At 34.7% G+C, this 57,930-nt stretch overlaps 2 protein-coding genes and 2 pseudogenes across 3 annotated transcripts; 2 read left to right on the top strand and 2 right to left on the bottom strand.

Moving 5' to 3' along the window:
• Positions 1–12,911: 12,911 nt before the first annotated feature.
• Positions 12,912–15,892, top strand: LOC143596910 (large ribosomal subunit protein eL19y). The gene is made up of 4 exons (XM_077075566.1): positions 12,912–13,043; positions 14,443–14,565; positions 14,763–15,076; positions 15,842–15,892. Exons 1-4 carry the CDS (start codon positions 12,932–12,934, stop codon positions 15,890–15,892), a joined length of 600 nt encoding a protein of 199 aa, XP_076931681.1. The 5' UTR covers positions 12,912–12,931.
• Positions 15,893–20,836: 4,944 nt separating this feature from the next.
• Positions 20,837–23,152, bottom strand: LOC143596909 (uncharacterized). Its single transcript, XM_077075565.1, has 4 exons — positions 22,973–23,152; positions 21,716–22,507; positions 21,333–21,380; positions 20,837–21,237 (listed from the first exon to the last, which is right to left on the bottom strand). Exons 1-4 carry the CDS (start codon positions 23,150–23,152, stop codon positions 21,007–21,009), a joined length of 1,251 nt encoding a protein of 416 aa, XP_076931680.1. The 3' UTR covers positions 20,837–21,006.
• An 18,341-nt stretch (positions 23,153–41,493) lies between these two features.
• LOC143596908 (uncharacterized) lies at positions 41,494–48,568 on the top strand (annotated as a pseudogene). Its single transcript, XR_013146807.1, has 13 exons — positions 41,494–41,615; positions 44,674–45,541; positions 45,622–45,840; positions 45,907–46,124; positions 46,274–46,348; positions 46,439–46,510; positions 46,595–46,693; positions 46,787–46,855; positions 46,953–47,067; positions 47,171–47,239; positions 47,309–47,570; positions 47,649–47,757; positions 47,823–48,568. The product of XR_013146807.1 is annotated as an uncharacterized LOC143596908 (transcript).
• Positions 48,569–50,012: 1,444 nt separating this feature from the next.
• On the bottom strand, positions 50,013–51,328 carry LOC143596907 (amino acid transporter AVT3B pseudogene; annotated as a pseudogene).
• Positions 51,329–57,930: the final 6,602 nt, after the last annotated feature.

Here is a 57,930-nt window from a genome sequence, read left to right as displayed (position 1 = left end):
TTCCCCCCCCCCACCCCACCCCCCCCCCCCCCCCCCCCCCCCAAGAACACACGTGCTCTTAAAACTATCTCAAAACTAGGGGAACATCACTACACCATTTAGGTACTGTTTGTTTTTTCAAAGATAAAATGTTTGTAGTCTGCGGACCACATTTTTAGACATCTGTAGAAGAAGAGGTGGACCAAACTTCTTCAATCTATAAGAAGAAAACTGTTTATTTTTTAACATCTGTAGACTGCTAAAATAAACTGGTGTTGGTGTACGAATGGTGGTAGTGGGTGGTGGTGGTGGCAAACGGTGGGTGGTGGTGGTGATGGACGGTGGTGGCAGACGGTGGGCGGTGCCGGACGACAGGTGGTGGTTTGTGGCGGTCGTGGACGGTGGTGGCAGACGTTAGTGGTGGGTGGTGGTGGACGGTAGTGGTGGCGGATGTGTGAGTGGTGGACAGTGGGTGTTGGCATGTGGTGTTTAACCCTGTGCAGACCTTTAAAAGATTTTAGAAGTGGATGAGCCAAGTCAGCACCAAGAAGAGTTCGAGCATACTTTTTTTAACGAAATGTCTTTGTAAAAACAAACAACCTACATATGACAATGTCTGCGCAGCACAAACAAAAGAGCCCGCACAAATATTTTTCAGAAAAACAAACACCTCCTTAGTTGTGAGGTTAGTTATGGATTTGTTAGTTGTATATACAATAGTGGTGGGTGAGGGTTTTACCAATCACAATATTTTGTCTTTTACTATATGTTTTTATTTATAATAAAAATTAAAAAGTAATAGTTGTGTAATGATTAAAAGATGCATTTTACCACTAAGTCACTTTTTAAAAAATTAATCATTGTTGACTAGCAAGTCATGTGTCAGAAAATGTCCGGTTGTGCTTGGTTACGTAGTGGTCACGTTTTGGGAGGATATTTAGCTCTAAAACTAGACGAACACCGCTATGCTCCTTAGTTTTGGGATGGGTTCGTTGTGTACACAACGAAGGTTTTGGGAGGGGGGGGGGGGGGTTGAGGTTGTCCAATCAATTGTTTTTTTTTAATTTTTAATTTATATTAAAAAAAAGTAAAATAGCAATAATTGTGTAATGATCGAAAGGGGTTATGGGTCGTTTTACCACTACGCCACTTTTTGCAAAACTAGCAATTGCTGACGGGGATGCCACGTGTCAGAAAACACCTGGATGTGCTTAGTTACCACTACGCTTGGTCTAAATAGTTTAGTTTGTTTTCTTGAATGACTTAAGAGCAGTGGCTCGTCTGCTTATTCCTGGTTTGGCAATGTTTTCTTACCCAAGTTTAAATCCCCTAACAGTGGTTCTCACTATCTGACTTTTGCATTTCTGATTATCGATGGCCCCTTTGAAGAAAATCGTTATAGGTAACCCTTTTAATCATTCCACCAAAATGATGATGACAAACATTTGACTATGCTTACCAAAAGATGGATCAAGACTAATATTATTTTCAAATCAAAACGTCACACCATATTAAGGTTTTAATGAATGATTAACTAGATAGTTAGTTGATTGATAGCCGGCTATTCTTAAACCTAATTTGAAATTTTGTCAACTAGTTACCCTTGACCTTATTTTTCTGTCCTTTTATGTTGCAACTCCTACCACATGGTTTTCAATTTATCTTGTAATTATAAAACATAACAACGTGCAAAAAAATGTTTAATTAAACTTGTTCAAAGGTTCATTTGTCCGATATGATCTTGGAGCTTGTATCATGTTCAGATTTACATATCCAACCCTTCAACATGCGGAAATGACTTACTTAACACTCTTATGCTAGTGTGTAATGTGAAATATGATGGTAGTCCGAAATGCAAAATATGATGATGGGTTGAGATGACTCTAAATGGTTAGGTTATGTATTAAAAACCACAAAAAAAAAAAAGAAAAAGAAAAGAAAAGAAAAGAAAATCAACTATGTCCGCACGCTGGCAAGCCCGTCCACACCCGACTTTCTAGTGTGTAATGTGAAATATGATGGTAGTCCGAAATGCGAAATATGATGATGGGTTGAGATGACTCTAAATGGTTAGGTTATGTATTAAAAACCACAAAAAAAAAAGAAAAGAAAAGAAAAAAAAATCAACTATGTCCGCACGCTCGCAAGCCCGTCCACACCCGACTTTCTAGTGTGCATGGTGTTTTAGTGTTCGCTCCCATCTATGTGGCATCATGGCACGCTTAGTGCCCATCTCACATAAGCCATAGCACAAAGTCTAAGAAAACACAAAAAGAAAGGACCATTAAACGTTTTAAAATGTGTTACTCGATTTAAGTTTTGAATAAAATACTTGTGATATGATTAAAGTTAAGCTGTTTAACATGAATATACAAAGCATTTCAAATTAAATTACTCTTTTAAAGCAAACAAATGTCATTAAATAATAAATACAGAAACCATAGTGGGTGGGTTATAACTTATAACGTTATCATTCACTTTTTCTTTTTGGCAAGGATTCTTGACCTTTTAATTTCTAAAACTTAATAATACCTCATTTGTTTTTTTCAGTCTAACCCATTAAACCACAAATCAGGAGTATTGTATATTTGGTTACAAGCTAATAAATCCAGCATAAGTACATAAATAAATAAATAGAAAACCATTGATGTGTATTGATTTGATTTTCAAAACATTTATAAGCACCAAAAACCATCATCTAGTGGCTAAATTATGAAAGAAACAAACTTTTGATACACTAAGGGGGTGTTTGTTTTTTCTTCAAACATCTTCAAGGGAGCTAATGTCTGCACGCGCGCAGACATTACCCTTGAAGACTGTTTGTTTTTTTTCTTAAAACAGATCTTAAGTTATCTTCTTTCATCTTAAAAGAAAAGCAAAGAAATCTTGCTTAAAACATCTTCGCAAAAAAATCATACTCTTATCCCTTTGAAGCCACCCTCTCATCCACTCCTCCCACCACCGTCCGCCACCACCACCCACCGTACGCCACCACCACCATCCCCCACTGCCACCGTCCACCACCATCCACCGCCACTACCCACCGTCCGCCGCCACTACCAGCATCCACCACCACTACCCATCGTCCGCCACCACCACCACCACCACCATCCATCACAGCCACCACCAATCACCACCGTCCACCACCCACCACAACCGTTCATCACCACCACCACCCACTGTCGGACGCCATCACCGTCAACTACTACCGTCCACCACCCACCAAAACCGTCCATTACCACCACCCACTGTCCACCACCACCATCCATCGCCACTACCCACCGTCCGCCGCCACAATTTTATTATTATATTTTCTATGTAACTTGAATAAATGACTTCTATCTTGTGAGATAAGTTTGACAGTTATGCAGACAGTATCAGCTTATAAAAACAAACAGTCTTATATTTTCAGCTTGCAGATCTTCAGACCACATCTTCAGTTGCAGACATGAAAACAGATGAAATCAGCTTGCAGACAGTTTATGTCTGCAAAAACAAACAGCACCTAAATTAAAAGAGAATTTAGGGAGAATATGAATGTGAGTTGAAACCAAATAGAAGATAAGTGTTCATACTTTAATTTTGATGTAAATAACATCACTTTTTTTTATTGCTTTTGCATTCTTTTAATTGTTGCTTGTTGTATTCAAATGATTTTGTCTAGCCTCTAGGCCAATAATTCCGGTTTCACTTCAATAATTTTTCAAGCAATAAACCTTTAATTCATGTCAAATGATCGGTCACATCTATCTATTCACATACTCCCTCACATCTAACAAAAAGAACGGACCTAAGACCTTCTCCAATCCATTAAACTCACAGTTACTCACGTATGGTGTAAAACACCGCCACTTCACATTCTCTCGCTCAATCCTCCTTTTCTTTCTTTATCGTCTCTCCTCCGTCACTCACATATCTTGTTTTTCTCATCGTGTGGATGAAAAGGGAGACAGAAGTCATTCATCCGTGATAATAGAATTACCGAAAGGAAGGGAAGAATATTCTTCTATCACCCTTCTCTTTCATTCACATAGGCTCAACTTCATAGCCAATTGTCATTAACTTATGGGTTGAAAGTTCTATAATACCATATAAACAGGAAAAACACAATACAACCAAGTGTTATCTTATAGGTGTAGTTTATATAACTTTATTCGCATGTTATTATAAACGCTTCACATTGTTTTTTTACGTTTTTTTTCTACCAGATTCGTTTTAGGCTCATAGTGCGTATACTGATGATTTGTATCTGCTGCTACACACGCTTTTTTTCTTAAGAAAACTACTAATCATTCATCAATATTTGTTAATTTGAGTCTAGACTACTATCAATTATCATCCATATTTAGTTTATACCATGATACCATCTAAAGAGGTTACAAGTCTAAACTATTGTTTAAGTGATTATTATGATTGTTGGTTGCAATGATTAACAATCTTTTAAATTCCATGAACCACCAATTAAATTCCATGAATCATTGCCGTTGAATGAAAAAAAAAAGATCCATGAATCATTGAATCTATGTAAGTAGAACCCACCATCCATGAAACCTTGTTATCATTTGTTTCAGTATTTCTATTAGCACTTGGCTTCCCTTCTTTTGTCTCTTTTAACACCATTATTAGTGTTGTTCGATTTCTATTATTGTTTTTATATTAAGGGTTTCAGACATTTTGTAGTCAGCCAAACACAATCTTATTATATATAACAATAAAAATTTGCAAACTAAGAACAATAACTTAAATCACAATTTGCAAACAAAGAATAATAAATTAATCACAATCTCTCATGTTTTTTCTCTTAAGTTTTAGTTAGCCTTTATACTACAAATAATATACGTTACGTACATGACTTACACTCAAGGTATATACAAATTAAGCTCAATGTTAAAATTCAATTACGCTTAAATTCATATATGTTTTTTCATAATTACACTCAAATCCATGATTAAGCTCAAGAAAGTCTTTCATTAAAAACAAGTCAAAAATTGATCGATTGATGATCCAGGTCTGTTTGTTTGAATTAATTGATGATTAATTGGATATAAATTGACGATTTCAAGATCATGTGATGTGATTTCATGGATATAGGTTGTCTTGTACGTAATGTATAAGAAGACATTATTGTATTGGATATTTTACTTACTCTTTTAATAATATTTAGTTTATGAATTTAATTAGACTTTTATCTAATAAATTTTCTTCATTAATTTTCTTTAAAATTCTAAAAGCACAACCATTTTTAAATTTTTACTCTCGACTAGGGGTGTTAATCGGGTTAACCCGATCGGGTTTCGGTTAATCGGGTCGGGTTAATCGGGTTTTTTCTAAAAGAAAACTAACCCGCAACCCGACCCTATTAAGGTTCGGGGTTATCAGGTTCGGGTTAATCGGGTTTCGGGTTAGTCGGGTCGGATTGATCGGGTTAGTATGGTTACTCTATATTTTAAGGTTAATTTAAATAGACATACATAATTACCTAACTAAGATATGGCATCTAGCGTGAAACTATCTTGTAATCAAGTTAAGAGCCCCACATGCATAAAATTTATTACTAAAGTGGCTCGCTTTCTTTCAAAGGTTTTACTGGCTTCTTGCCATCATGGAATCTAGAGTTATGCTTATATATGAACTCATAGGAAGTATTTGGATGAGTTTAAAATATAACTGTTTGTCAAACAATCACGAAGGTGTAACAAAGATAGTAATTCTAATCATTAGCATTTTAACAAAAGCAGAATTAGTTGGTTATATTGTTGATTGTTATGCAAATAACTAATAGTTGAGAGTTGAAAAGTTGTAGGTTTTAACTTTATAGATTTAACTAGTACATGTATAGGTAATCGGGTTATTCGGGTCAACCCGAAACCCGACTATTTTTCTAAAACGGACCCGAAATCCGACCCTAATAACTATCCGGGTTAATCGGGTTAACCCGAATAACCCGATTAATAATTTTTGACCCTATTTAACCTGACCCTAATTAGCTTAGTCGGGTTCGGGTCGGATCAGGTTAATCGAGTTCGGGCTTTTTGAACACCCCTACTCTCGACATTCCAATATTACTTATACTGAAAACAGAGTCATAAAAGAGAATCTTATTCAAAATAAAATAATTTTTGATATCGTAGATACACGTGCTTTTATAGGTTAGATTGTAGACTTACATGTATAAAATCTTCCATCGCATCTCACATACTAACTTTAATGATGTTTAATTTTTTTTGGCTCAACATTCTGAATATAAATTGTGTAAAGTGTCATTTTCGTTCTTGTGGTTTGGCAAATAATGCGAATTTAGTTTAAAAAGTTTATTTTTTGTATATGGCCCTTCCACGTTTCTTAATTCTTGCCACTTACATCCAAATCACTAACCTTGTTAAATTTAATCGTTAAGTTAGGGGTAGACATGCCTTTTCACTATTTCTTTATTATATGAGTAAAGTGCCAAAATCGTCCATGAGGTTTGGTCATATTTGCGAATTTCGTCCAAAAATATTTTTTTTCGCAAGTAGACCCTCGATTTTTCCCAACCGTTGCCAATTTCGTCCAAATTATTAATTCGGTCTAAATTCAACGTTAACTTATGGGTGTTACTGTCCTTTTACATGTTTGTTTACATTATTATTATTATTATATGTTTGTTCGATGACATATATAACACTTCATGATTTTTATGTTTGAATCCAATATAGTATGCGTTTGTTTATTCTTCTTTATTTTTAGTCATATGAGGGGTTTAGCTCAACGTAATAATAATAACAATGCAAACAAATATGTAAAAGGACAGTGACACCACTGAGTTAACGTTGAATTTAGATCGAGTTAACAAATTGGACGAAATTGACAACAGTTGGGAAACATCGAGGGTCTATTTGCGAAAAAATAAATTTTGGACGAAATTCGCAAATGTGACCAAACTTCAGGGACGGTTTTGGCACTGTACTCATGTAATAAAGAAAGAGTGAAAAGACATGTCTACCCCTAGGTTAACGATTCAATTTAACGGAGTTAGTGATTTGGATGTAATTGGCAAGAATTGGGAAATGTGGAGGGTCTATACGCAAAAAATAAACTTTTTAGACTAAATTCGTATTATTTGTCAAACCACAAGGATGAAAATGACACTTTACTCATATAAATTTGACTGAAATTAGGGTTGCATTCAAAATAAAATATTTTTAATATTTAAAAATTTTCCATACGTACTTTGATAGGTCAAATTATAGATATGCATGTTTATATTTTCCATGTGCTTTGTTAATAAATTATTATTAATTTTTTTGTTGTTCATAAAATAATCTAGGTTCTTTTGTTTATAGCGTCAACTTGCTTCATTTATTGATTTCGTCGGTCGAACAACAATATTACTGACTGGTTTTTGTAATGTTAGGGGGTGTCATCACTAATTATCGAACTTGAAATAAAGTATTCTTCAAATAAAGTTGGAAATCAACCCGAATGCAATGTGAGCTAGCTATTTGTTTAATGTTTATTTTAAGGTAACCATAAATCCTACATATAGCTTTTCTATGACCACTTGGAATAGTCATGTATGATGCATCTATACTCTACAATATCTAGTAGGGTAAATGTGTCATATAATCAAGGAAGATAAATCAAGTCATTTTATCATTTACAACAACTTCTCTAAATTATGTGAGGAATTCTTTCTTTAGAGTGTGATTGTAAATGATTGTATATGAAAGAGAAAATAAAAAAGTTACTGTTTATAAGTAATTTAAAGAAATATTGTTCATACTCTATAATATGTTACTGTTTATAAGTAATTTAAAGAAATATTGTTCATACTCTATAATATTTTAATAGTACTTTTTTATACATTTATCATTAGATTTTCTCTCTTCACCACTCACAATCACTTTCAATAATATTATTAGAAATGTTTCTCCAAATTTACTTATGAACAATAACTTGTTCTCTTTACTATACTCACAACCACTTACAACTTACCCACATAAATATGAAGGACATGTTGTGAATTTCTGTTCAAAGGATGTAATCGAGCCTAGCCGGGGCCAACTCGGGCTCAAGCGTAAGCAAGCTGGCTCGATCTTGGGTCGTTAACTTTATCGAGCTGAAAAATCAAGCTTGAGTCGAGCTCGTCCATATTTTTTAAACTTTTTATTTATTTATTTATTTTACGGATATTATATATATTACAATACTGAAGTTTTGTTGCTTTAAGCTTTTGCACATGATATTATTTGAGTTGTAAATCGGGTTAATAACTTCCTTTTGTACATGGTGCTATTTGAATTGTAACTTGGCCTTTCTCTAATTTTTAGGTTTTCCACTATCATTTCCTTTGTAGGCCACTCAGTTACCATTTTGCATATGTAATGGGTCTTCTGCTTTCAATAGAACGAAGTGTTGGCTAAGACTTAGAATCCTAAGGTCTCAAGTTCAAAACCTGACATAAGCGGGTTTTCCATAATGGTGGGTTCCTTCTTGATAGTGTTTTTGGATGACTCAGGCCTAAAGCGTCAAAGTCAGCATGGACGATTGATATTGCGTCTCAAGAAGTCACACTTGGGTATCGGGCGTGGTTCCAAATATTATTAAAAAAAGCAACTTAAGCATGTATCATGATTTGTAGTTTTGTACATTGGGCTTTAGTGGGTTGAATCTTCTTTCAGGGTTTTTTTTTTAACTTTAATACTTTTACAATTTAACCACAAAACTTTTCACTTTCAAATTTGGTATCATAAGCTTTTCAACTTTTACAAATTTTTCATTTTACGTGTTGGTCTAAACTTTGCAGGTTAACACGTCGCAATGTAGTAGTTCAACGTTCTTAAACGTATTTTTTCCCCATTTACTCATCACAATGTGCGGGGTCCTTCATCAACTTAGTAATTTTTTTCTATGTCTTATGTTTTGCATGCACGATTCAACATTTTTACATCTATTTTTCATTCGGTCTTACTTTTTGGTTTATTGATACGAGTTTTTTGGTGTTGGTGGTCGCTGGAGGTGGTTTGACATGCGTGCTATTTGTCACGGTTTTATGCCTCCGCCTCAACGCGGGGGATTAATATTAATTGATATATGAACGACAAAAATATATTTTTTAACATTAATTTGTATAAAGTTTATAAACTATAGAATATATAGCATTATATTTTATTTTTGTTTGTTTTTTAATAATGTTTTAAATCTTGAATAGCATAATATATGTATTATTTTTACCTTTTTCTATTATTGTTATTATTATTATTATTATTATATATTAAAATTTAGGGTTTAATAATAATGAGCTGAGCCCGCTCGTTTAGATTCGAGTTTTTTCAAGCTATTTTCAAACAAGCTTCGAACGAGCCGAAAAGTCACCAACTTTTTGAACAACCTTAGTTCACACCCATTTTATGTACATGTAATATATAATTAGAATTTGTGACTTGCCAAAATAACAGTTGCAAATAAACTATAGGGCAAAGGCTATTTTCTTTACACTTTGTAAAGATTAAACTCTTGACAACCAATTGCATACCTAACCACCCATCAAAATGAGAATAACTAGGCAAAGACTATTCTAGCTTTTGTTACTGGTTTATATATATTAAAATCATCCACTAAGTATTAATCTTATTTTTGTAATGTCAAATGTATAAATCAACACATGCATACTCACCTATACATAGAGTTTCATTGTTTAGGTTATATAAAAAGATAGTGTTTCCATTCATATATTTGAACTATAACTAGACCGACACCAAAGTAATCGCTATTCATGAAATAATAAGCCCAATGACTTGTCATACTTTAAGTATATTGTTAGGGTAAAATCAGTTATCCGATATAAAACACAATTCAAATCCTGATACGAAAATAAGATTTTTCAGGGTAACCTGTTCAATAAACACATGGCATATCTAACTAGTTTAATAAATAGGGCATGCTAAGATTATGCTCGCCTACCTTCTTAAAACTAGGTTAAATTAACAAATATTTAACTTGTAAAGGAGACTAAGTTATAGTTAATATGTGAATATATCGATTCCATACTCACTTCATAGGTGTGAGTTGTTTTTAAAATCTTTAAATTTGTATGATATATGTGTTTTTTTGTTAAATTATAAGGATAAAAATAAGAACTTCAATTTTAGTGCTGTAAGTGCAACCTGTCAACTTGTTTAACCATTTTATATTCATCAGTTACATGTGTCATGTTTAGGTCACATAATTTTAAGTGTGTCTAAGAGTGCCCTTGACATGTTCATACTATTTAAATATAACCTTAGCTCCATACGATTGGCGGGATTATTATTTATTAATCAAAATCTTTAAGCCTTCTAGTTTGTGCTTAATATACACATAATTAAGATTAATGCTGCTTATATTGGAATCACACACGTCCTATAACATAATCATTGTGTATTGATATTTAAATCAGAAAATAATCAATCAATTAGTCATTGCATGGGCCAAACACTTAGGTATCATACGTTTTATTAGTTTAAATACACAACTTCATATTATTTGACTATGTGTGATTATATTATTTTTTACCCGTCATCGGTGCAAATTCAAATTTATAACTTTTCTCATGTGATTAGGCATGCAGTGGCGGATGTAGAGGAAAAGTTCAGGAATATCCCAAATTTTTTTTGGAACCATTGATAATCTAATTTTGCAAATAATTTACGGTTAATTGATCAATTTGGTTTTTGAATGTAGAAAGCGGATGCAAATAATAGTTGAGGACTAATTTTGCAAATAGTTAATAGTTAATGCATCACTTTGAAAGTTGTAATTTGGGGGAAAAAATGTGGACAGCATGTTTAGAACATGTGCGAGTAAGGTCCAAACAATTTATAGTGATATTTGATAGCTACACCGACAGTTCCAGGTGATGTTATCAAACTGCTAAACATAATATATACCAGTTTCCTAAGAATACTAAAAACCTTAACTATTTGTACTTTACCGACAAAGTTAAACGGTAGTCCGTACTACTCCTAAACCCTACCTAAATATGCCCCTGTAGGTGTGATTACACACATGTAAAGTTAAAACTTAGGGTATGTGACTAAGTTTATTATTCATACTCGTAGTGTAACAACCCTCAATATTTGGCCATGTAAACAAGATGAGTTCAAGCCAAAATATACTTGCAAATTGGCATGCCCGTTTGACTCGTTTAAATTAAGTCCTCATTTTAATGTTTATAAGTTATATCTCAAATAGTAGACCAGTCTTAATCATTCTAAGCCCAAGTCTTACATCAATTTTAACTCGTTGGCTCACTTCGTGCTCCAATTTAATCTATTTAACAAATTTACATGTATGTTATTTTTTTAAATTTAAAATCGAAAAATAAATGAGCAGGTTTTAACTTTTTACAAGCGGAACTCGAACTCAGTTTTCATCCCAGGGCCGAGTGGGGTTGACTCATTTATCTTCATGCACGAGCTAACCTAAAATTTGCTCGCTCGCCTAGGGGTGTTTATTGTTTGGTTTCAAACCGATTAAACTGAATATCAAATTAAACCGAAATCTAAAACCGAACCGAATTAGATTTTTAACTTTAGACTTTTAGGAAATCTGAATTTGGCATGAACCTAAGACCATCTCCAATAGAAGATTCTTAAATGTTTTTAGACAAGAGAGAATGTGATAATGATAATTCAATGTTTTGTAACTTAGCCCAATCGTATTACATAATTACCCCACCCCAATCCAATAATGGTATAGATACAACAAATCCTAACAAATTAATAATAATAATAATAATAATAATTCCGGTTTATTCGGCTCAAAACCAAATTTGTTTCGGATCATTTTTCAGCCTCGACTAAAAAATTTTCAAATCGTAAAAACCGAATTGACTAACCTCCTCAAGCTCGTTAAGCAATTGTATCCTCATTTCACAACTCCTTACCAGTCGCTAACCTATGGTTATTTTCAGTTTTGTAACTGATTTCTACTATACCTGTTTATAACCGATTTTGGTTTCCTGAACCGGATCCTTTTGTGCATCACTACCTTGAGGTGGGAAAAAAACCGATTCCGGACCGACATGGTGGTTCCTACCCGGAACTGGACCCGACCTGACCTACGAGTATGGATTGGATTTTGGGTTTCTCCCCATAACTAGAACCGACCCTATAATTCCCGATAAAAGCCCTAAAACCTGGTCAAATACCCAAAACCGGCTTTTGACTTTTACTAACCACACCCGAAACCGGTTATGTTTCCTAAAAATACCCTGGTTTGTGCACCTCTACTAGAGGTGCACAAATCGGGTTTTTCAAATACCCGCTTCCGGTTATGGAACCGAGTTCGGGTATTGGAAAATTGGGTATTGGCAATACCCGGGTCGGGTTCGGATCCGTGTATCGTGTCTAAAAACTATACCTTATGCATTGGGTTCGGGTCGAGTATAGAACCGGGTACTCTAAAACCTGGTGTTGAAAAAACCTATTTTTGGGGTTTTTTCGGGTATTTATCGGGTATAGATTGGATTTTTAAGGGGTCATTCTTTTTAAGGGTATTTTTCGGGTATTTTTCGTGTATAGATAAGGTATTTGAAAAACCCGCTTTCGAGTATTGGAAAAACCCGTTCCATGTATGGAATCGGTTCTGGTTTTCGGGTATTACCGGGTACAAATCAAGTCTGGTTCGGGTACTGGTTTTGGTACTGTATCGCATACCTATCCGTACTCTACGGGGAGGGTCGGGTATGGTTTCAAGTATAAAAAGCTCGGTTCCAGGTTTCTTTTTGGGTCCGGTTCCGGATTCGTTTTTTTTTCACCTCTAGCCTCTGCCACCACATTTACACGAACGAGATTCCAGTGGGCCGTTATGAAATAGAAGCAAACCGAGCCCATCTAACTAACGGAAAACGGTTATTGATTGATTGATGAGAATGATATAAACCACATTATCATCCACCACTCAAAACCCTAGCCGCCGTAACAACTAACTCATGGTATCACTGAAGCTACAGAAGCGGCTCGCCGCTAGCGTCCTCAAGTGCGGTAGAGGCAAGGTCTGGCTCGATCCGAACGAAGGCAATGAGATCTCCATGGCTAACTCTCGTATGTATTCACTTCACACTCCTTCAATTTCAGTTTCGTTGATTATGTATCTAACGATCGTTTTGTTATCAGTTAATTAGGTTAAACTTTGTTGTAGTGATGACGTAATCGGTTATTGTTTAGAAAATAATCTTGTTATTTGCTTATTGTTTTGAAATTGAGCTTGTTACGTTTCGATATTTTCATGTGTTAGCTTTATAATGCTGATGTAATCGATTATCATTTGTGATCTGTTTTCGTTTCTGTATTGTTGTGATGATAGAGGCTGTTATTGTATAGGAATTGAGCTTGTTACGTTACGATTTGTTTATGTATTAGGTCAAACTTGTTGTGAGCTGTAATTGTTATGTGTCTACTTGTAATGATAACGTAGTCGGTTGTTGTTTAGTAACTAAACTTATTGTATGCTTATTGTTTAGGAATTAAGTTATTCGATGTGCTTTGTTCATGTATTATTTGCGATATGTTTAGCTGTGACGTTAGAATCAGTTTGGTTAAAACTTAAGTTTTATTACATCAGATTTGCTCGTGTATTTGGTCAAAACTTTTCGTGAGCTCAAATTGTTATCTGTACCGTTGTTATGATGATGCACTCAGTTATCGTTTAGAAATTGAACTCGTTATTTGCGATATGTTTATTATATATCTGGCCAATTATTTTGTGTTTTGTTTTTAATTTCATCATCATCATCATCGTACTCAGTATATCCCACCAATAGCAAAGCTATAGTAGAGTCTGAGGAGAGTAAGATGTAGACAGCCTTACCTCTACCCCATAGGGATAGAGAGGCTGCTTCCGGTGAGACCCTCGGCTCGATAGTAGTTTTGCATCAAGCCTTGGACATAAGACACATAACACTCAACCATCGGGACACCGACCGATTGGTGCATGTACCCTTGTCTTTCGGCTATCAACGCCACCACATGATGCCTGATTAACCTTCCACCACTTTTAACGTTATTTTCACGATATTGGTAAAATAACGTCAAAATTAGTGCAATTTCGCTTTTGTCCACCCGAGTGTTCACACATATATACATTATATGCGTGCACCGCAAGCAGGGCGTTTTGTTTTTAATTTGTGCATATTAAATGCGATTTGTTAGTGTATGCGGTCAAAGGTTTAGTGAGCTGTAATTGTTATCTGCACTGTTGCTATGATGATGTACATTGTTTATTGCTCAGAAATTGAGCTTCTTATTTGTGATATATTTGTGTATCTGGATAATTTATTATGATTTGTTTTTGTGATGATAGAATTGATTTGTGTTTACAATTAAGCTTATTACATGCGATTTGTTCATCTATTTGGATGACTGTTAATTGATGACTGTCGTGTGCTCTATAATTTTTGAAAGGCTCACTTCTAGTTTTTATTTTGTTGCTCTATAAATACAGGTCAAAATATCAGGAAGTTGGTCAAGGATGGTTTCATCATCAGGAAGCCAACCAAGATTCACTCTCGATCTCGTGCTCGCCGGATGAAGGAGGCCAAGAGAAAGGGCCGTCATTCTGGATACGGTATTTTCTAACTTCCGTGTATCCATAGCTATTGTATGTGTCAAGTAATTTAAGATTCCATTCCAAGATATTTATGTGTTTTGTTTCTAAAAATTTTATCACTAGGTGAGTGTTAAGTGTCATAGTTAATCATCCTTTTTAAGTTGGTTACTTTTAAGATGCATGTGTCTTGATGCTATTACGAATTTGCCCTTTAGGTAAGCGTAAGGGTACCAGGGAGGCCAGGTTGCCGACTAAGATTCTATGGATGAGAAGGATGCGCGTGTTGAGGCGTTTACTTCGAAAGTATCGTGAGGCAAAGAAAATTGACAAGCATATGTACCATGATATGTACATGAAAGTTAAAGGTAACGTGTTTAAGAACAAGCGTGTGCTAATGGAAAGTATCCACAAATCAAAGGCTGAAAAGGCCCGTGAAAAGACATTATCTGACCAGTTTGAAGCCAAACGTGCAAAGAACAAGGCCAGCAGAGAAAGGAAGTTGGCACGAAGAGAAGAACGATTGGCCCAGGTATATATTTAGTTTTCAGTCTATAGATTTAGGTTATGTTTTTATTTCACGTGAATAAAAAATTTAAAGTTAAAATAAGTGGATAATGTATGTAGAGGTCATTGATATATTTAAACAATGGTTTAGACCGTCTAAGTTTGCATCTCTTTTTTGTTTATACCAAATTTGTATAAAACTGAAAATGATCTTATTTTATTTAGTTTTATAATGTTCTGACTCAGTCCCATTGCCGCTTTTTTCAAGTATCATCTTTAGGCACACTATTAGTTGTGTAAATGAGCCGAGCTGACTAGACTTGAGCTTGTTTTACTTTTGTGTCATCAAGCTCGACTTGGTTTGAGTTCTATTTCTAAAGCTTGAGCTTGGCTCGCGAGTAGTTTTTCAAGTTTGTGCTTGCATTGTTTTTTTTATTAATTAAAAATTTTTCAATTTTGATATTTTTTATATATACTTCAAAATTGTAACTTTCTATATATCATATGTATTATTTAGTTTATTTTTTATCAAAATTTTGTATGTATATTAATAATTATTATACAAATGAATATTTAATACGATAACTAAAATACTATATGAATAATTGGCTCGATTAGGCTTGCCAGCCTGCTTGAGCTTGAGAAGTGAAGCTCGGGCTCAAGCTTGTTTATTAAGAAGCTTGTTTTTACGCTTGAGTATGAGTGTACGGCCTTGACTCTTTTATATGCCACTTTTAATCGCCACCCTTCTAACCATAAGCGTTTGTTGCCTTTTTTGTATTTTTTTCAGGGACCACAAGATAGAACCCCAGCTGCCCCTGCCGCTGCCGCACCTACATAGTGAGTATCGATGCGATTCTGTTATGTATTTATTTATATTAGTTATTCGTGATGTTTGTTTTGATGAAAATGAATTTTTTTTTTCAGGGCAACCAAGAAATCCAAGAAGTGAGGTTCTCTACAGCTTTATGGTTAACCAATATTTGTTGGATGCTTTTAGTTGCTTTGTGGTCAATTTTAGTCATCTGTTTGTTTTAATTTTGTTTTGTTTGAGAATGTTTCTTTCCAGGAGATTAAGACTCTTGATACAATGAATTTTTGCCTGATTGTTCTATGTTTGTTATGTTGTATTTTTTAATTATCTGTTAATCATGGGATTATACGAGTGTACGTGATAATCTTTAATATTACAATTACAAGTTATAATTGAAATAGCCGTAAGTGACCGTAACAAAAATATGGAACACGCCATGGCAAGTTTCAATGGATGAGCTTGGTATCAAACCGGTATCGAAAGTATGATCCATTTTCCATCCGAATCCACGGTTTGTTTTCCAAATCTTTAAACGTTTAAAAACAATAAGCCGCTCACGTTTTCAATTTTCAAACATAATTAAATCCATTGTGATTTTGCACATTAAGCAGTGTTATGAATTATGATAATTGTCCACAATAATATATAAAACACTCATTTAGAAAAAATACACACTCCCAAAAACTCCATATCATTATATTATAGGGCTTTTCATTTATAGCCTGACCTAATTCATGGCGTCTGTCGAATCTGCATCGCATCTCCATCCATCGTTTCGATGGTTATGCTTCTCTCAGCCCAAATTCATCCTAAACTTTACTACTTTTCTCCTATCCAATCTGTTTGGTAAGTCCTCAATTCTCTATTTCTACACATATATGTCGATTAATTATGATTTTTGTTGTGTTAATTGAGATGGGATTATTGTCTTCTTTCATTGAATTGCGGATTTAGACTCTAGGTTTTTGTCGAAATTATTCATTTGCTAGGATCTTATAGCAAAATAAATATATATTATCTTTCTACTTTTTATTTATGGCCTAAACCACCTATCATATGTGTACAGCCAAGTTGGACCCTTGAATCTTCCAAGCTCAAGGCAAAGACTGAAGTTCTTGAGATTTTGTTACTCCTTCTAATCTCTATGATAAATCATATCTTACTCACATATTTAGACACTATGTTGGGGAAGATTCACTTAATATTGAATCACAAATTTATTATTCAGCCAATTTCTAGCCAAAGCTAAACGTAATCTCAAAATATGTGCGAAAAGAGTCTCGATTTCAGCTAGAGATTGGTTAAACTAAACTCGGTGTTTGTAAATCACTGGCTAACTACTTAATGCTTATAAATTAGGGGGGGTTTTGGCATTGAGTAACAAAAGAGGGTGGGAGATTGCATTGGTTTTATTACATACCCAAATGATATATGTTGTGCATACTTCATAAGAATTTGGAAGAGTTTCGTGAGTCCAATCTAAGAAGATACATCATGGGTTCACCCAAAGTTATTTTAAGCGTATTGTTGCAAGAAGAACCCATTTGTGTACCTGGATGTGTGATGTGTCTATAGATGGATATCCCATTGGAAGAATACTTTTTAGGAGTTATTATTATTTTTTTTCTTTTGATGTCACAATATGTTCTTTTATAACGCTGTGAATACTAATATGCTATTGTTAAGAATATTTTAATGGTGAAAAAAATCTTATTTATGCTCTGTTTATTATTATAGAATTACACATAAATCACTTGGAATTATAAATTATTGGTTTTTACTTCATTCATCCATATAAAGTGTAAATTTTGAAGGTTTGGTTTATAAGGCTTCTGTTGTTGTTTCGTGGGCTTAATTTGGGATTGTTTAAATTATGAACTTATAGTACTGGATGTGTTAAATGTCAGGAGAAAAACACTAGAAGACACTTTTTTATCGCATAATTAAAGGATCTTTGACTCGGGTTACTTTTTATATATTATATTGTTTATTATATCAACAATAAAGTAAAACTGATGTTTCATATCCTACATCCTACAGATAAGTTTGTTCATGCCTCTTCCCTAGGCTTTTAAAATTGAGTGTTCGGAAAGAACTTGCTGAGGTGGCCTTTGAAGCAAGTTAAAAGGCTGATTTGGTTTATGGCTTGAATGGTGTGCAAGGCTGGGTGGTGAGCCTCTCGACTATATCTAATTATGGGTTGAAAAGATGAGGTTATTCTCATTTTAATGGAGATTTTTGGGTGTTGATTGCTTGAATAGTCTTCATCAGGTCCGTTTGGTTTGTGTCCTTTATGTGGCTGCTGCCGAACTTTGGCAATTTTGGACCTTTTTAATAGTCTTTATGTTTTCTTATAGTTAATATCTATGTTTTTTTAATCTCTAAAGTACTATTTAAATGTTTTTCAAGTTAAGTAGTGATTCGTTGGAGCATTACTGGGAGTCTGGGGCAACATAGAGTTCATTTAGTGTTGTTGTAAATGCGCACAAAACAAATTGGTGTTGGACACCGAAGTTCATTGAGTGTTGTTGCAGATGTGTTAAAAGTAAATTTGTGATCAGTTTGTGATAAGTTTGTGCTTTCAAAACATAAAACTATATCATTTTCCCAAAGTAATGCCACCCGCTGCAACGTAAATCTTTAATTCACCGACGTAAATAATTCTCTTTTTCATCAGTAACTTATTTGAATCAATTGCTTCATCCATCAACAAAACACATTAATTCACTTTAAATAAAAAATTATTAGAGAATTAAGTTCAATATTTGAGAATACCTGCATGAACATCGTAGCAGAACTCGTTGCTGGATCTAGCCGAAGGTCAAACACCATCGGATGGATACACACGCACTCCTTTTGAGACGCATGGAGACGACCAGCTCTAGTAGGCTAGAAACGGTGCCCAACCCAACCCAACCCAACCATATTTACACTTCAGAATGAAAGGTTGTTTCAATATATAATGCTTTTAAAACGATAAGATATCACCATTCAAATATGTTTCGTATCTCATCTCTTTTAACTTTCAAATTGCTAAAAGTTCTCGCTTTACTATTTATATATATCAGCGTGATCGATCTCTTTGTTTATTTAAACTTAAATACCAATAATAATAAACTCCTTACAAAAATGTCCGGTTTGATTAAATGCACTAATACCCTTACCTAATCCAAACTTAACAAGTTTCCATGTTTTGATTTAATATATTCTATTTTGGGTTGACGTGTTTAAAGGTATTGTGTATGTATTTCATCTACGGGTCTCCAGGGTTTGATGTGTTTTCAGGTCATTCATTATATTTTCTTAACCGCAATTTAGTCTACTTCTAATACTACACCATCGTTCACTAAGACTCAACCAATTGGAGAGGGGCAACATATTACATACCTGGATAGCGCTAGGTGAAAGGCACTTAGATGGTCATTCTTTATATAATCCTTTTATATTAATACATCAAACTTTTAAAATTTACCGTTTTATATAAAAAAAATTGCCATCAAAGTGCCTTCGACCGAGCACTATCCAGGTACATAACATTTTGCCCCTCTCCAATAGGTTGAGTCTCAATGAACGATGGTGTAGTATTAGAAAGTATTTTACGTAGTTAACCCTTAACTAAAGAAATACTAAATTATTTATGATTGTTACGTGTTACGGCAATTGTCGGCTCATATTTACCATATAAAAGTTCAAAATCATTGTGTACGACACAAATATTGTTTCGGAAGTTCAAATGTTTAGACATTACTGGAAAACGACTATTTCTAACCTTCAAAAAGAATATGAAAGCTGTTGCAAATGTCCTTTTACGACCGTCTAAAAGAATGTTAAGGGTATGGGGGGCACAATCTGATTTGCCTAAACTACCTAAATGCAACCAGCCAATCAAATTAATCAATGGCAAACACCTCATCTTTTTAACCAAAATACCCAAACCCTTTTTTCATTGTTTTCTTTAACAAAGTATACAGGTAGTACAAGTAGATTTTGGAAACCGAAATTGGAAACCGATAGGTTGGCGGTGATGAACATTACCCGAGCTACACCCCAGATACCCTCACAAAGACAGGAATTTGCTTTGTTTTATTATAAAGAAACCGTTCATGCAGTACAATATGAACAAGTAGCAGCTTTTAGATTATATAGTTTGGTTCAAGATAAGTTTAATTTTCAGGCCAACAGTGTAAAAGTCGGAACCGATCCTGTAATCTGAACCGACTTTTTAACATTGTTTATATATATTTCATTGTTGTAATATAGTTATTTCTATGTATTAATGAACCACTTTTGGTATTTCAAAATTTTTATTACAAAACATACTATTATGAGAAAACACATTAATAAACCCATAAAGCTGGTAACCCAAAAGCGACCCTCAAGTCGCTACCCTTACCGGCCCACCCAACCCAGGCGGCTTGGTTTGTCATTTCTCAAACTGCAGTCAGCGAGAAATTTAATCAAAACCAACATAACCAGATCATGGAGCCCACATTGATCAAAGTTGACATCATATTCGATACTCGTGTGCAACACATATATCACTTCATAAGTTGTTTATTGTGCATGATATATTTGCATCAGGCACTAATACATTATCATAGCAGTCAAGTGGGCAATGGCAAAGACAGTAAGAAACCCTGATGTAATGAAGAAGGTACAAACCGAAGTTAGAGAAGCCTTCATCGGGAAAACATGGATTACAGAAAGACATTCAAGTAATCTGCATTTGGTAATAAAAGAAACGTTACCGCTTCACTCTGGTCTCATTAGTGTAAAGCGAAATGTAAGATTGATGTTATGATTTACATGCAAACCAAAAGGCTATCGATGGCCATTCTTCCTGGTCAATGAGTAGTGGGCCAATATAGTCAAAACAAGTAAGAAAATCCCGATAAGGGGTCAACAGAAAACCCCAATCGCTATCAAATATATGTAATATGTAAACTATATACGTCTATATTACATCGCAGTTAATTCAAAACACAATCAGATATTATTCAATTTCACAAAAAAAATGTAAACAAATCACAGGTGGGAGGAAAAGAGATAACAAGCTGCAACAAAAAACAACTTCTAATCACTTCTTTTGCACCCGCCTTAAACATCAACCCAAATTCAACCATGTCAGCCATCAAACTAGATTACTTTTGGAGCCAAGGGTGTTGCAAGCACTGCTGTGCGGTAGGTCGTTTCTCTGGATCAAAATCAAGAATTGGATTCAAGAACTCTGCAAACTCACGAGCATCAGTTTCAGGAAACTTGAACTTGTCAATGAGTAAACGACTCAGTGATGAGTGTTTGAGTCTGCGGATCCTTTTTAGGTCACCATGTCTATCAAAGTAGTCTTTGGATTGACCCCCACCAATGGCTATCTGTTTAAGTTTAGTAAAAAAGGAAAAGAATAATAAAATAAAAGTATCAATATTTATAGCTTAGATGGGAATTGAAGGAGTTGAATATTTGTCACCTTCTTAGGCATCTTTCCTAGAAGTTCCATCATTAGAGCAAGGTGGTCCTGCATTGATCATGCCACATAAGCAAATAATTCCAGCCGAAGATATTAAGAGTGGTCCATAAACAACAAACCAGAAGTGTCAGCGTCGACCCATTTACTTATAAATGAGTCGATTCAAATTATAATTTTACATAACCGTTCAAACAGGTAAAACAGGCCAGGTTATCATGTCTTTTATCACTAACGGGTCAAACAGGTAAAATCAAAACAAGTTCGCTAAAAAGGAAAGGTCAACTCCAATTGTGGAAACTCATCCAACGTGTACTTTTAATGCATAAACACTAACTATACATGAAAAGGTTTACAATTATGAACAAAAAGTAAAAGTGCAATACCTCATCTTCACTGAAACCAGGTCCCGGCTTCGGAGCGAACATCATTTCACCAGTAGCAAGTTCAAACGCAGTGCAAGCAAACGACCACATGTCAACCGGGAACGAGTAACCCGATTGCAGAATAACTTCAGGAGCCCGATACTGTCTTGTCTGAATCTCTTCAGCAATTGGTTTATCAGCCCAACATGCGTTTCCCAAATCCACAATCTTACACCTAAAATCAATACCATCAAGGCATCTTTCAGGCTTCACCTCTTGTGCACACCCGCCCATCACACCCCGTCTTTCAGCTGCAATTTTAGCCACCGCTCTTCTCACCCGCTGCTTCAGTTTCTTTTCAATCACATTAACCGCCCCTCCACTGCCCAAACTTCCCTCAGGTCGTTCAAGAATTGGGGGCGTTTTCGACCTAATCGGATCTTTCGCTGGATTTATCGTAGACATAAGAAGTATATTCTCAGGTTTTAGATCCGTGTGTATTATATGAAGCTCTCGGTGTATATAATCAAGTCCGATTAATATGCATCTACACACCTCCTTCACTTTACTCAACTCAAGACCTTTGTAACGGTTATATCTTATGAGGTGCAGTATGCTATCACCAAGATACTCAAGAACCATGCACAAATGCTGCCCGTTGGGGCCCCTGTGTTTGAAATGATCCACTAATTGCACAACACATTTCTCATTTTTCGGATCATTCTCCGTTAGAGTCGATAGAATCTCGATCTCGTGGACTGCAGCTTGCACAAACTCAGGTGCACTCTTCTGGATCTTGAGCGCAACATATTTCTACAAATTAACAACCAAAACTTGTATCATTATGAACCCTAACACCAATATAGGCTAATCATATATAATTTACAGCATGGGGTTCTAAAACTAGAAAGTCATAGGAAGGGTATCAAATGGACTCCGATCGAACTCAAACTAGCGGCATTAGAACTGTCTCGTCGAACTCTACGATATTAGATTTGTTCAGATCATTATGCCTTTTTATGTTATATTTTGCGGTCCTTTTTTCCTAAATTTAGGAGACCGTGTATGATAACTTAGCCCGATTTACATTAACAAAAATGATAAAACAACAAATTAGAAATAATATTAAGTTTTCATAACAGGTAATGATCTACATTTGGTACTGTTAATAATATTAATAACATGATTTGATATTATAATATAATAATGTACTAATTAGGTTAGAAATGGCATCGGAATGACAGATCTCGCATAATTAGGTTAAAAGAAATAACTTACGGATGTTTGTGTGTCGTAGGCAAGCCAAACGGTGGAGAACTGGCCCCAGCCGAGCTTCCGTTGGGCGATGAAGCGACCGGCGGCGAAGGAATCGCCGACTCTGACGGCGTGGTAGCCTCCTTTCCGGTAGGAATCGAAGTCCTCGTCGTCCTCAGAGGCGGATGAAGAAGAACAGGACATGATTGATTGAATGATCAATGAGTTAATTTGATCTGATCCTTCAGACACAATAATAATAATAATAATAATAATAATAATAATAATAATTTGAAAGATGAATAATATTATTATTGCTGAATGAATAAAGAGAAATTTGGGGAAAGTAAAGAGTGGTCTGCCTGGCCTTCAATCCAACTCTTTCTCCACTTTTTCCTCGCTCTTCAAACTCAAAGGTCCTGCCTTTTTCAAGTTTCCTTCTATTTACTTGCTTTCTATATCTTACTAGCCGGTGTGACACACGGGGTTGTAAACATTAATCCGAAAACATGTGTTAATAAATATGATAAAAAGTAAACTTAAACAATATAATTAAATAAAAGTTTTCTTTCCCGTCTGTTGTAACGTAGGGTTGTGTTAGTGTTGCACTACTATTTTGGATATATAAAAGAATAGTTAATCATCATGTTCTATATATGAGTACAGCAATCATACATACTACTAGAAAAACCTCTTTGTATGTCAAATTATTAATACCGGAAATCTTAATGTGAGGTCAAGCCATAATCACAAAGGTAAAATGGTAAAAAAGTTCATCATATTAATTTTTTTATAACAAAATGCTTCCGTAATCCATAGTTCCTACACTGCCTTATTGTATGGATCCAAAAAAGAGTTTGTATGCTGGTAATGTGAGGCCTTAACGTTTTTTTAGGTTCGTTGTAAAGTTCAGCCGTGTTTGAAGTGAATATTGGTGACAAATATAAGCCATTGAGCCCCCCTTCTGCAAATATAGAAGACAAAATATTAATAACAATAATAGAAAGTTTCTAAAACTTAAAATGTCAACTTAGGGGGTGTTTGGTAGAGGGAATTGAGGGGTGAGAAATGGAATTGGAAAAAATTCTCTTGTTTGTTTATGAAAGAAAGAGGTGAGAAATGGAAATAAACCATTTCCATTTCTCTTATTTCTTTTCTCTACAAAAAGCGGAGAATTGGATTTCTAGGGTTCCATTTCTCAGTCTCATTCCAGGGTTTCCTCCATCGATCTGCTAGGTATGATTCTTCCATCCTCTCCTTCTTCTTTAACAACATATCTTTGATTTTTGAAACCCTACTTTACGATTTTGCTTGCTTCTGCTCCTTCACTCTTCCGTCACATTAACATGTTCTTTATAACTACGATTTCTTCATCTTCGTATCAGTTTCTCTGTATATCTATTTGAACCAAGGATGAAAGCCATTTTATATATGGGGTTTCAGTATATTACCCATGACCCAGGTACTTTTCATTCTTACTTGATACATAAAGTTGTAACATGAGTAAATGGTCGATTACAAGGGCTGTGTGCATCCGGCGATTTAAGTTCCTATCAAGTAACACGATTTAACTTAACTTCAATCTTCATCCAATTTGGTTAGAAAAAAGTCACACGTACATAAATTTATAGTTTTGTGTAATTTGTAGCTTTAAAGGTGAGGATGAAAATGAAAACATGAGCTTTCAGGTTGTGAAATTGAAGACACAGGATAAGAATAAACTTCAGGAAGAATTAGGGCTTTCAGGTTAGTTTTAGAAATGCCATTTTTGTATCTAATGTTTAGGCCTTTAAATGAATCGAATGAACACAAACGGAGCATGTTCATGTTCGTTCATTCGTTTAGCTTTAACCGAACAAGCGTTTGAACACAAACAAATAAATGAACAGGGTTTTCTTGTGTGTGTTTGTTTGTTAAGAAAATGAACGTATTCGTCTATGTTTGTTTGTTAACAGCATAAAGTATAAACGAACGGTTCAGGAACTTAAACAAACAAACATAACTGAACATAGATGAACAACATAACTGAACTAAAACCTATTAAAAGTAAATGTGAACAATGTTTGTGGTCTAAAAAGTTATTTAGACTAGAGTAAACTTTAATGGGCCTAAAAATTTAAATGAATATGTTAACGACCTAAAAAATTCGTAAACCAACGAACATAAAATAATTTAAATGAAAAAACGTAAACGAACGTTCATGAACATAAATGAGCGAACGGGACAAGTAATCATGTTCGTTCGTTTAACTAAATGAACAAAACTTTGTGTTCATGTTCGTACGTAAATAAACGAACATAAACGAATGGTTCACGAACTGTTCATTGAGCGTTTGGTTTGTTTACAAGTCTACTAATGTTTAGTAAAAATATCTGATGGTTTTCTGTTGCTAGATAATAATCAAGAAACTAAAGGAACATGGCAAGAAAGCCTGCAAATATGGAAAGATATTCTGAGAAGGGAGCAATTAGCCGAACAGTTAGATTCATCACGTGCTAAATATGCAATTGAATTTGACATGAAAGAGGTTGAAAAAAGTTTTCGTGAAGAAGATGCAAAGGCGAAAGCCAAAGGCACACAAGGCGTTAGAGCACTTTGGATATCAAAAAGATGGTGGCGTTACCGCCCTAAACTGCCTTACACTTATTTTCTTGAAAAACTTGAACATTCTGAGGTCAGACATGTGACTTTTTCTTAGATTTCTCTTTCTGAACACCTCATTTTTCTCAATATAGAGCTTTGACAAGTGGCTGCTGTTGTGTTCACTGAGGACCTGAAAACATTATATGTAACAATGAATGAAGGGTTCCCTCTAGAATATGTTGTAAGTTTCATACTTTTAATATCTTAAAAACTCTGCAACTTTTTCCTTTGACTTTGACTGATTCGGGTTGTTTTCTATAGGTTGATATGCCTCTTGATCCATACCTTTTTGAAATGATCACAAATTCAGGAGTTGAAGTTGACTTACTTCAAAGGAAGCAAAGCTATTACTTATTAAAGTTTATAATTGCATTACTTCCCGGAATCTTGGTTTTGTGGTTTTTAAGGGAATCGCTAATGCTTTTACACATTACTTCAAAAAGATTCCTCTACAAGAAGTATAATCAGCTTTTTGACATGGCTTATGCCGAAAACTTTATCATGGTAACGTTATAATCTTCATATAAAACTTACTTTCTTGTTAGATATATACATATTTCATGGCCAATTTTTTTTTATTTTTATGTTAAATTCATTTTACAACTGCAGCCAGTTAGAGAAGTTGATGAAACAAAATCAATGTATAAGGATGTAGTGTTAGGTGTAGATGTTTGGAATCTTTTGGATGAATTAATGATTTACATGCGGAATCCTATGCAATATTATGAGAAAGAAGTCAAGTTTGTTCGGGTAATTTTAAATATTTTTGTATGATCAAATATTTGAAATAGGCCTGCAAATGAACTGAACGTTCAGTCATTTGTTCGGCAGGAAGTTCGTTTCATTACTAAATATTTGGTTGAAATTTATGCATCTTTTTATATGTTTTTTATTTTTTAATAAATATTTGTTATGAAAAAAATACTTGTGCTAATGATAAAGTTGATATAATTCTCTGTTTATTTCCTATGTACCAAACAAGAGAAATGATTCTCAGCTATATTTCTCTACTGAAATCTCTGTACTACCAAACAGAACAGTCAATTCTCATTCTCCAGACCAATTCCCTTTCTCTGCAATTCCATTTCTCTATTCCATTTCTCTACAATTCCATTCTCTGTACCAAACACCCCCTTAGTGTGTTTCGTATGGCTACAGAATATAAGCATATACTGTATTCTTATAAGAATTACTTGAAGAAAGTCAAGCCTTTTGAACTGCAATATATAAAGCAGGTCATACATACACATTCCAAAGAGTTACCACAATTTTAGTCGGTGAGTATTCGGCCTTAGAGAGTACTCGGGGATGGCTCTCTGAGAACTCGGCCTATGCGGGGATTACTCGTTGAGTACTCGGTGCCTAGGCGCGATTTTTACAACCACTGTGTAGCTTCTGTAATTATAATTTCGACCCTTGAATTTGATATCAATCAGAGTTTGGATCTGAACTAAATTAGGTTTGACTAAATGCAGATCACCAAGATAATTGTCTACAGCCAAAGCAGGCTGCAAAACAAACCATTAGGCCACCCTCCTTTGCAACCTAAATCATAAATAAATATTATTTCTAATTCCAACTCAAGAAAATGTAACTTATTTAAATTGCAAAACAATATTACTACTGCCAATTCTCTAAAACTACTTAATTGTAAGTGAAATTGTGGCACACTGAAAATGATAAATTTCCCATTTATGTAACTTACGAATGTTGAAAACAAAAACAAAAAGGTCAAATGCCTGAAGGTGATCGCTTTGTTTTAATTTTTTCATGACGAAATGTGCCACCCAATCATGATATATAATAGGGATGAGCATTTGGTATTTGGTACCGGTACCGAAATCGATACCGATTTGGTACCGAATCAGTACCAAAGTTTTGAGTTTCGGGATCAGTACGGTACCGGTATTTCCCGAATTTTTCTCTTCAATACCGGTACCGTACCGGTACGGTACCGAGCTCATCCCTAATATATAATATGCCCACCTTGAATCATAAAACTGGGTATGATAGCCATTTGACCGGCCAAAAGCATGATATAGCAAATAGCTAGTAACATATTTTGACCCGCCTGTTTAAATTAGCATAGCAATGATCCTTCGGGTTTTCCAATGAAAGATAAACATAATAAATAAGAAAATTTTATTGATTCCTATCAATTTTCTTTGAACTTGAAATTTGACATAAATTTACATACTTTTTGGCCCGTGCAAACATATTAGGAATTGTAAGTTGCCCATGTAGTTCATCTTGAATAACTCCCTATGCCCAGATGACACTAAATATAGCATATATGTGTGCGCAACTGTGCATACACAGACATGCTTATTATGATCAGTGGTAAACTTTGGTGACGAGCTACTTTTGAATTTGACAGGCATAAGGCTAACTAATGAGTCATGAAAGACATAAGGCAATTTGGTAATTTAATGCACGGTGATCTAACTTATGAAAACCTTTTCATGTAGGTATGTTTTTTAAATATAAAAAAAGTAATAAATAAATAACCTTATTTATAACGTGTTTGTATGTATGGATGGAAATGCAAGCTATGATTATTCTATGAACCTAGTAAACAATTACATAAACAAACTTTCCCACCATTAACAATGTTAGATTTGAAAAAGACCAAACACATTAGGATGACATGGTATACAGCTTCTTTTAATTGGCAACACAAACATAAAACAGTACCACACTACCACCAAACAAATAAAAAGGAATTAGAAGTAATATCATGTTGGGACATTAAACTGTCCATATGGAGGACCTTTCTAACATATCCAAGATCAAAAAGCTTTGCGTTCGGGTACCCATCCAAAAGAACATTCATGAATTTAAGTCCCTATAGATTGTATACAACATTAGAATTAAAATACCGTTAATTAATCAAACAGCAATTCATAATGCAATGACTTACCAATGTGTCATCCTTGAGGTCAATTGGAAGATAATTTTAAATCACTCTCGTAGCAATATCATCAATAATGTTTAGGTTGACCAACAATAAGTCAAAGGCATAAGCTGCCATGGATCCTACCTGCAAAATTAGCATAACTCATAGTGAAATTTAGATAAGTAATTGTGTTAAAAATATTGTGATTTTTCCATTGTTCATTTGATCTATATACAAATATTGAGTTTTATTATAGTGGTATAGGCCCAACAGTTTTATCATTTATGTACATGTTTACTTTCAATTGCTGTTCGTTTAAATTATGTTTGTCGTCAATGTTTATTTGTGCAGCTCGTTTGAGTTCATGAACACTTCGTTTATGCTCTTAATGAATGAAAACAAACAAAAAATCCCCTCTCTTTATATTGTATTGTTCGTTTCAAACGTTTGTTCAGTTAGTTCAGTTAAAGTTAAACGAACGAACATGAACATACTTTGTTTGTGTTCGTTCGGTTTGGCTCGGTTTGTTTAGAAGCCAAGCCTAGCGATTAGTCACCAGTTGTAGATTTTACTTGATGTAAATAACTACCTCCATTGCAATTAAGTATACACATTATGGCGTGTTCAACTTTATAAATGATAAGAACATATAAACCCTAACTGCACTAACCTGAGGTTGGCAGCCCATATCTTCTCAGTCTTGAATCTACCAGTTCATCCAAATCATCATTTTCGCCACATCAGATTTTTTTTAATTTGGAAGAAACCTCTTGTGTGCAATGAACACCTAAATATGTTACCTTCATAAGCTCTATGTAATACCCCTAATACCATAAAACAAAACAACAATGAAATTCCAAAAAGCAAACATAACTGGTAAATAATAATAATAATAATAATAATCGAACCATGATAAAACCCATTTTCAAATTTGAGACAGTAATATCCATGTTTGACAATCATTGTATTTCTTTCTTTGGTAGCTCTAATTAGAATATTAGCCTTTTGCTTCAACTAAAAAGAACCCTAATTAAGATATCTAAAAAAAACAACAATGGTAACAAACTGTAAATGGGTCACATAAACGAATCTTCCTACACATAAAATTACCTAAATTAGCGAGTCAATCAGCAAGGCTCTTCTTCTTGTTGTTGGTTCATACAATGCGGTGAAACCAAGCTACAAACAATTACGCAAAAAAGAAGCGAAAAACAGAATTAGAGAAATCAATCAGCTGCAAGAACCAGTTAGTATGAAACGCAATAGAAAACCCTAAATTCGAAATCGAAATCCCAAAACAAATCACTATTTTTTTTTTTATTATTATTGTTGTTGTTTGTAATTAATTTTATCATCAATAGTATCAGAGGGAAAGTGAAGATTTGAACCGGGAGCTGGCTAGAGCTTTTGAAGTTTAAATCTGATCTTAATTGGGTTTTTGCAATGAGTTTTTAGGTAGCGGGTTTCTCTGAGTTTAGACTATCAATAGTATCTGCAATCACATACGTTTGGGGTCGCCTTTCAAACTTTATTCGTTGGTTGTTGAAAGAAAGTAATTAGTTTTATTAATAACATATATGATTTACAAGTTACAACATAGATTTATTTTGTTTTGAGTTGCAATAGTCAATTGTTGAGAATTAGGTAACAACTTGCTAAACTGATCAGCAAAACTACTTTTATTTTTATAAGCAGACTTTATATTTATATATCCAAGCAGGGAGAAAATTTGTGATTCATTAAAAAAAATTAGATTGGCTCGATTAAAGTAGAATTAAGGTCACGCTTGAACTTGAACTTGAACTATGTCTTCCTCTAGTATTAGAATATTAGATTTTAGATGGATTGACTTAAATCATGTGAGATTTTTAGGACTCGTGATATTTTGTATTTGTTGTTTGTGTACATGTATTTTATAACATATATCTATTACAACTTGGTTGAGTTGAGTTAATATTAACTTAAAAATTTTGATAAGATAATACTTCTTGAGATTGATCATAAATGCTCTTAAAAGTTTATAATTGAGTTTTCTTAAGCTTGATACCGTGTTAACTAAACTCATCTTGATCACGTCCTCAAATCTAACATATGAAACTACATATCTCATGTATTGCTTATTGTGGGAAATGAGCACACATTATTGGTTTAATAGTTGTACCTTTTTCTATACAAATAGTTAGGAGTGATCAAACGAGTCTCAACCGCCAGACCTAACTTCGACCAAGACCCAATTAATAGTAAAGACCGGACCTGATGACCAACCCTAATGTTAATAATTGGTTCGAGTCCTAGACTGGTTTCTCGGGACCTAAAGATTGTGTAGCTAGAGATGATAAAGTGAAACCACAAATCTTTTTAAATATTATTTTATTATATATTATAAAAATATGTTTATTGTTTTATTAATATATGATGATAATAATACACTGATGTCACGTCAACAACAAACATGCTATCATAGGTTATATTTACAATTATTTATAACAATACCAAATCAAGGTACCTTAATATTAAAACAAGAAAAAAAAAAAGAAAAAAAAGAAGGAATTTTGTGAGAAAAAAACCATAAATATGTTGGTTTTTTCATGTTATTTGCCTTGCCCAACGAGTACAAACTTTCGGTTTCACATTTTCGCTATCTTATAAAAGATAGTCCGGGACATTAGTTTTTTTAATCTCTTAGTTTGAAAGTCTAAAAAAAAGTTAACTCTTTACTTTAACTTTAGTTGAAAATTGTAATCCACTTTTGATTTTGTTAGGCCAATTCTAATTTTCGTTAAATAACAACCAAACCAACCCTAAATGCATAACTGATAACTAAATGGATATTTAATCTATAGGTTTTCGAAAACTCGAACCAAAAATTTCAGTTAGAGCACAAAATCAAACCGACCCATACACTTATGCACTATTGTCATTGCCTCAAAATCAACTATATAAATACTTTTAAAATGGGCTTATATTGTATACAATTTGCCATTGGTTTGTATGATACAAGATTTATAGTTATGGAAATGTCAGTCTCAAATTCACCTATTTAACTAAAATTGGCACCTATAATATTTCATTTAAATTCTATTAATTTGAAGGCGGTTGGGTGAGGGATCGGATGACCCATCATATCTTAAATTTATTTCAAAAAACAACTTTTAGCATCTACATTAAAGTCCATGTATAAATAAAGTTTGGATTTATTGGAGTTCTGTTCAAACACTTTACCTAGTACCTACACAATACGCATTATTTTAAGTAGTTATATAGCCCACTTTCTTAGAGCACAATTATCATATATAACTTTGCTTCATTCCGTTTATCAAGTACAGCACTCACTATGTTGTGTCATTTCTCACTTTATCAAGTCTATAATTATTTGTTAACCATAAAATATGCTCACTATATAGAAGTATCATAAAACTTTACCTTGATTTCTTATATCCGTGTAATTACTTCTTTAATTTATAAAAGTCCTTTTTCTTTCATATAATATAGGTAAGACTCAATCCAACATGCACTCCATTGCGACTCGGTACTCTCCTGGTTTTACCTTTCCTCATCTTGACATACTCTCACTTTTGAGTCAAGTCATTTTTTTATAAAATATGGAAATGGTCATCTTTCTCATCATTTAGTTTTATAGATCGTAATGCTTAGAGCATTCATAGTACGCCACTTATACTTTGTGAGTGTGTTTTACAAACTACAGAATGTTGTTGTGAGTGGAGTAGATATCAAATATTACTGTTCATTGGCAAACAATAGGAATACACGCAACATGTCCATTCCTCTGCAAGTTCATTTTGGCCATACTCATGTGCACCCATGCCGCTAGTGTGTGTGTGTGTGTGGGGGGGGGGGGACTCCTAAGAGGCATGTGTTGCCAACTCAACCAATCTTGTCAAAAAGTAGTGCCAGGCTTATGATTTTTTTCCTACCATTATCAGTTTTCTTGATGGTCAGATGTCTCTTAACTCGGCATTCGAACTTTTGGGTTAGGTCATTTCGGATCATATAAATATGATAATTTTCGTTGCAACTCGTAAAATAAGATGTAAAATGAAGTTTTGAGTTAGTCATGACCTCGAAAAGGTAATATTTATTTGAGTAAATTGTATTTTGCATCCATGTGGTCAGCACACTTTTGTTAGTTGCAACTCTTTTTTCTGATTTTTGGCATCTAACACTCTAGTGGTGAAAATGAGCTGAGTTGCTCGCGAGATACTCGAGATCGGCTCATTAAAAAGCTCAATCGAGCCGAGCTTAATCGAGCCCGAGCTTTATTTATCGAGCTTGAGCTAGCTCGCAAGCCTAAACGACCCTTTCATTTATATATTTTTTTAAAAATATATATTAAATAATATATATATATATATATATATAATGTTATGAAAAAATAAATAAAAATAACTGAATACTCCCTCCGTCTCATTAAAAGTGTCGTGGTTTAAAAAACACAAAGTTCAAGGAAGATTAAATGATTACCTTTTTTGCTTACAAAATCACAATAATGCCATTGAAAATTGAGCCCATTAACATTAATTATTAATGCTAGTTATGTGTGTTTAAGGGTAAACTTGAAAATTGACTAATAAATTTTGAAAGTGGACATTTGTAATGTGTAAACTAAAAATGGAAATATGGACACTTCTAATGGGACGGAGGGAGAGATATATATTATTTTATACATAAAATTATAACAGAAAAAATAAATAAAAATAATTATAATTATATAAAAAAATAATTGATAAATTGTAAACGGGCCGAGCCTGAGCCGAGCTCGAGCTTGAAAATCTACTCACGAGCCAAGCTCGAGCTTTGAAAATAAAACTCGAAACTAGCCGAGCTCGAGCTCGAACTTTGTGTTAGTTAAACGAGCCGAGCTCGAGCTTTGTGTTAGTTAACGAGCCGATCTCGAGCCTAGTTGAGCTCCGGCTCGGCTCGACTCGTTTGCACCTCTACGACACCCTGACGTTTGCAGGGTGTGACAAATTGAACCCTCCATCTAGTCAACCATCCGTTGACTGCTAAAAAAAGGTGCACTTACTATAACACCCATAAGTGTTTATTAACAACAAACGGTTCGTTCTTTTCTTCCATTACCCCAATTGAGCCCGAATTTCTTCCCCAATTTCAACACCCTTCATTCGATCGAAAAGGCCCGACTACCATGTCTCAATCTTCGTCTTGTTCGTCAAAATAAAACAACATATTCGATGTGGCAGATGCGAGATGCTCGTGTGGTGGGCAACTTTCTATCGAACTTTGAAGACCGGAGCAAACCCTGGTCAGCGTTTCTTATATTGTGTAAGTCTTCGAAAGCCTGTAATTTTCTTGGTTAACTAGGTTTATTTGGTTAACTGTTGTCACAGACCCATACCCTGCCTCAGGAAGGGAACCGTGAACACAAGTGGTGGTATCAGTGTTTATTAAAATATTTAGTAGCGGAAAAATTCATTAGGACCGTAGTTATGAAAAATCATCAGAGTGTAAAAAAAGCACTATGATCCTTATTTCATAAACCTGGTGAGTACATTTATTTGTAAATGACACATTTTTACAATTATATTATTAAGATGTTTTTACATTTTCCTACTTACAAATTACCTAAAGGTATTTGTCTCTCGACCATATCTATGACTATGGTCATATTATTTATTGGCTAACACTTGTCCAATAAGTAATGTGTAATAACCAATAAGGTAAGCCTCGTATACAAAGCCCCGCATACCAGTAGTAACCATCCCGTAAGTCTACAAAAACGAGGTGCTGTTTGTTTTTGAAGACAAAAACTGTCTGTAGTCTGATTTCATGTCTGCAATTGAAGATGTGGTCTGAATGTCTGCAATCTAAAAATACAATACTGTTTGTTTTATAAACTGGGTATCGTCTGCATAACCTGAAAATTAGTTACCTATCATACATATCACAGTAGACAAAAGTCATTTAACGTCTGTAGACAGCTAAAATAATTGGCAGTGGTGTACGAACTATGGAAGTAGGTGGTAGTGGACGATTGGTGGCAAACAATTGTGGTAGGCGGTGAACGGTGGTGGTAGACGGTGGGTGGTGGTGATGGATGGTTGTGGTGGGGTGATGGACGATGGTGGTAGTGGACGGTGGTGGTGGCGGACGGTGGGTGGTGGTGGTGTTGGACATTGGGTGTTGGTAGGATGTTAAGAAGTGTGAAGACGTTGAACAATAGCTTATTTTTTTAAGACTATAAAAGCATTTTTCAGATATTTTATTTTAAAAAAAAACAGTCTTCAGAAGCTTATGTCTGTGCGCCCGCAGACGTAAGCCCCTTGTAGACTTTTTAAGCAAAAACAAACAGCACCTTAATCACTGTAATGCAATGAAAACCTTTGGACTATCTTTGTCATCAGTTTTAAAGGTTTAAAATCTCAATGACAAGTTTGGAAAACTGGTTATCTCACACAAATGTGAGTTGTATGAAAACTCGAATGTATCACCTTGTAGATTTATTGTCTATGAGCTTCCTGGTAACTAAGCACCAAGATTAACACCATGTAGTATATATTAGGGGGTGTTTGGGATTCCTTATTTTCCCCTCCTTATGACTTCTAACTTTTCTAACTTATTAAAAAATTAAAAAGGCATTTGGGTTTGAGAGAAAAAGTTTCATAAGTCACAAGGTTGCAACTTATGACTTTTCCATAAGTCATAAGGAGGTAAAAATAAGGAATCCTAAACACCTTCTTAGTATAAACTGATAATCGTAACGATAGTCACGAGATTAAAAACTTTACATGATGGCACAAAATTTTTCACCTTGTTCAGGCCGAGATTTGGATTCGTATACTAAAGTTTCTTTTGATTATCGTTGCGGAGATTCGGTTTTATACCAATATATTATAAGATAAAGTGAGGGGGGGGGGGAGATGAGCTTTGAACGACGATAAGCCTGGATCACCTTCCTTTTCTAGCTGATTTTGAAATTGGTCGCATATCGCGATGGCCTAAAAGTGAGAGAGAGTAGTGAGCTTTTATACATTGGATGATCCTATTTTTGTAAGGATGTTAATATGATCCTATTTTCATATGAAGTCGTTGTTGACTTGACCGAGTTTGATTTGGAGAGATCAAAGAAGGTTGTATGGGCTATTCATGACCAGGCCTCCAAACTCATCCATGCTAAAACTAAATTTGAAATTGAGACCGGGAAGAAAACTATGAATTTAACCATCAAGACGGACCCGATTAAGTTTAAACGCACCGCCATGGATCTCAAGGACAAGATTACGTGTCTAAAGCAAAAATCTGACTTGGTAGTTGATAGATTTTAGTTAATGAGGCCCTTGGTAGAGGGTGTGGTTGAGACATTTGGTGTCTACAAAGTCATTTGTGGGCTAGAAAATGGTGAAGTAGAAAGGCGTCTAGAAGAAACGAGTAAGGATTTATCTGAACCAAATGGCTTAGAGGAAGAAGCTTTTGAAAGATTTAAGGAAATATTTGCAAGCCATGTGGCAGAGATTGATGATCACATGTCTGTATGTGCAAAAGAATTGAAAGACCTTAGGGAAAGTATTAAGGTGAAAAAGTCAAACATCAAGAAACATGGATAAGCATGTTCAAAAAGCTATAAAAAGAACTTTTGAACATCATGATCCTTGGTATGGCACCAAGGAAATTATAGCAATATCATTTATGATTTTTGATATAGCAATATCATTTATGATTTTTGATCTTGAGGAAGAGCTTAGAAACCTTATAAAGAAAAATGAGATTATTGAGGAAAAAAATGAGAGATTTAATAACCATATTTTATATAGTTATCAACATGGTTAAGGTGCACATCATTTCCATGGTAAAGCTGCTTAAAGATATGAAGATGGGTTTAAGAAAGTTGAAAGAGATCGTCCATGTTGGTGAGCTAGCCGGGCAAGGCCCATTAAGTGTGATAAAAACTGAAGCTGTGATAAAGCTATAAGATGGTGAAACTGTGATTAAATTGTCGGAAAAGGATGCGACTGTGATTAAATCGTCGAAAAAGATGCAGCATAACTGGCAGTTGATAACATCGGCAGCTTTAGTGTGTTAGCTGAGTAGGGTAATGACTTCAATGATATCCTACAAGACTCCTCAAGTGACAATGATGGTCGGGTGTTATGCACATATATTAGCAAGTAAAATGTTTAGTTTTAATTGTTTATTGCACGAACTTTAGTACTTTATATGTGTTTATTTTGTTACAGGTCACAGGTGACTAATGCAGCTAATTTGGACCTGTGCAAACACAGAATAAAGATCATGGATGACCAGCATGCGAAACGAGACAAGAAACAAAGTTTGGCTGGTGAGAAAGCCCGTCGCGTGACAGTGATGGTCGGGTATTATGCACATATATTGGCATCTAAACTGTTTAGTTTTAATTGTTTATTGCATGAACTTTGGTACTTTATATGTGTTTATTTTGTTACAGGTCATAGGTGATTAATGCAGCTATTTTGGACCTGTGCAAACACATAATAAAGATCCGGGATGACCAGCATGCGAAACGAGACAAGAAACAAAGTTTGGCTGGTGAAAAAGCCGTCGCGTGTGATACGTGACGGGGTTGAAGACAGTCCATCACGATTCTCGATGGACTATTTTAATGAAACATTGACTTTTTGGTCCATCGTGATACGCGATGGACCCTGGAGAAAGTGAGCGTGATACGCGATGGGTTTCAAAAATGGGAAAATTAAGGCTTTGCATGTAATATCATTTTGACGACCTTAAAAGATATATCTCATTCCAGAATAGTTTCTAGGAGTCAAGAGATGATTTTCTACCATTCCAATCATTAAGAGGTCATTCCTAATGGCTTTTCTCATCAAAATTGTAGATCGATTGACGAAGATGAGCGGCGAGTTCTCTCGAGTGTTACGCCAGATGTAGAGTATGGTATTTTTACTGTTTTACTCATGTTTTAAGAACAAACTAATTTTAATTGTTAATTATCAATCTATGAACATTGATGTTTGGTGTTATTGTGCATTCAGTCGGTTTAGGTTTATTTCAATCAGAAAGATTAGTTTGTCAGTTGATGTGATACGTGTTTCATAGGGTTGTATTGATTAGTTTGAATATGATGAAGCATACAATTTCCCTTAGTTGAGTCACGCTGGTAAGGAACCTTTGATAACCAGTGCCACATGTTAGCAATTGTTGATGCGTAAGGTTTGACTAGTGGATTTACTAGATTCGATTATTAATAATTAACCTATTAAATGACATGAGATTGTTGTTTGTTACATGTTTGAACCCCTGGTGTGATTTGCTCTTGTTAATTGTCTGAAACTTGATTAATTGTTTTCTTAATATTAAGCTTAAATCGTTGCTAGTGTAATCAGCACTCCAAATTTCATACTTCATAATGTTAGAATTTAATTACACATTACACCAGTAGCGGATCCAGACATAGCGGGGGCAAAAATAACCAATAAAACTAAACTACGTGAAAATGTAAAAAATAGGTAATATATTGATTAGCAAGTTAGGGTTAGTCTATTTAAATAGCATTATGGTTAGATATTACAAGAACGTGTGAGATGCAACCAAGTTAGGGTTCATTTAGAGATACACACGAGATGTAACTGAGTTAGGGTTCATCAAGAAGCAACTAAGATAGGGTTCATCAAGAGTCAAACCGAGTTAGGGTTTGACGAGGGGGCTGAGGAGGGGTCGATGAAGATGCAGATGCTAGTGGAGACGCGCCTCTTGATCTGGACGCACATGAGGTTCGTTGTATTATATTATCGTTTTACGGTTACTTTTAATTTGTCTATTTATTAAACGTTTTTTTATTGTTTTGTTATTAGCCGCCGTCGTAGCACGTTCCCCTTACATATCACGTAGTGCGTTTGGATCCCGCCATTGACGCCCGATTACAGGCCATTGAGGGAGGCATGCTACAGATGCAACATGGGATGATACAGATGGCGCGCCAGATTAGCTGGGTGGTTAGTTATTTGGGAGCCACTCAGCACGGTGAGATATACAAAGTGCCCCCACCCAGTTTTGACCACAAGGCGAGCACGTCGGGTGTCAGATGCGGACGGGGCGACGACGTGGACAACGCCGGTCAGGGATCGGGGGCCAGATGTAGGGGCGAGAACGACGTCGACGTTCATGATACGACGTTTACGGCCCCTGATGACGACGACTTAGGGGCGAGAACGACGTTGATGTTCATGATGCGGCGTTTACGGCCCTTGACGACGACGACTTAGGGACGCTTATGTAGATTTTATATTTTGTTTTAGTTGTATTTTGTTTTATTGTACGAGCTCGCTGTTTTGTATATAATATATGTTTTGGTGTATCTATGTGTTTATTCTTTTGAACGAACTTCTAGAAATCAAGCTGACTGTTAATAACAACTATTTATTAATGTTAAATAAAAAACAAAAAAAAATAAATAGAAAAGAAAACAAAGAGAAAAAAAACATAATAAGATAAAAATTGATGGATTTTTTTAAAAAAACCCTCTAATACGCCGAGCATAGCTCTATATGCGGTGTATTAGGGGTTTTTCGTGGTTTCTCTAGAAAATCCGCCGTATATATGATTGATTTTGTTTTTGAATTATTATTATATTATAGAAAATCCGCCGTATATATGATTGATTTTGTTTTTGAATTAGTATTATAGGGAAAAGTTAAAATGCAAAGGGAGACAAAAATGAAAAGGGTGAGAAGGATTTGCGGCCACACAAAAAAACCTCTCAAAAAAATTCCAAAAAATTAATAAAAAAAATCATAACTCAAAATATAAATAAAAAATGAATAAATTAAAAAAAAACAAAAATGTTTCGCTCGTAATTCTTGTTTCAAAAAAAAAAACCGAAAAGACACAATACATAGATAAAAGACACAATGAAGAAAATGAATAAAAGACACAATTAAAAATAAAAAAAGACACAATAAATCGCAAAATATAATACAATCTCGAACAAAATATAACACAATGTTGACTAATATAACACAATATCAAGAAAAAAATACACAATAAAATTGCAAAATATAACACAATGTTGACTAATATAACACAATATTAAGAAAAAAAGACAAAATATTAAGGAAAAAAGACACAATCAATGACGAAAATGAACACAAAACACAATGATAAACAAAAAAGATACAATGATCTTTTTCCTTCAACATTGTTTGTTTGTTTGTTTTTTTTAGAACGAGAAGGACGGTGGAAACGTTTTTGTGCTTTTATTAAATTTTGAGTTATGATTATTTATTTATTTATTTTTAATTTTTTTGAAGGGTTTTTTTGTATGGTTATAAATCTTTCTAATCCTTCTCATTTTTGTCTCCCTTTGTATAATAACTTAACCCTAGTATTATATCAAGAAATTTCAAGAATGAATTGTATTTATGAAAATTATTCAAATACACAAATAAAATAAAAAATGAGCATCTGTAAAAAAATTAACTTTATTTTACTAAGTAGATTATTTAACCATAATCTACCTATTCTAATAAAGTAAAATAAACGTGGACACTTGTCATATTTTGGTTAATTCTCACAATTTTTTCTCTCCAAAACTAATTTAACCTAATGTATTTAATAAATCAATAATTTTTCACTTTCCTTTTACACTATATTTATATAATATCTATATATTTTTATAAATATAAATATTAACATATTATTTTACTAAATATTTCAAAATACTTGGGTGAATTTCAAAAATCAACAACAAATCATGTTTCTCAAATGATTGTTTCGGGTTTTTTATGGAACTTAAATTTGATATTATGGGTCAAAAGTTGGTAAATAGATTATTTGGTACAAATTAACTACATTTAGGTCAAAATTTGTTACGGGTCAAAAATGAAAATTTTGAGTATTTTTAAAAGTTTGAGAATGCAAAATAGATTTATCGTCAAATTTGTTATGGGCTCAAAGTGTTGACTTTGAAATGTTAAAAGTATGAAAGTTAGAATTTTAAACATGATTCGGGTTTAAAATTTATTTTTAAGGGCATTTTTTAAAATAATCAAAAGGTTTGGGATGGCAAACTGACTATTTTTCCGTCAACTATTAAAATGTAAAAAAAGACTGCGAACACTTTCGACATACCATGCCCATGCCTATTAATGCTTCTAACTTTTATCAGTTTTGAAATATTTATGCTAACATTAATTTTTCCTTCAATGGTGATCAAAACGTTGTATGATAAGCATGTCATGGAAAACTATGCTCAAATGAAACAAAATATTCACAAAATTGTATGGGTTACCATGTTATTTTTTATGTTGTCATTATGACAAAATCGAGAAGCCCTCTGAAACTTATCAAAATCTTTTTCATGGTGTAGCTCAGAAAAACATAGCTCTTGAAGAACATCAATTGTTACAATTTAATGTCCTACTTTTCTTTAATTAGTGGTAAATTGATAAATATATCAATAAAGGTAACTCTCTTTTTGTATTTAGACTGAACGATTAGAACTAATATCGTATGAGAAGCTTTATTTCTGAAATTGGTTCATAACCAAAAGTCTTTCAATTATACATATATGGCACCGAGAATGAATTTTTCAATAGAAAGAAATATTCTCGGATACGTTTTTTGCGCGAGCATTTTTTTATTAAGTTCATTTAAAAAAATAATTTTGTGATATAAATAAAATCAATTTATGTACACATTGTATAGATACAAGAATAGATATAATACAGTTTTTGCCACATTCGCTATTTAATTATTTGTTTTACTTATAATTTTATAATTTGAATTTTATCGCGGGACCTCTAAAACCGGTGATAATAATAAAAAAGAATCGTGTTGTTGCAGGCAGCGGCAGTCTCCGTAAAAAACACAGAGCGATTAAATTAATTGTCTATCGATTTCGATTCCACGAGCCCTGACCTAACCCCTTGGCGCCAGATCATATCTTCCGTCCGTACACGATCCAGTGACGTACTATACGTTTGTTGTATCCGATTCCGCACGTCTCTTAGATCTTGTAATTCAATTCGTTCGAGTATGATGGATAAATACGAATTGTACTTCAAACGAGCAGATTTGGATCAAGACGGTCGGATTAGTGGCCCCGAAGCTGTTGCCTTCTTCAAAGCCTCTGGTTTACCTACGCCTGTTCTCGCTCAGGTTTCATCCAATTTTCCAATACCTTACGTCAATTTCAAACTTACTTTCTTTTCTTCAACACAAACAGTCAGCTCAAGTTATTAGGGTTTAGTATGTATGTGTGTTACCTCATCTTATTATATAAGCTTGAAATTCAAAGAAATTTTTCTTATGAAAATGAGGTTGCACAAGCTTAACAAGTATTATTATTATTGTTTCATTTCATGTGTTATGTTTACATAACAATTGCAAATAAGTATTATATTTGTGATGCTGTGTATAGACAGACATTCAGGAATTTGTTGCTTCATAGTGCTCATACATATATATAGTCATGATGTGATAAGGTTATCAATCAATTAGCATTATCGAAGGATGTTTATGTTGGAATTCTTAGTCAGTCAACACTTGGATTCAGGTTTTTAGCTTATGTATGATTTATGTGGAGGTAACTAAGCCATTATGGCCCCTTTACATTACGAACAAATAGCTTTAACAAAAAGAAATAACTACTGTAGAGTTTTAACAATTTAGTTGCTCATTAAGTGCCGCAGGTGTTTTTCTTGTGCCATTTGTTTGGCGTTAAACAAGTCATTGCATGGTTCAGCCATTTCTTGATTTAGAGTTTAGACATCTTTTCAAGAATTGAATTGGAAAAACGAATTGTTGGCAAACACCCAAACGATTATTGTATTAAGAAACTCACTCAAAACTTAATTCCAATAATGAAAACCTTACACGGTTTATATAGACCAAACCTAGACACGTTTGAGTCTAACTAGGATTCCTAAACAATAGGTAAATTAATTAAAATAAACCTAACAATCCTAAACCAACATGTATTAGGAAGTATTAGGATCCATATGTAACTTGTGCCTTGCTCGCCAAGTTACTTGCCTTGCACTCCAAGGCTATGATTAGAAATTGCCAACATCTTTCACGTTAAACAACTACATCTTAATCGTTACGTGCAACTCGAATTAACTTATGACAAAAGCTCCATTTTTCTTCTTGACCATCTGTTACTATGTTACGTATAATGTTCTTGTTTAGTTGTTTTTGGCCTTCAGTTTCAGTTCACTTAGTTATAATTTTTTTACGTCGTTCCTTTGTGCGTGCGATATAAATATTTCGTTTATATCATTTTGTATTACTAGATCCAATACCGTGCTTAAGTTTCTGGCATGGGGTATGCATCATATTCAAATAACCTATTTCTTGTTCTATGACTTATGGCTAGTAAAATTTGTAACAATTTTCTATGCTTATGTAGCCATTTCAAATAAACACTATTCATGTAATTGCTAAATACGCCAACGTTTCGGCAATATGTGAGTGGGTCCATATTTTGTTACCGCTTATTTATAACATTAAGATATGAGGTGTTAAGTGTTAGAGAGGAAGGGCCACCTCATGGGTATTACCCATGTACTAGCGAATCATACATCGTTATTTCATTTTTACCCTTAAGTACCCACAAACCCAAAAATAAATGGAAACACCTACCCACAAGTACTCTAAAACCTTTTTTTTGTTTTTTGTAAAAATTTAAAAATAAATAAAACAATTAAATTTAAATAAAATTAAAATTAAAATTATTACATAATTGAAAACCGGAAAATAAAATATGACGATCAAAACCCAAAAAAAAAAATTAAAACACGAACATCTAAACAAGATGATTCTTCGGTCAATTATATTTTTCCTCAATTTTTCGTTTGTAATTTATAGCGATTTTCTTCACGACTAATCATGTGTCCGAGCATATGCCTTAAAGTCTATGTCATACATCCCTTTGGCTACACTCTCGCGTTGTTCCACAATCAATGCTCTAGAATCCTCCACTTATTGCTTTTTAGCATCCACCAAATCTTGAAGCGTTCTTCCTTTCTTAGCGTGCACGCATCTAGTTTGTCACCCGAGATCATCGTCTGAGAAATTTGCCATTGGGGTTTGAGTGAATAGAAATGATGAAGGTTGAGTGAATAAAAATGATGAAATGTTTGAGTGAATAAAAATGGTGAAGAGATAGTGATATTTATATGTAATAAATTGAGTATTAATGGGTGTTTTAATTTCTTCAAAAATCTCCAATCATATAAATACATGGTAAACCTTCGTCGCAAATTGTAATTTGGCAAACTACCCACGTAGTAAAGGAGGGGAGGGTTGGGTTTGCCATATGATAAACAACCCATGCACCTTCCCCTCTTAACGCTATTCAATAGTCAATGGTATCATACTATCATTAATTGTCTCATTCAGTATTCTTAACTCTTAAGTGTCAAGGCGGACTTTAAGGAGCTATTTTCGTATTTCTTTTTATTTCTTTTGATTTGTGTTGATTTATCACTAGCCTATATATAAGATTTACCTAAAATAAGTGGGATTTACTTAATTTACTCCAATCTCTCTATATAATCATCGACTTTTAGGGTTTCTGAAATTCACATAGCCATTGAAGATCAAGGTTGGTACTATTCAGAAATATATATTTTTTTCCATCATCTTCTATTTTAAATGTTTAATCTGTTGAAAACGGTTTGGTTTTTTAGTCAGAAACGTGTTTTTTTTTCAAAGTTGAAACGGGTTAGTGTTTTGACAAGAGAAGTGTCAAAACGGTTTTCCTAAAGGTTGAAGCGGGCTGATTTTAAACAAGAAACATGTGAAAACGGTTTTTTAAGGTTGAACAAGCTGTTGTTATAACCAGAAAGATGTTTTAAACAGCTTGATCAAGCTTCTACCTTAACCAGACACATGTTTTAAGGTTGAACAAGCTGCTGTTTTTTAAGGTTGATCAATATGGTTATAAACAGTTTAAATTATGTTCAATGATCATTTGAGCCTTTTCTATTTGTTACTTTTTGAACTTCTGGTTTTCAAGTTTTCAACATTTTGGTTTTGGATAATTTTTGGGGTTTGGAACTTTTGGTATTTGAACTACGTTATTCAAGTTTTAAGAGGCATATTCGTCTTGAGTGCTCCTAGCGCATTTGATTATTCTCGAATACCTTTTTAATAGTTTTAGTGTGTTAAAATGATAAAAAGATGATTTAACAAGTTGTAATTTTTTATTCAGATATGGACATATTCTGATCAAAATCGAACAGGTTACCTTGGCCGGGCTGAGTTTTACAATTCTCTGAAACTTGTTACGGTTGCACAAAGTAAGAGAGATCTTACTCCAGAAATAGTGAAAGCAGCATTATACGGACCTAAGTCTGCTCAAATTCCTGCTCCTCAAATCAACCTCACAGCCTTAATGGTTCCTCAGTCAAACTTAAACACTGGCCCGCCTGCCCTGCGGACACGTGGTAGCGCTCCTGCAGCTTCTCATAGTGTTGGTATGAGTGGACCACATGGTTATCCATCTCAGCAGACTCAAGGCATGAGGCCACCCGTACCTCCACTTCCTAACACCACAATCCAACCTCAGCATGGTGTGAGTCATGGGCCGCCAGGTGGACACACAGCTGCAGGCCCTCGCCCTTCAACTTCGAGCCTTTTTAACGAGTGGCTTCATGAGAAGACTGGCGCGCCTTACAACTCTTCTCAAGTTCCTAGTAATGGGCTTTCATCCAAACCAAATGGTCATACTTTTGCTACTACTGAGATTGGAGCTAAAGGACCTAGTACCCCTGTTTTGTCATCTAATGGTTGGCAATCATCCCAAATGAATGTTGGTCAACAACCAACTGCTGGTCAAAACCAGAAAATGCAGTCAACTTTGAATTACAATCAGGAAACTCATATACAGAATATCTCCGGTGCTCCTGCTAGAGCTGAAAATGCTTCTTTTAATCAGTCTTCTGAAACTTGGCCAAAGATGACACAGGCAAATGTCCAAAAGTACACCAAGGTATTTGTGGAAGTAGATACCGACAAAGATGGGAAAATTACGGGTGAACAGGCTCGTACTCTGTTTTTAAGTTGGAAGTTGCCACGAGGTAGGCAATGCTGAATGCATCATTTTCCTCTTTTGCTTTATGGATTTAAAAGTTTTATTCTGCTTATTTTTGGATTTCAGATATCATCATGCAGGTATGGGACTTATCTGATCAAGACAACGACAGTATGCTTTCTTTAAAGGAATTTTGTATTGCACTCTACCTTATGGAGCGGCACAGGGAAGGTCATCCTCTTCCTAGGGTGCTGCCTGCTGGCGCTATATTTGAAGGGACACTGTTGCGTCCATCTGGTCAACCACCTGCTGCATATGGTGCTCCAGTTCGGAGACCTGAGCCAGGTAGATGATAATTCTTCTGACACCTGTCTTGTCTATGCCACATTAAATGTACTTCTTTCTGCTTAGGTGTTCAACAAGGACATAGGATTATCGCCCAAGGACAGGTCAGCCATGCTGCAGCAAGGCCACCTCGTCCAGTTCCAGTTCCTATAAATGAAGATGCTCAGCCTAAACAAAAACCTAGAGTTCCTGTTTTAGAGAAGCATCTAGTGGACCAACTTAGTACTGAAGAACAGAATTCATTGAATTCAAAGTTCAAGGAGGCAACAGAGGCAGATAAAAAGGTGAAACGCATAATTTCAGTTTTATTGATTATAAATTACTATGAATTTGCAATGATGTAAAGTTTAAAACTACTGAAGTTTGATTTTGGTCTTTGAATCTACAAATTTCTGATCGTCTTGACTCCTGATCACTACTTTATCTGGGCCAGGTTGGTGAACTCGAAAAAGATATATTGGAAGCTAAACAGAAGACCGAATTTTACAGGAACAAGATGCAGGAACTTGTAAGTTCTCTATTTCTAAGGTTTCTGGCCTTTTGTGTGAATATGTTTGCTTGCTGGGATCAAACAACATGATGTTTTCTTTGATGTCAGATTTTGTACAAGAGCCGTAGTGATTCTCGATTGAATGAGATTATAGAAAGGGTTTCTGCTGATAGAAGAGAGGTATTTTATCCCTGAATATGCTAAAAAAAGCATGCATTTTTACATGATAGTTGTTTAGAAGAGACTGAGGAGCTTGTTATCCAGGTTGAATCACTGTCAAAGAAATACGAAGATAAATACAAGCAGGCTGGAGATGTAGCTTCTAAATTGACTATTGAGGAGGCCACTTTTCGTGATATTCAGGTTCACTAATCAACTTGTTTAGGGCCAACTTATACTCCATTTTCCCCAAGATTAAGCCTTACTGAGCAATTATATCGTGCTCGAAATATCTAGGAAAAAAAGATGGAGCTTTATCGAGCAATTGCCAAGCTAGATCTGGATGGGAAACCTGATGATATTCAGGTATCTTTTATGCTGACCAATTTTGCTAAGGGTATATAAATATTATATTATTCACTTGGTCGCAAATACTCATAATGCTATGTCACTTGAATGCTAGGCCCAAGCTGATCGCATCCAAGCGGATCTTGAGGATCAAATAAAAGCCTTAAATGAGCGCTCCAAAATGTATGGATTGCGTGCGAAACCAACATTGCTGGTTGAGCTTCCCTTTGGTAAGATCAATTTTCATCTCCACTGCAACATTGCTGTGAAATTTTCCCATTTGTCTGCTTATATTCATTTGCTCAATTGCTTGTTTTATGTAAAAATATTTAGGTTGGCAAGCTGGCATTCAAGGAGGAGCAGCTGACTGGGATGAAAATTGGGATAAGTTTGAAGGCGAAGGTAACAAAACTTTTATATTTTACCCCTTAATGCGTGGAAGTTGTAACATATTTTACATCAAACTTGCAGGATTTACATATGCGAAAGAGCTTACACTTGATGTCCAAAACATTATAGCTCCTCCAAAACAGAAGACCTTACCGGTACAAAACAAGTCTACTTTCCAAGAAACTACAGCTTCATCTCCTTCAAATACCACCCACGAATCTGAGAAGCCTCCAGTTGTCAATGAATCAGTGGACCCACATACCAATAACTCTGTAAAAACTCCACCTGAAAGCCCATCTAAGATACTCGAAGCCGGTTCACCTGATGCTATAAAAACCCAAAGGTGATACTTTTACAAAAACTTGTAATTTATTAGGGGTAAAAAGGTGTTCAATTTTTGAAAATGTATCTAATGGTGCAGTAAATCTGTGTTCTTTGATGAAAATACTTTCGATGAGCCGGTCAATGCTACATTTGACAATCATTATGATTCAGACTCTGCTTGGGATTTTAGTGCTACAAATCATCAGGTATTTGGTTGATTCTACTTGACATTATATTATCTTGCCATAATTTAAAACGTGTCATTTTGCAGGATATGATGGGTCAAGAGAGTTCTCACGGAAATATGTTATTTGATTCTTCTGATAGTTGGGGGCTAAACCCGATAAGAACAAAGAACGCTGTTGTATTTGATTCTGTTCCTAGCACTCCTGCTTATAGTTATGCTGGATCCCCAACTGGAAACAACTTGTTCAATAACCATGCCCCATTCGCTCCATCTTTTGATTCGGTTCCAAGCACACCTGCTTATAGTAATAGTAATTCTCAACGCCCATTCGTTTCAGTTTTTGCTGATTCGGTTCCCAGCACACCAATGTTTGATGGTCCAGAAGATCGTTCATTTAACAACTTATCTGCATTCGATTCCTTCACCAGCAACACTCCCCGTGATTCCTTTTCCAGATTTGATTCATTCCGTAGTACTGCACAAGATTCAGAATCCGAATCCAATCAGGGATTCTTCCCCTCTCAGAACCTTGCAAGATTTGATTCCATGCGCAGTACTGCTGAGTCTGATTTTGGGCATTCGCTTTTCGAGCCTCATTAATCTTTTTCAAGGTTTGATTCCATGCGAAACACCAATTCTGATTTCAATCATGGGTTCCCGTCTTTTGATGATGCGGATCCTTTTGGGTCGCATGCCCCGTTTAAGACTTCATTCGATAGTGAGACACCGAGAAAAGATTCAGTAGATGGTTGGAAGGCTTTTTAGGTTTTCATATTGGTCATATTTGCTGTTGATTGCTTGCAACGACGAGTTTGAGGTCATGATTCTTTCTTTTTTATTTATTTGTAGATTTGCATATGTATACGTCTATTCAAGTTTCATGGATTGATATGACTTGACATGGTAAAAAATATAAGCTCATATTTATGAGCATTAGTTTTGCAAATTTTAATCGTATTTCTGCATTTTATCTTGGAAGATTTACATTTGTATTTTGTCTTTTGGTGTGTAATATATATTTCTTTTTGTTCATAAACAAACGTTATGACTATTAAAATGAAGTTTTGTTCTCTATGAAATAATACAAAGTGCATTCACTCACAAAAGAATTATATTGAATGAATAGTTAACTGAGAAATTGTTATTCAACCAATATGTATTAATTAACCATATAAAGAATCACTATTCATATGTTTTAAAAGATATGAAACATTATAAAGAATGAGATGTAAACGCTCTAAAGAACTCTTGTAAAGATCTCCGATCAAAAATTATAAATGCTTCTGAAAATATCATTTTGGCACCCTGCATATAAAGATTTCCAAAAACATCTATTTGGACTTCCATAAATATATCTAAATCTAAAAATATCTTAACTTACAAAGATGTGATTAATACACATAATGTAAAGCAAATTCAACGACATAAGATCAACGCTAAATACAAAAGAAAAGGAATCAAAGTTTAGGTAAAGGATATAAGAAATTAAATTTGGCAGTGTTTATTGAATGTTTGGTATGGGGCATATGTACAATAAGAAGACAGAGACCAACACCAGAAACAAAAGAAAAAGAAATCAAAATTTAGGAAAATGATATAAAAAACCATATTTGATAGGATTTATTGAATGTTTGGTACTTAAAAAGGATAATTTGTACGGTATATGTAACCACAATGTGAACAAGCCTGTCACACGTAAACCAGTCAGGATTGGATTGGGATTGGATAGTAAGAAGTTTGAATTCACTCGGTGAATGTGAGCCCGAGTAAGATCGGACACAACTATAGCTCAAGTAATAACCGGCTCAAGACCATACTTCATACATCAAACTTGAGTAGACTTGCGAACCTCTTACTTATATGGATATAATAGTATTTACATAACAGAATATATATTATATATAAATACATAAAAATTATAAAACTAGTAGTATATTGTCTATAATTATATATACCACACTAAAACACTTTCAAATAAATACATGAAATTGTGCAATTATTATAGTTGAAAATACATACAAACAAGACTTTTAATGAAATGAACTTCAAATAGCATTTTAATATAGTACAAACTGAATAATATAACAAATACAAACTTTACCTTTCATGCATCTATGTGGTATGACACAATTTAAGCATGGCCCGAATCACAATCATGAACCAAAACGGAGCCGAAGGTATCCCTCAATAATCCACAAACATACACCACTTGAATCTGTTGCTTGATCTTCCATCCATATATCACAAGCATACCAACTAAAAAATCTCGTTGCGCCTGAAAAATGACCACTTTGTCCTTTAAAGTTTCAAGCTTTAGGCGCAAAAATCTCTTGCAAAGAAGTCCATGTGCCAGTCACGGCCAAAATCACACCAAAAACAATATAGGCTCCATCTTTAACCCACCCAAGCACACCCACCTCATATTTATGCACCATCAAGTGAAACAAAGCCGGTAACACAAACCCTAACACAATGCACACACTACTCCCCACCAAAGACAAGAAATCAGCAAAATTAGGCACCAAAAGAGCCACCAAACTCACCACCAACACCAGACCCCACCTCACCCACAAACTATACCTCCCTTCACACCACATCCTCTCGAAAACTTCATAAACCGGGTTCATCATCAACGGAAAAGTGAAAAACAAATTCAGACAAAGACCCAACTGAACCACACTGCTCAACCACCCTTGCCCTAAATTAGTCGTAATAATATCCTTCGTCTCGTCACCAAACGCAAAGTAACCAAACACACCGAAAGACGCAAACATTAGCGCAATAAAAGCAATAGTTATACCCAACACCTTCCCAAACTTCTCCTTGTCTTCCGTCTCCGATTCCAGCGGCAACACCATACCGATCCCTTCAAACGCGTACACCGCCACACCGACCCCGTAAAAGAACACCAAAAACCCACCAAACGCTTGTAAAACCGGGCTCGAATTCAAATAAATCATGGCTTCTTCCACCATAACTATACCCATGGCTCCGATATCCACCACGTCAGCAAATATACTCAACGGAGCTAAATGGGTCAATGTCGGAATCGAATTCAACCCTAATTGAAACGGAAAGCATGCCCAAATATAAAACCCTTTAGCCGAAATCCCCAAAATCCTAGGGTTTGGGTTTAAATTGAATATATTAACCAACGTATTGGCCACGAAAATCAAATAACTTACGCAAAAACCCGCCTGCGAGAGCACAATCATGACGTCAACGGCCGACCGGCCGATCGGACCGGCGACTGTAAACCCTAGGTCACCAAAAGAGTTGATTTTTGAGAAGCCATTAACGGATTCGAGTTTACGGCGGGTTTTGACGAGCAGCATCATGCAGTGGTTGGTGAAGTATGCGACGGCGAAGACGGTTAGGGTACCGGTGAGGTAGCCGGTGCGTTTGAAGGTGTAGGGGAGGCCGAGGACGCCGGCGCCGACGATGGCGATGAAGACGTTGGCGAAGGTTTTGAATTGGGAGGATCGGTGAGGGTTTTTGGAATTGAGAAGTGGGGTTGATTCTCTGGGGAGTGTGTGTGATGATGAAGTTGCTTCTGAATTGTGGGTGTTGCTGGTTTCATCAAAACCCATGATTGATTGAAGGTTTTGTTTGAGATCTGCAAAATGAAGAAGATGCTGCAGGGTATATGAATGAAAATATCTTTAAGAAAAGTAAGAAATCAGACCATCACGCGTTTTATGATATCTACTAGATTTTATTTCGAGGTATTCGTTTTTAATATTTATATATGTATATTTGGATTTTAATTTTATTTATTGTAAAAAAATTAATAATTAATATACTTGAGGTTTGATGATGAAATGGTTTCACAAATAAATGATATGTTATAATCCGGTTTAAAAGCTATCTGGGTTTGGTGATACCCATTACCCGTTTATTTTCTTTATTATAAAATTGTTTCTTAATTATAAATAATATATTTTTTAAAAATAAAATAGGATATTAATTTTTAGTATATTCCTATTTTATAGGATTTTCATATCAAATATTTGATGAGATTATTTTTAATATAATAAGATGTTATAACCCGTTTAAGAGCTATCTGGGCTTGGTGAGACTTTTACCCATGAATTCGGGTCAAATGCGTGAGAAGCCTTCATTTACAAATAAAGTAATCTGATGGCTTGAGAGAATGGCTGTTTTACATTTTTCGGTTTTTAATATTTATTTTTTGGATTTTAATTTTATTTGTTGTAAGAAAGTTAATAATATACTTAGGGTTTGATGATGAAAGGGTTTCATAAATAAATGATATGTTATAACCCGTTTAAAAACTATCTGAATTTGGTGACCCATGATATATTAACTAAAGGAATATATTAAGGACTTTTTTAAGAAACCGAATTATTTCTAACAAGTTTTGTCTATATAAATGGTTTTGAATGAGTTAATATCGATACAAGATTGTATATACGAGCATATACAATCTCTATTTTGTAGGATATCTCTATTTAAATTGAATGAGTTAATATCGATACAAAATTTAAATTGGATATTAAATTTTAGTATATCTCTATTTTGTAGGATTTTCATATCAAATAATTGGTAAGATTAATTTTTAATTTAATGAGATGTTATAACCCGTTTAAGAGCTATCTGGTTTTGGTAAGACCCATACCTATGAATTTGGGTTAAATCAATGAGAGGCATTCATTTAAAAATCAAGAAATCTGGTGGCTTCCATAAAAAGGGGGAGCGACCACATCGTGACACATAGGATTTTTGGGTTTTCGTTTATATATATTATAGATTTTTGAAATATTTAAAGCAGAAAGAAAATGAGGAAAACAATAAATTGGTTATCTGAAAGGTACTGGGTCTTATTAATTAACAGTAAATCATAAAAATCAAAACTAGAAATAATACACCACACTAGTTCTTGTGCATGAATAAACCACCTCGCTTCTACATAAATCAGAAGTTTCACATGATGATGTCATGAAACACAACAAGAGAAAAGAATGTTTACTGTATTTAGTAAACATATAAACCTTATAAAAAAACTTTCTTGCTCCTAATACGCACATGCAAGTGTTTGGAGTATTGGGTAGCGCCAGGAATGAATAATGGGTTGTCTTGGGTCATTTCTGTGACACAGAACATAGTTAGTCTTATCGTAGAGGACTCTGGGGATGTGGTTGTGACCAACGTCTGACGTGAGAGAAAATGTTTGAATATGAAGGGCTTAAGATAAAAAAGAAAATTGCATGTAATAATATAGTAGTTGAGAGATAATTGAATGTTCTTTCCATTGAAAGAATGGTACTTTTATATATGAAAAGCACTTGTGCATTAATTGGAAGCAAGTAATGGCGTAGGCAACAACTTTTTCTTATGGGTTCGAGATTTTTCGGTGCTTGATTTTTTCCGGTGTCAAAAATTTTTGGGCCTAAATGGGTCGGGTCGGGTCGCTTATTCAGTTAGATTAATGTTAGGACCGGGATCTCGTGTTACATGTAAAACTATTTGACAAGAACACACACGGGAATCAGGTATAATCAGGATGTTGGACAAGCTATATGATCGTATAGAAACACTCACAATATACTCAAAGATTCCAGTATATTAATATAAATCGCTCAAGAACAATGGAATTGTTTATATGGTTTGCATGGAACATCTAGGGTTTTGGTATTCAATGACGGCCGTACTAGGTTAGCATGAATGAGGTCTTAGTCTCTCATAAATCGTTTGTGTAGGCGCACCTATGATGTAAACCTCGTATTCTTTATATAGGCCCATAAACGTTTCTTCTAGAAGCCCTAATGATTATATTTAAAACAAATACAAGTATAAAATAGGTATTCGAGTATGATATATCCTTGTCGAGCAGACCTTGTAATACCGAGTATGCTCGAAACATGTATTCGAGCAAACCTTTACTTGGAATATTTTCTAGAAAATATTCTACTCCAGCAGACTTCAATCTTCATGACTTATTCCAACTTTTCGAATAAATCCTTCGAACAAACATATTCTTCTTTACCTCTTCAATCTTCCCTTAGGTTTATTGAGAACAACTCCAGTTTGCTCGGGTACTGAAACTTGCTCGAGATTGAATCTTGCTCGAAGCTTTACTTATAACATATTGAGATCATCCTTTATTGTATCCATACTCGACCTATCAAAATGCTCGTAGACTTTGGTTTAAGATTATGGATAGATCAAGTGTTTACTCAAATAGCAAACTGTGCTTGATGAAGAACATCCTTACTTGACGAAGTGTAGCTTGCTCGAAGCTTTCAACACTTAGAAGAATTCCAAAAGATAATCTTACACGAGTAAGATATCATGCTCGAAGGTCCACGCCTGCTTGAGATCCATAGTTAGCCATTTTCCAAAGAGGTTGAGAAGATTCTAATCTTCCTTATCAATTTTTCGATCCAACAATCTCCCCTAGATTGGAAACAAGCTCATATGCACCAAAACATGCCTGCATTACTAGCACTTTTGTCAAAATGCATAGCACATATCAAATGAAAATCAGATAACATTACATTACATAATTAGATTCTGCCTTAAAGGCAATACAAATCAAATTACATAAATTATCAAATTACACAAAAGACAAAAATACACAAAAATATAACATTACAAGGATCATAAGAATACTCCCTTCAGAACATATCCTGTAACTTTCACCTTTCGCTCTTATCTCCTGGCTTTGTTGATCTTCCTGTTGCGAACAGCAGTAGCCCTCTATTGGAACATATCCAGCTCCACATAGTCATCTGAATCCAATGGTATCTCCAGCTCCTTAATATCTGTTAAGTCCTTAATATGAATGAACTCCAGTTCAGAGTCATTTTCAATTATGCCTAGGACTTCTTTTTCTGAATTTCTCAAGGTAACTGTCCCACTTCGTTTGTTGAAAGCAATGCTAGTAGTCCTGTCATTTCTCTGAATTTCTAAGTTAGGCACTGTCATCTCTCTCCTCATTGCTATGCTTTCCCTCAGGGTTCTTCTTATTATGCTAGAAGTAGGAGCCTCTCTTTGTGCACTTGAGCTTGATGGTCCAGGTCTCCTTAAAGTTTCCTTTCTCCCAGGTTGTAAGAATGAATATTCAGCCCATCTGATTTCCCTCAACCTTTTATTTCTCCTTGCTTTTTCAGTATCTGAGTAGTTCCATTTTCTCTTCTTATCAAGCAACGGAAAGCCAGTTCTTTGTTGTTCATGGAGATACTTTGATAGCTCATTCCTCTACTATCTAGCCAGTCTGTCCTTCTGCTGATAATCATACAATGTTAGAGTGGCCATTTTCTCAAGTTGCCCCCTCCTGAATTCCCTAAAGTCATCCTTGAAAATTATCACTGATTCAACTCCATCTTCCGTGATGACCTTCAGTGTCTTTGATCTTGCATCCAGATACAAATGTGTAGGCAGATTAAAATTTGTTCTTGGTCTTTCTTGCCTCTGTATTTTAGATCTGATTAAAGGTATCTGCACCCTGGATGTTGAAGTTTGATGAAAGGATGGTTTCTTTGAGTGTTTTCTTTCAGATTCATCAAACAACTTCTTTTTCTCCTCTAAGAGACTTTGGCACATGCTCATTCATCGGCTTGTGGTGGTCATTTTAGTGGGAAAAAGACGGGTTGTCGGGTTCTTACTTGTGGGTTTTATTGGCCCATGATTTTTAAATATGCTAGTGAATATGCTCGCCATTGTGTTAATTGCCAAAAGATGGGAGGAATTTCAAAAAAGAGATGAGATGCCTCTGCAACCCATATTGGTGGTTGATATATTTGATGTGTGGGGTATTGACTTTATGGGCCCGTTTCCAAACTCGTGCGGGTATTAATATATTTTGGTGGCGGTGGATTATGTGTCGAAGTGGGTCGAAGTGTCCCGTATTACCCGCAAACAAGTGGATAAGTTGAAGTGTCCAACCGACAAATTAAGGAGATATTGATGAAGATGGTGTGGGTTGATATGAAGGATTGGTCGGTGAAGTTGGATGATACACTATGGGCGTATCGAACTGCTTACAAAACGCCTATAGGAATGACTCCTTACCGGTTGGTTTATGGGAAAGGATGCCACTTGCCCATGGAGTTGGCTCACCGGGCATTGTGGGCTATTAAGAATGTAAACATGAATAATAATGAGGCTGGTGAGTTGAGGAAGTTGAAGTTGGCTGAATTAGAGGAGATAAAGGACGAGGCTTATGAATGCGAAGTATAACTTGAATTTCTTAGACTTGGCTGATCACAGTCTTGGCATTGACCATTTTATAGTCCAAAAACCGAGCTACAACAAATTTCTTCGTCCCAACATCTACCGTTTTATACTTCTTGTTTAAAGACTCTCATAATTCTTTGGTGGTCGTTATGGAGCAATGCACGTTATACAATGGATCTGCTAAACCATTGAGCACGTAATTGTGACATAGAAATTCCGAGTGTTTCTAAGCATCATAGGCATTCACAGCTTGAGCATCGTCCTCATTAGTCGGTATGGGAGCATATTTATCCAAGAACTGTGCTAAGTTCAAGGTAGTCAAGTAGAAAAACATTTTCTGCTGTCATATTTTAAAGTGCAAACCCATGAACTTTTCGGGTTTTTCAGCATGATTTGCCACTGTGGTCGCTCCCACCGTGGCTGCTATCAAAGGGGTGACGGGAGGAAGAGGAGTGGAATTGCTTACTTGGCCTATCATTCTTTTTCAACACGGAAAACTATCCAAGTTAGACAAACAAAGAAAGTAAATAAAAGAAAAAAAAACAGTGCTAAAACTCTTTTCTATTTTATGAATATTTAAACTAAGAGAAGAATCTATCTAAGTCCAACTTTGAAGATTAGCTCTTGATTATGGCACAAAACGCAGAAAAGAAAACTGATATTTTTTTAATTTATTTAACAAAAAAAACATAAAGTGTTATGAAACGAAACTGGTTTGGAATAACCAGAATAGCTTACCCAAAAAAGTTAAAAAGAATTCCACAAAACGATTTTAAAAATAATTTTGTTTTAAGGTTGTAGGACCGTTCATGTAAATAAAATAAATAAACACTTTTATTTCATTAGCAACACAAAAGAATTGAAAGTTGTAAGTTACAATACAGGGTTACAACTGAAATGAATAACAAATACATAAATGAAAAACCGATTCCGGCTGAGGATCGTGTTAGACATGGGGCCCTTAAAACAAAATTCCAAGTCTCCCGAGAGAACTCGTTTGTTTCCCAGGATACAACAACCTAAGCAGTTGCTACTGCCGGAGTTGATCGAAAACCTGAATATTAGGTCGAAAGAAAAGAAAAACAGAAATAGAGAAGAGCATATTTGGAGAACCTTTTGTTGTGTGATTTCAATTGTTGTTGTGTGTTTTGCTATGGGTTTGAATCTGTATTTATACTAGAGCTGAGATGAAACAATTTTAGCAAACAATTAAATTCTAAATCAAAACTGAAGAGTTCATTTTTCAATATTAATTGTTTGACTACAAACTGCCATCAATTCAGTCAACACATTTGAACTTGAAACATTTAACTAGTAAGAAGTTCATAGAAATAATAAGAGGAGAAAGATATTCAATATAAGCCACATTTATATTTATCTCTCTTCCTATGTGTGACAACATCCCACTTACATTATTTCCTTCAAACAAGTTCAAGATACACACTTTGAGCATCGATATCACATTCATCTATGCTCTAATTTGGACGCGTTTTGGTTTATTGTAAAGTTATTACAACAAGGAACAAAACCCACTAAGTAGCATTTAAGTTAGTCATGAATTAACTTAAATGCGCTCGTCCAAATTTGAGAAAAACACATAACATTTTTTTCAACATATAGTACATGAAAAGCACTGGTGCATTGATCAGAAGCATGCTTGAAGGTGCATTGATCAGAGATAGTGTTTTCCGGTGATAGGCCGATGGATAGACGATGCTCTCTTTAGACGGAGAGACGTAAACCGAATACCTCATAAACCACAAGAGCCATTAGCACTTTATAAGAGGGCATAAATGTCATTTCAGAGTTTTATTATTTTTTTTGGATGGAACATAGACAAAGCAAAGGGACTTAAAGTTAGCCCGCAGGAAAACCATATGAACTCAATCAGGTCATTTTACGTCTGCCTAGAAACCACATAGACGTAAAATGAATTCTCTCAATATTATTTATCTATGTTTTTGTCATTATTACAAAACACTAAATATAAACC

This window comes from Bidens hawaiensis, unplaced genomic scaffold (assembly GCF_021521415.1).
Source record: "Bidens hawaiensis isolate Kalapana, Puna unplaced genomic scaffold, B.hawaiensis_p1.1 tig00047364_1, whole genome shotgun sequence".
Classification (NCBI taxonomy): Eukaryota; Viridiplantae; Streptophyta; class Magnoliopsida; order Asterales; family Asteraceae; genus Bidens; species Bidens hawaiensis.
This window is presented reverse-complemented; position numbering and strand designations above follow the sequence as displayed.

Bases quoted from the DNA above. Each gene is read 5' to 3' on its own strand.
- LOC143596909 (XM_077075565.1), bottom strand. From the start codon at position 23,152: ATGTCCTGTTCTTCTTCATCCGCCTCTGAGGACGACGAGGACTTCGAT. The intron at 22,508-22,972 runs GTAAGTTATTTC...GTTAATTTGTAG, and splicing joins CCTACGACACACAAACATCC to AAATATGTTGCGCTCAAGAT. The intron at 21,381-21,715 runs GTATTGCACTTT...TGATCAATGCAG, and splicing joins CTGGTTTCAGTGAAGATGAG to GACCACCTTGCTCTAATGAT.
- LOC143596910 (XM_077075566.1), top strand. From the start codon at position 12,932: ATGGTATCACTGAAGCTACAGAAGCGGCTCGCCGCTAGCGTCCTCAAG. The intron at 13,044-14,442 runs GTATGTATTCAC...CTATAAATACAG, and splicing joins GATCTCCATGGCTAACTCTC to GTCAAAATATCAGGAAGTTG. The intron at 14,566-14,762 runs GTATTTTCTAAC...TTTGCCCTTTAG, and splicing joins GGGCCGTCATTCTGGATACG to GTAAGCGTAAGGGTACCAGG.